The following is a 72,089-nucleotide window of genomic DNA, read 5'->3' on the forward strand; positions in this document are numbered from 1 at the left end:
TTTGTCCTGCAATACTTCAGACTTGATTGATATTATCATGTTTTTGGAAGTGAATATGATATACAACCTTAAAACAACTCAAGAAACCACTTTTAGCAAACATTGCAGAGCAATATGTGTGATCTCAATTACTCTCACCAGACTATGAGTTTCTTCAGTCAGTAAATCACTGAATCTGTCTTTCTAGAGTACTGAATATTGTCTGTTGTATGTAACTGGGTGTTAAAATGTGTTAGCAATATGCCTCTGGGGATCTCACTGAGGCCTAATGCAATCAGAGAAGGATTCATTAAGTGGGACTTAGGCTGGTGAAAAGCCTTTTTTTCTCACTGGCAGGAAATTAATGACAATATTTGTATAGCATTTTAGTACATCTTTACAACATCATCCGATGCCATCTTTATTTTTATCCTTATTGTATAGATGAAGAAACGGAGGCTCAGGGAGGGTCAAGATATTCCACTTAGCAAGTGGCAGAGCTGGAGCTAGAAATCAGATCTTAGGAAACCAAATGCACCTCTAGGGAAAGAGAGTTTTTCATTTCAGTAAAATTAGTACCTTTGTGGAGAGGGCCACAGCATCCTTTGATTTCACTTTCAGGAGGTCGATAAAGTAAGATCGGAAGGAATAAAGGCAAATCATTTTACCAGGTCTTTCTAATTATAGAATTCTGATAATCAGCACTGTGACTAGAAGCTGCTTTATAAAAGACTACGATTCCCAGCATGGCACAAAGGACCGCTGGGAAGACTTCTACTCCCAGCATGCTGTACTTTGGAACTCCCAGTCCCAGAATGCAACGCTCCTCCTTACTCAGAGGGCCGTAAAGACTACAGTTCCCAGCATGGAGCGCCGCCCCCAGTTTCTGGCGCCCCGCCGGACCCTGCTTCGGAGAGACGTTTTGGACTCCAGAAGGCGGGGTCTGGAGTCCCAGCCCTCTTTGAGGGACGTGTCTGCGGGGCGGTTCTGGCCTGTTGGGCCCGTCCAGACGAAACCTCGAAGGAATGGGTTGGGGCCTGGGCCAGGCTTCGCCCAGGCAGCGTCTGAGACAGCCCCAATGGGGCCCTCGGGGGGCCTTCCTCCCTTTGAACTGCGGTGGCGGGTGGGCTCACTGTATCCTGTACCTTTCAGAGTAGGGGCCGCCATCACCATGGCCACTGCTGCGAGCCTGTCTTGCGCCGGCGGACCGCGGGACATCCTGTGGCGCGTGAGTGCTGCGCGCGCTGTGGCAGGCGCTCGGCAGCTGCGGGGGTCGGGCTGGGCGTGCGGGCGCTGGTCGCGCGTGCGCGCTGGACGGGGGCGGGGCTGGCTCGAGTGTGGTGTGGGGAGCGCGTGGGGAGGGGGCGACCCGAGCGACTTATTTCAGGGTTGTGGGGGGGCGTCCTGAGTGCAAGCTGGTTACAGAGGGGACGGGCGTGCTAGGGAAAGTTGGTTACAAGTTGTGTGTGTGCGGGGCGCCCTGAGTGCAAACTTGTTACGGCGTGAGAGAGGGGTCCTGAGTGGAAGCTGGTCATGGTGGGAAGGATGTCCTGCATGGGAGTTGGCAGAGAATGGGGAAGAGTTGTATGCAACTCTGCTATGTGCACAATTAATAAGTTGTTGATTACTTGGGATAAGAAGCAGGGAGGAATATCCGGAATCGGAAAGAATGTGGTATGACCTTAGCAGAAGCTGGTCTTGGGGACTAGGTGAGCAGGACAGGTATCTTGTCAAATTAGAGGAATGTGTGCACTGTGGGCCCGAGAAGAGGAGTTACTTCCTTGTTGAAGTCCAATCAACAGTTCTGCCTCCATTCTGTGGAGGGCACAGAGATATAGGAGTAAGATTCCTTTTAGGACAGTGCTTCTACCCCAGCGGCACTGCCATCTACTTTGTATCCCAAGTTACTGAGTCTTACCTGTTCTTTACCACCTGTATTATCAGTCATCGATGTCCTGTAGATTGTATGTCAGAAACGTGGCTGCAGTTTTGTTTTTTTTTAACTTGCTCTTTGCCACTGCCTTCCTTCAGACACTGACTATAATCTTTGGCTTGGGCAATTGGGCTGGACTGCCTCCTGTTCGTCTCCTGTTTGTGTCTTGTCCCCTCTGATCCATCTTCATTATAGCCACCTTACAGACACAAGGGTGTTTTACCTTCCAAAATATAAATCTGATCGTCACTTTTGTGCTTAAAATGCCTCAGTATCTCTTCTTGTATTCAAGCAGTAAATCTTGTGCCTCATGTGGTAGGCACTGGTGAGTCAGACATGAATACAATGCAGTAGTTGCCCAGTAAGGAGCTCATGTCTAATAAACACAATTACAATATACTGTTGGTTCCTGGAAAATGAATACGCTTTCAGATATTGACATATCAAACCTAGAGAGACAAGTATAAGTTGCTGTAAAGTACAGTTGTAAACTAATTGAAACCTCCCTCACCCCTCAAAGTGTGATATTTAATGTGACATCTGACTCTGGACTAAAACAAGCATCAGTTCACTGTTATTACAAGTTTCTGGAGTGATGTGTAGTGTTACTAATAGTAGTAACCATTAGAGTTTATCTATAGCTGCATGGACTGTGATCTGGGCGTAAATATTAGTGATCAACATCCTGTATGAAAAGATAGGATTTGCATAACTGAAATAACTGAAATAGTTTAACTGACTTCATGATTGAGGGATTTTTGTTTGTTTAATTATAGGTTTTGGGCTGGAGGATAGTTACAAGTATTGTCTGGTCAGTGCTGCTTCTGCCCATCTGTACCACAGTATTTGTCATCTTCAGCAGCATTGATTTATTTCATCCTATACAGTGGCTGTCTGGTAAGTGATACTCAGTTTGGGGAAAACAAATTTACAGGACCCACTTCTCAACATAAAAATCGCATTATGTTTTAAATAATTTATTTTAATTGCTGTATTGACAATGACGAAACATTCACTTTGAGGTATTCTTAAGGCATTCCCTTCCTAACATAGGCCTCTTCACTATATAATAAGATTAGTAGACACATCAGAGACTGTGTAGTATTATCACATGAACAGAAAGATCATTAGAAGACCACATAAATAAGAACCTAATTTTGTTTATTTGTCTCTTCTATTTGGCAGCTTTATTGAGGTTGTCTTTTTAAGAAGTGAACTATTCCTTTTATATATTTAAAAATTGTAGGTAGAAAATATGACATACCTTTTTAAAAAGTCTGTCTAAAATTAAGAATACTTTGGGACTTCCCTGGGGGTGCAGTGGTTAAGAATCCGCCTGCCAGTGCAGGGAGCACAGGTTTGATCCCTGGTGCAGGAAGATCCCACATGCCACGGGGCAACTACCCATGTGCCACAACTACTGAGCCGTGTTCTTAGAGCCTGTGGTCTGCAACAAAGAGAAGCCACCGCAATGAGAAGCCCGCACACCGCTACGAAAGAGTAGCCCCTGCGCGCCGCAACTAGAGAAAGCTCCTGGGCAGCAGTGAAGACCCAGTGCAGCCAAAAATAAATAAATAAATTTTAAAAAAAGAATGATACCCTGGAATCTGATACATGAAATATATTTTAAAAAATTTCTATATTGTGGTTGATAAAAAAGATGAGGAGAGAAAAGGAGGAAAGACTAAGGAAAATAGAGTTAAACTGAAAGTTTGATGAGGAGGAAAGGATTGGAGCAGGCTAATGTTTCTCCACATCCTTGTAGATAAAGTTAATAAATTCATTAAACTAAACTATTTTATGTTAATAATAGCTACCAATTATTGCTGCCTACTGTGTGCCAGGCACCAGGCTAAGTACCTTATGTATAATACTTCTTATCCTTCCTACAACCTTGTATAATAATGACATAGTATCCCTACTGAAATGAGGGAACTGAGACTCAGGTTATAAGTCTGTGCAGAGACACAGCTAGTGAATAACTGAACTAGGATTTGAATATTGGTCTCTGACTTCAAACCTATGTTTTTCCACTCTGCCACACTAGAATTAAAAAAATAAAAAGAGAGAAATGTTCCCAGAGTAGGTTTTGAAGTCTTTAAAGTCTTGCCTAAGGCCTAGAAGCACAAATACTCTTGAAATTCTTTTTTTCCCTCCCTCTCAGAAACAGTAACAATAAATTTCTTTTGCTTTGAAAAGTGGGGAGTATGTTGTTAATTTAATTTTTCTGAAGAAATGCCAGTTTTCAAAGTTAAAAGCTTTACCTTGTGACCTTTGGAGAGATATTGCTGCTAAAGAATTAAAGTCATTTTAAGTTTTTTGTTGAAACGTATCAATCACTTCTTGGGTGAGTCTCACAGGTCAAATGAAATTAAGCCATAAGCCAGCACAAGAATGGCAAGTATTTCTGTAACCACCTTGCTGCGTCTGCATCACTCATGAGCTGGGCTGTCTAGTTGCAACCTCAGAATATTTCAATATTGTAATCTAGAGCCATTACCAATTGTTCAGTATTGGCACTTGAGATAAACACTTTTTGCCATTTCATGGCCCAAGGGTATCCTAGTATCACTTTCTCTTCAGATTGGATTTGATTTATGCCATTTTTCTCATCAAATATTACTTGTATTCTTCAACTTTTGCTTCACAAAGTCTTTACAGAGAAACTGTAGTCCTTCCTTCCTTATTTCCAGTCACATGAATCAGTTCTTTCACTCTTTTAGCTCAGTGTAATGCTTGAGGAGTTTAATTGTGGATACTGAATAAATATTTTTCCATAATTTTGGTCACTGAATTAAAATTTTAAAAATAATTGGTTTCATTATTAAGTCTTAGTCTATTCAACAAACATATGTTCTTATTTTTATATCTCTTGTTCATGTTTTTAGGCATGATATATACGTATTTTAAACTTTACCACATTTTTAAAATGGAATATTGATTGTTGAACTACTCTAAAATGTGACTGTATTAGTATTTCATAGGGACATCATGATTTTTTTTTAATTCGGCTCATTTGGATGATTTATGGATTATGCTATTTCTAGAAATGTTACTTTTTTCTAGCTGTAGGGACTAATTGCATTAATTAAGAAGAGATCTGAAAAATATTATTTACATTTTAAAAAGAAACTTTGTTGGTATATTACTAAATGTGATACTTCTCTGTTTCACGTGATAAAATGTTTGCATATGGTATTATTTTGTCTGATGTTAGCATCTGGGTCATCTAAAAGAAATTCTAGTATAATTTTTAAGGACCTGGAACTTGGTCCAAATAGCTCGTGCTGTATGTAGTTCTTGAGTTGATGTCCTATAGGACCCATCAGCAGTGTATGAGTAAATTTTTAAATAAAAGATAACTTTTAAAATTATAGTTGTGGTTCAAGCCCCTTTTCTATTGCAGTATACTAAACATGACTATATAACTGAATGAACTTACTAATTCATCTCTCTTGTGTTTTAGATTCTTTCAGTGATCTGTATAGTTCCTATATAATCTTTTACCTTCTGCTGCTGTCAGTGGTAATAGTAATAATAAGTATTTTCAACGTGGAGTTCTATACAGGTGAGTTTGCAAATATTAACCATCTTTAAAATACCTGAATTTATTTTACTAAGGGCAGACTCAATGCATTTTGTATGTGGATGTGTACATTAGAGGCTGTATTTTATGTCAAAGTTTAAAAAATGTATACAGAATTATTATATATGCTTTGAATGTCTTACCATAAAATTTATTTGACCAATACATTCTCTGTTTTAAAAAAAATAATTAGAACTCTAATATTGGAAGATTAGAACTCTAACATTGGATGATTCCAATTATATATATGAGGTATCTAGAGTAGTCAAATTGATAGAGACACAAAGTAGAATGGTGCTTGCCAGGGGCTGGAGGGAGAAGGGAATGGGCAATTGTTTAATGGGCATAGAGTTAATGGGTACAGGGGAGGATGGAAAAGTCTGGAGATGGATGGTGGTGATTGTTGCACAACAATGTGAGTGTACTTATGCCAGGAAACCATACACTTAAAAATGGTTAAGAGACTTCCCTGGTGGCCGAACTTCCAATGTAGGGGACGTGGGTTCAATTCCTGGTCGAGGAACTAAGATCCCACGTGCCCCGCGCAGCACGGCAAAAAAAAAAAAGGTTAAAATGGTACTTTTTTTTAATGTGTACTTTATGACATACAAAAATTTAGACATTTTAATAATTCACAGCTGGTGTTAAAGTTATAATTCAGCAGATATATTATAAAAATAACTCCTTTATAGAGTAAGAGATCAAGACCAGATGATTTCTAAGGTCCTTTTCAAATATTGAAGTCTATAATTCTGTGGTTTTCCAACAAAATTTAAAATATCATATGTTTTGCCTTTGGAGAATCACCTGTTAGATTTCAGAGCTTTTTACTTTTTCTCAATTTCTCTCCTTGCTCTTCCTGCCGTTTCAGATTCCTTAAATCTGTCTTGAGGTAAAATGAGAAGCTTTTTCTTTTTCTTTTTTTAACATTTTTATTGGAGTATAATTGGTTTACAATGGTGTGTTAGTTTCTGCTTTATAACAAAGTGAATCAGTTATACATATACACATGTTCCCATATCTCTTCCCTCTTGCATTTCCCTCCCTCCCACCCTCCCTATCCCACCCCTCTAGGTGGTCACAAAGCATCGAGCTGATCTCCCTGTGCTATGCGGCTGCTTCCCACTAGCTATCTATTTTACGTTTGGTAGTGTATATATGTCCATGCCACTCTCTCGCTTTGTCACAGCTCACCCTTCCCCCTCCCCATATCCTCAAGTCCATTCTCTAGTAGGTCTGTGTCTTTATTCCCGTCTTACCCCTAGGTTCTTCATGACATTTTTTTTTTGAGAAGCTTCTTCTGATACTTCTTTTTTTCACTATAACATCATTCTTCTTTTTAGCTCTTTAGTACTTCCTTGTTAGATACGGTATAAAATTTCACATTGCTCTCTGGATTTTATAGTACACCCTTTTCCTTTGCTTTTCTAATCCCTCACTACTGGCTAATGGATCCCTTTTGCTATTCACGCCATCTACAGAACCCCTTGGTTTACAGCATGTGTTTTTTCACACTGTCCCATGTACCTGGGTAATCTAGATTTAGATGCCAGACAAGGGCTCTCGAGCTAGTCATTCTTTTTTTTTTTTGGCCTCGCCATGCGGCATGCAGGATCTTAGTTCCCCGACCAGAGATTGAACCTGTGCCCCCTGCATTGGAAGCGAGGAGTCTTAACCACTGAATCACCAGGGAAATCCCCGTCTAGTCATTCTTAAAGCCTGACTAGTCACTTTGGCTCATTCCTTCAACATTCCTTATGTATTACTTTATGCCATGCATTGTGTGGGGATAAGAGATGTATGGTCCCAGTTTTCCCCAGGGGATCACAATTAATGCTGAGAAAGACAGTAATACATGGATAGTATGGATGTATATAGAAGCACCATTTACCCAGCATGGGGAGCTTCCTGGAGGAGGTGATGCTTGAACCAAACCTTAAAGAATGAGCTGTATTAAGTAGGCACGGAAGAAAAATGATGTTTTAGGGAAAAGGCGTATCATATAAAAAGACTTAATGACATGAGAAGGTTTGGTATGTTCAGAGTATGAGTCAGAATGTAAGTCAGTTACACAGTCAGTAGGCCTTGTGGGCATTTCTGGTGGGGAGGGGAAGGTGATAGCAGCCTCTTCCCCAAATTGTAAAGCACCTAAGCCCTCTCCCTTTATACTTAATTTTGTACTTCCCCACAATCTCTTTACTTGGTATGTATCAAAAGGAGAATGTGTACAAAGATAGGCCAGGGAACCCTGTGCCAACTGTTTTCAAAAGTCAGCACCCCTCACCTCCCACCCACACTTGCTTCCCCCAGCTCACTTCTGAAAACCTTTTAGGATTATCAGAGCGGTATTAGAAATTCCCATGCAAGCATTTATTTTAGTATTCAGTGTTATCATTATTTACCTGGTTTGTGGTTTATTTTTCACAGATGGACTATATATTGACAATTTAAAATGCTGAAGTAAGGATAACTTGCTGGAGGGCAAGCACTGTCTTAAAATTATTATTGTTTATTCCTTTATGGCAGTGAAGGGAGTGCCAGGGTAGGCACTATTTGAGCTATCAGGAAATCTTAATTAAAAAGAATTGAAAAATGTTAATCATACTGTACTTAGGTTTCACCTCTCTAGATCCTTTGGTTTTTCTTTTTCTTTGTGCATCTGTTTGTATTCAGTCTTTTTTCAAATTATTTTAACTAAGAATTTTTAACTTGGTATTTTTCTGTACTATACAGTGACTCTGGGTTTCTTCCTGCCCTTTGGTGTATTTGTGCAAAGGTGAGAGGGAATAGTTTAAGTCTTCTAATTTCATATGCTGCAGATTATAAAGCCACAGTCACGTGTTTTGTTTGCAGTTGTGCCTTCCATTCCTTGCTCGAGACTGGCACTGATAGGGAAGATCATTCATCCTCAGCAGCTCATGCACTCCTTTATTCATGCTGCAATGGGAATGACGATGGCTTGGTGTGCTGCGGTGATAACCAAGGGTCAATACAGTTTTCTTGTGGTTCCCTGCACTGTTACTGAGAGGTAATATTACATATATTTTTTCTAAGGGTGCTTGTTTAGTTACTAAGCCCGAAGTGACCTATATACATTAATAGTTTATGGACGTTCTTTACTTTCTGGACTTCAGTAAAAAGTGCTTTTTTATGTACATCGAATGTTTTTGATGTTTTATGTTTGTTGAATTCAACAGTTTTTTTAAACCATTTATTTTGTACAAGGTACTATGCTAAATGCTGTTGGATTTGTTAGAATGATTCACACATGGACTGTAAGCTCCTTGAGAGTTGAGAACAGTAGGGGATTTAAGACCTGGACGCAAATAGATATAATAGGAGAGAAATAGGAATGTATGAGAAATAGTATTTAGTAGGAAGAAAGTGAAATGTGCAGATAAAAACATCTGGGGCTTCAGAAGGCAGGGAGGAATCCACACATGGCTTCATGGAGGAGGTGGTATTTCGGTTGGGGTTTGAAGGAAGGACAGTATGAGAAGAATGAAGAAAAAAATTTTTAATAATTAAAAATACCTTCTTCAGTAGAGTACTTTTATAATTTTAAAACTTATACAGTTCTTGACCAGATGGCATTGATATAAATTTCAAGTTTATATTCTGACTTTAAAAGTCAAAAAAGTAATCTTAAGTTCTCTGTTATCCAGTGACTTTAAGACAGTATTCATGATTGCTACTGAATACTTGATTTCCTTTTGTCCCCCAGTTACATTATATAAGGCAAGTTTTTTTCCTAATGCAATAAATTTTCTTTAGTGAAAAGGGTCCCCCTGAGGGATTGCCTAGTTATAAGAGCAGCACAGAGAGAAGCCCAAAGTTACAGCATCTCTATCAGGTTATAGCCTTTATTTAGAATTCTTCAGTCCAGATGCAATTTACCAACTCATAAGCACCATTGCTTACTGTCACAGGGGACTTTCTTACCCTTACCAGATTTCTGGAGGAGCAGAGCTAGAGCATTAACTAAAGGTCAAGTTCTCATGCATCAGGGAAAAGGGTTTTGTTAATCTTTTGCCCACACTTAACCCCTTTGTTAGAATTTGGGGCATTTCTTAAGTAATTAAGTCAAAGCTTTGCCTTCAGTAAATAATAAGCCTAAAGTAGTAATATGTGTCCCTGACTGTTGAATTAATAACCTAACTTTTCCCCTTCAGCTTAGATAGCCCTGCTGCACAAACCTGCTTAAATGAGTATCACCTTTTTTTTCTGCTGGCTGGAGCATTTATGGGCTATAGCTATAGCCTCCTGTATTTTATTAACAACATGAACTATCTTCCATTTCCCATCATACAGGTAAGCTATGATTTGAGCATTACTTTATGTCAGAATTTGGCAGAGTTAAAATTGCCTTGGTGTTTGTATATATAACTGGCATCATCTGATTAATTCAAGATTTGATCAGCAAAACTTAGGACTGAGATCCTCAAAATGCCATTTGGAGAGTAGATCTTTGTCTTCATGAGACTTCAGTGTCTGTTTGAGAGCTGCAGTTGCCCTTCCTGCTGCCACTCTCAGAATACCTCTTTGCTCCACTCTTCCCCTCCCTGCTAGGTAGTGGCAGTTGCTGTGACCTAGCAGGGCTGGGGGAGGGTGATGATGACATTCATGCAAAGTACCTCTGTGCAGCTGCCAGCTTCTTTTTGAACCTAAGAAGCTCATAAGCTTGAGAATGTACAACTAAGTATAGAATATGTCAGTTACTATCTCAAATCCTTTTCAGAACAAGGCTTGATGTGCATAAATAAAACAGTTTTGACTGGTTTGAGTGGGATAGGTTTTAAAAATTCTACTAGTTAGGTAGGAGCTGACTCTTCCTCTGGCAGGAGAGAGAAAGTTCGGTTGAGATTTTCCCGGTGCCATCAAGGCTTTCCCCAGCCTGTTGCTGCTATTCCTGACTGTGCTATTATTCGCCTCATTCCTGCTGTAGGGCATGCTGAGTACGGGGCTTTGGAGCAAAACTGTTAGAACCAGCCCCTTCCCACTAGGACACAGTCCGGTAGGGAGGGAGGGTATGTAAATAAATGATGTTCCACAAGAGTGTAAGTGTGAGAGCGTGACGGATTAGGATTCTCCTGGCTTAACTAAAATTTTCACGTGCCTGTTGCATCCCTGAGAACAATCTGATGAAAATACACCTACTGCAAGGAGACAGTGCTCACAGGATCTGGTCCTTATCTGGATCTGGCCCTTATCTCCCTGCAGTCTGTGAGTGTATGAACAAAGAGTCCTATTTACAAATTCTTCACATCTTGTGAAGGTGAATTAAAGCAGAGTGTCAGCTTTGCCACCTCAGAATTTCAAAAGGAGAAACCCCCCCAAAATCCTGTATAGAAATATCCATGGTGAATCAGCTTTGATCCAAACATAGTTAAGAATATAGGAAATGAAGAAAAAAAATTAGAGAAAAATGAGATTACCCCCAAATATCTTGCTCCTCTACGGACTTCTGTTGAAAGTAACCACCTATTTAACATCACGGATGTGTAAGAGTGAACAAGGGGAGTCCAGGATTGACAGTACTGATAAATTATTGTTTCTACCATGTACTGTTACATTTGTAAAATTTGACTACTAAATTTTTTGTAATAGCTTTTGATAAAATCTTAGATTCATTCTTGTGTATTCTTCCAGACCCTTTACTGTACATTTATATATATAGTAGCTATAATACTACATAGTTTGTGGGGTGGGGTTTTCATAAATAGTTTTATATTGTACATATTATTCAGTAACTACTTTTTTCATATAACAGTATGAAAAATTAGATGTTTTTAAAAATCTAGTAATTTTAACCATTTACCATTAGTCCATTAGGGTTTTTTTCTATAAACTTGCCTATGCTACAAAACCCAGTTCTATTGCCCTTATTAAATTCTTAATGACAGACTGATAGGGAAAAGCAGAACGTTGGCATGGAGTAGGGGACAAAGAAATGGATTAATGCCAAGACAGGCTTGGCAAGTTATACGCCAACAAGACTATTTGAAAGTATTAAATGAGATAAGATTTATAGAGCCTGGCACATAGTAAATATTTGAATAGGTACAGGGTAGCTCATAGCCAAATCACAGAAGAACCCAACAGAGAATTGAAAAACACTTCAGCTTGGGAGCAAGAAGAGGGTTTATTAGCTGTTCTCTGCGTATCTACTGAAATGTCTGCCTGCTTCCTTAGCCTCTCTGGACCCTTGAGAGTGATGATGGAGGTGAGAGCTGCAGTAGGAATAGTTTAGGGACTGTGCCTTTTTATTAGGGCGTTGAGGTGAGATGGTGGTAGCACCCAGTAACTGCATCGAATAGTGCAATTCCATGTCTTAGAGTTTGAAAATATCTGAATAAATCAGGATACTTCAAGCTGTATGGTTAGTGATCAAGCATTCATTTCACCTGGGCTGCTTTTTGTAAGATGCTGTGGGAATCTGCAGACGTGGTATGAAGACATAACCTCTACCTAAGGACTATAATTCTTTGCTGTCCTTTAGCTTCTGAAATCCTTAGAGAAGGATCAGCCTTAATATAAACACAAAAGAAGACCAGAATTTGGGAAGTCCATCTTTGGTTCATTGGGTTTCCTTAGATTCTTTCCAATAATTTAAAAATTATTTTTTCCATTGGCATTTTTAGGGCCGACAACTCTTGTTTCACAAGAAGTGTAATTTTTTCAGGAAAAACATTTCGTATTTTTTCACATTTGATTCTTTTCTCTTAGATTGTTAGCATAGGAAGGTACCCACTAAGGAGCTGTTTAGCTGGTTCAGCCTTCTTATCTCACAGATAATTAGATAGGAGACGAGGCTGACTTAACGTTATACAGAAAGAGGAAGCACAGAACTCAGGTCTCCCAATTCTTAGTCTCGTGTCTTCTTCACTACCTCCTATTTTTCTGTAAAGAGCATGTGAAAAATTTTAGTGTAAAGGCAGCATACATTATCTTTAAGGTTGCAGACTCTGAAGCCAGCCTGCCTGCATTAAAATCGCAGATTTTTCTTGTGCTAGCTGGTAACGCTGGTTAAGTTACTTACCCTCTCTGTGCCTTGGTTTTCTCATCTGTAAGATGGGGATAATAAAAGAACCTCCTTCATGGGGTTGTTGTGAGTGTTAAATGGATTAATGCATTTAAAGTGCTTGGAACACTACCTGGTATGTGATAAGCATCCAAAGAATGTTAGCTGCTATTGTTGTAACTATTATTATGTTTTTTGTACTTACTCCATCTCTGTGGTTCTTACTATAAGTATAGATTGATATTGTTAATTTTCTCATTTCTGATCTCATATCAATGAGATGTTGTATAATGTAAATATTAAATACTTTAACATCTGAAATGGATGATTTTTTTACCTCTGGAATAAACTTTGTCTTTTTATGCAGTGATTATGTTTTTGTGCGGACCGTTATAGTTATGTGCTTGCTTTGGAATAAAAAAGAACCTTTGTTTGAATGTCATTTGATTCTGGTTTTCTTTTCTTCCACAGCAATACAAGTTCTTGCGCTTCAGGAGGTCTCTGCCTTTGCTAGTTAAGCATAGTTGTGTGGAATCGCTGTTCCTGCTTAGAAGTTTCTGCATTGTGTATTATTTTCTTGGTAAGAATTTCTGCTTTTTGATACAGTATATGTATTAGCTCACAGCTCAGAAAATATCAGAGTCATTCTTGATTGTATTTATATATTTCCTACAATTGTAGGTATGTGATTAGCCCAGCTGATTGCTTGTTTCGATTAAGTGTTTAGATTTAGATTCAAACGTTCAAAGACTAGTTAAGAGAGGATATTGTTACAGAAAATGTGGTATATACATACAATGGAATAATAGTCAACCTTAAAAAAGAAGGAAAGCCTGTCACATGCTACAACATGGATGAACCTTAAAGACATTATACTAAGTGAAATAAGCCAGGCGCAAAATGACAAATACTACATGATTCCACTTATACGAGGTGTCTAAAATAGTCAAGGGACTTCCCTGGTGGTCCAGTGGGTAAGACTCCAGACTCCCAATGCAGGGGGCCCAGGTTCGATCCTAGTTGGGGAACTAGATCCCACATGCATGCCACAACTGTAAGCCTGCGTGCTGCAACGAAGATCCTGTGTGCCACAACTAAGACATGGCGCAGTCAAAATAAATAAATAAATAAATATTTTAAAATATATAAATAAATAAAGTAGTCAAACTCTTAGAAATAGAAAGTAGAATAGTGGTTGCCAGGGGCTGGAGGGAGGGGAGAAGGGGGAGTTGTTCAATGGACATGGAGTTTCAGTTTTGCAAGGTGAAAAAGTTCTGGAGAGCTGTTGTATGACAAGGTGCCATACAGTGTATATACACTTAAAAGTGGTCAAGATGGTAAATTTTATAATGTATTTTTTACCACATAAAAAGATATATCCTTTAAAAAAAAAGAAAATATTGTATATCATTTAGTCATTACTCTATAAATAACATATTCCTTTTTATAACTTTTTGTAACTTGCTAACTAATACAACAGAAATACCCTGTTGCTAAGGGGACATTGTAGAATTTATTAACATGAATTTTAAGCACAAAGATGCAGCTTATTTAATATAATGAACAGTACAAATTGAATGGAAACCTTAATCTCAATAGCAACATATATTAATATAAACAAAATCCAGCATTCTAAAACACTGTTTTCAGACTATAACATTTTCTGGTTCTACTTTTTTCTGTGGAATAATTTTACAAAATTGTTCTATTTGTGCATAGGCCATTCTGTTGTCTACTTTAAAAAATTTTTAGTTTATATAATGCATTTTTCTACGTAGCTTTTATAATTGTCATTTTAATGTTAACACTTTGTTGTTTTTTATTAACCTACTGCAATCAGCCTGGATGTTCCCCTGTTGTTGTATCAATACATTTGGGCTGACGTAGCAGCTGTGTCAACATATCCATGCCAACTATTTCTTCTTTAATTCCAGTTATGTTTCATTCAGATTTCCAGTGTTACCACTTTTCATTTCTTTGTTGCACTTTGGTCTTTTTGGCCAGTTTCCTCTTTCAGTTTTTCGTTTTGGTAAAATGTCATGGAGATTTATCATGGCAGATAAGGAGGCAACACAACTACATGCTTTGCTGTCTGTGCCAGAACTGAATAACAGAAGTGAGTGACTAATCACTAACAGACTTTGAAAGAAAGGATGTCCATCTGTTATCTATATACTGATTTGTGTACTACTGAAAAGCTAGAATTGCTATATTCAGTTATGCACAGCTAAGGCTACAGTAACTGAAATTTGAATTGTGTTGTTGCAGGCTGGTGTTACTAAACCACAGTAACTGAAATATGTACATGTTGGACGTGTGCAAAGCAAGGACTGCCTGTATTTAGAAATTACTCTCTTTTTCTGCCCATTCCTAATCAAAGTCTAGCATTTTGACTGAGGTCTTGGTGTCTACTTGGTCATCTCATCTACCTCATGTTCCAAAGCATGATTAAGATTTGTTTCATTAACTTTTTATGATTATAGCATGGTGTTTTTTCATTTCAGGCCACATTCCCAAAGCTTGGATTAGCACTGCTATGGACCTTCAGTTAGATGAGTAAGTGATCCTGAAAAGTCTAATTTTAATGCTTTTAATTCTCTCCATCCTTTTAGATGTTTGCTACTTTCCAGATGTTTTATTTAGATTTAGCCTTTAAATTTTTAAAAAAATTGCATTCATTTTTGAATACACATAGTTCACATAATTTAAAATTCCAATGGTATATAAAAGGGTATATGGTGAATCTGTTGGCCTCTGTCTCTAGTCACCCAGTTCCTTTCCCCAAAAATAAGCAATGATAATTCCTTTTTTGTTAGATACAGCTTTTATATAAGTGGATTTCTTGAGTTGCATGGACATACCTCTCTTTTGTTTTTCTCCTCAATAATCATTCTTTGCTATGTTGTGGTAGGTGAGCACCATACTATGGTTTTACTCTAATTTTACCTGTGAGGAAACCAGATTTGAGTCAGGTCACGTGACCAGTTGAAGGTCATAAGTAGCAATGGAGTGACAGCATTGGGGTTTATTGTTCTAGTTATTCCTTATGCACTTTGCACATAGGCAAAGCTTTAATCTTTATTTAGCGAATAAATGTAAACTTCTCTATTAGTATTTGTTCTTCTAATTATTGGTTATTCCACTGTGATACTTTTGTATGATCTTAACTATTATCACTTTTGAGGAGTGGGAATATCGACATTAATGGATGTTTGAGGTATTATGGTTTCTCCAGTGTAGATTTCAAAAAATTCCTGACTTTTAAAAGTTGCTAGGTAAAATTTAGTTTTGTCTTCTGCTTAATCACTATATATGAAACCAAACGTGTGGGTCATTTATTATGTTAGCCCAGGTTTTATACTTGGTCAAATGGAAAGAAAAAAATAATAATGGTATTGATAGAAATTTAATATAATACTTTTTTCCTCCTTTCACCTAAAAAATGTTTTGTTTGTATGGCAGTGCCTGATATTCTGGACTTAATGTATGCCAGGCCCTCAGTGATGCTTATTTAAAAGCAGAAAAAAAACTTTGTCATCCCCACCGCCACCCCAACCCCAAGGAAGGTCAAGTACTACGCTGGGCACTCCTAACATAAACTGTTTTAAATCTCATAAAAGCCCTAAGAGGTAGAATGAAGAGATTATGCCACCATATGGATGAGGAAACTGAGGGTAGGTTAGGTCAAGTGATTAACAAAATCACAACATTTACAAATAGCAGAGTCAGAGGTTCTAGTCCTGTTTTCACAATTGCTAAGTATGATTGTAGGATTATAATGACTTTGCAAATTGAGCTCTTCAAGGTTTTGGTAACATTGCCTGCATTCCCTTTATTTAGCATTCTAACAGAGTTTCTTAACTTATTTTAAAAGTAAAGTTTGTTATTTTTAGATAGTACTTTGTGTTCTTAACTACTATGAAACTGTTTATACATATACAGATAGAGCTGAAATCTGGTCCAGGAGAGGTGCTAGTCATGCTGAATGGTTTTTAAGTATCAAGCTACAAAACAACAATAATAAAATTTTACCCAGTCTCTAGGGGAGACTTCTTCCATTATAGAAAGTGACAGTGAAGATTTGGAATGCAAGAAACTAAGAGCTAGTTTAGGTCTGCTCTTCCCTTAAGGCTCCCTTGTGTACTTTGTAAGAAGGTATTAGTGAAAGAACTGTACAGGGTACAAAAGGAGAGGAATCTATCACCATTATTATTTAGAAATAGGATTTGTTTGTTTCTCAGTGTAGGGCCTCATGTCTCTTAAATGCTTAGATTGTATTTTTCCTACAGGATTAAATAGTAATTTCTGCTTTCACAGGCAGTTTCATAGACCTCTTGACACTGTGAGTGGCCTCTTGAATCTCTCATTACTTTACCATGTCTGGCTCTGTGGTGTCTTTGTCCTGATGACTTGGTACATCTCGTGGATCCTCTTCAAAATCTATGCCACAGAGGTTAGTATTGAGTTTTTTGTCAGTACTTTTCTGTTTTGGAGTGCAGAGGTTTATTTTTAGTAGAGCACTGATCAGCATGTTGTTGTGCCCAAAGCCATTTTGAGAAGTTGGGTTTTGGTTTTTCTTCTGAGATTTCATAAGGCATGTATCTTTTATAACCATCATTTATTTGTATTTTTTTCTGAGGAACAGTGTTAGTGTTCTTAATGTTTGAAAACTAAACTGAATGAACTGTTAGTGGTACTTACTATGTTTTATCTATAGTGTAATTCTCATCTGAAAGTTTCTATTTCTCTACTGAGCATATACTAGATTGGCCTGAATTTTAAATTAATTTTACATGCTATTGATATAGATACTGTTGATCAGTATTAAAATATTTAAATATAAGGAAGGCAATAAAATACTTCTTTTTTTTTTTTTTTTTTTTTTGCGGTACGCGGACCTCTCACTGTTGTGACCTCTCCCGTTGCGGAGCACAGGCTCAGCGGCCATGGCTCACAGGCCCCGCCGCTCCGCGGCACGTGGGATCTTCCCAGACCGGGGCACGAACCCGTGTCCCCTGCATCGGCAGGCGGACTCTCAACCACTGCGCCACCAGGGAAGCCCAAAATACTTGTTCTTTGAAGGAACTTTTAAAAATTTATATTGAAGAAATGATTTTAAATGAGTAGGAATTGCATTGTCTTCATCATCCAAATGTTTGTCTTAGAAAATGAGTGTTTCTGTTTTATTTTACCATCTCTGTAGGTTTGTACCCTCCAGTGACTTCAGAGAATTTTTTCTTAAATTTGTTTCTATTATTGGAAGTCAGAGATCTAGTAAAATTGGGAAAGTTACATGTTAGAAGGTAGTGTATTTGGGTACATGTAATTTCAATGCAATCTGTTTTTGCGAGGAACACTAAAGATGTTAGTTTGGTTGTATTGTCTCCTTTATAATAAATTTCAAATAGTGCTAATTTACTGAATGTAATTAAGTCATGAAAATAATCATTCCATAGTCTTTATATTTGATTATATTTGATAGGCTCGTCTGTTCCCTGTTCAACCACCATTTTCAGAAGAGTCAGATGAATGCCTCCCGAAAGTTTTAAACAGCAATCCTCCCCTCATCATAAAGGTAGCGGAACTATGCATTTTGTGTCTTTACACAGTCATCTCTAACTTACCTTATGGGATAGACTTAATATTTGCATAATTAAGTATTTCGATATATTTTTTGAGGGCCTAGAATATTCTAATACTGTAAAAAGTATTGTAAAAATCACCTACATGCTACATTAAATGCTGTTTACTTTTTCAGTTTTCATTCCAAGTGACTAAGATGCAAGTATATATTGTAACGTATGTGTATAAGCTAGACTAATTCTGTATTTAGGAGAGATATAAAAATATTTCAAGCATGAAATATAATATACAACCATATACGTTAGCTTTTCACAAATTCTTCATGGTAGCAAAACAAAACACTGATTTTTTTTTTTTTAATAATTGGTTTAAGGTATATTTTCACTTATATAGAATTGTTGGCTGTTATGATCAAAGGAAGTACTTGATAGTGTGTACATATTCAATGAACTCTCTTAAAATTTGAATAATGATAATCTAAAACAAATTTTAATCAAAAGAGTCTAAAGAAGTTGCAGTACGTTTATAAATCAACCTAAGTGAGAATAAATTGTTTTGATTTAAGTTTCATTTTGAAATTTTAAAAGTAGAACTACAATATATATGATCTTGTTAAGAGGTCATAGTACTTAAAAAAGAATTAAAATAGAACCTAGAGTTTGGATTACACTCTAGAAAAGTTGTAAACTAATAAGAAAATGACCCACTAAGGTTCTGATTACCTTTAAATATCAATTATGACTAATTTATTAGATAAACAAAAATATCAGTTACTCATTTGGTTATTTAAAAGATCTTTATTTACTGGGCAGATGTTAGTCACTGCTAGTTGCTTAGGGTGTAATGATGAATAAGACAAAGCACAGCCTAATGGAAAAGGCAGATACACAAAATAATGAAAATTTACTGTGGTAAGTGCAGTGGGAACCACTTACTCTGCTTGGGACCAAAGCAGGAAACCTTCGCAGAAGGGATGGTATCTTGAATGATGAGTGAAGTGGTTTGCCAGGGAACAAAATGAGGATTTTGAGTAAAAAAGTACAGCATATGTTGTGTCTCTACTGTGTGCCTGGGCACTGCTTTTGGACGTGGCAGCGAGCAAAACATTATCCCTGCCTCACAGTTTAGTGGGTGGAACCCGGTGAGACAAGTAAGCAGGCAGTTACAATAAATTATGGTAAGTACCATGGTTGAGAGCTGTGTGAGTATATGTTTTTGCCGGGGAGGCCAGGGAAGTTCCAGTAGGAAGTGGTGTTTTAAGTTTCCCACTATAAGGTGGGAAGGAACACAGAGAGTTCCGTAGTTCCTCGGTAGCTGGAGCCCACAGTGACTAGGGTAGCCTACAGAGGGTAGAGGCAAGAAGGTTCTGGAAGTCTAGAAAGGAAGGTTATGGTTCTGAAAAGTATTTCCTTCATGAAAAATTTCAACTGATTTCCCCTTAGGTATGTAGTATTGAGCCCCATTCATAAATAAGATTTTATATAGAGGTTAAAAAAATTAAATAGTGTGTATTTTTTTCCCTTTCAGTATTTGGCCTTGCAGGACCTGATGTTGCTTTCTCAATATTCTCCTTCACGAAGACAAGAAGTTTTTAGCCTTAGCCAGCCAGGTATTGCTAAAAATAATAGACCTAATAGGAACTGAGTATGTGTGTGCAGAAAGTGTTCCACTTAAAGTTTGGTGAGCTCGATATACTTATTAAAATATCACACATCATTAAATATCACACATATTTAATAATACTTCCATTAAATGAAGTATTGATTTAAACATTGTACAACTGTTTGCATTGCTGTGGTTAGAAATTATATTTCCAGGAAAAGTATATTTAAATTTTTATATTATTTCCTTCTGTCCTCTCATTCCCTTCACCTGAAGAAATTATGAGGTAGGCTGACAGTTTTAGAGCAGAAAAGTACAGTTTAAGAATCCTAGAAGTTTTAATGCTATAAGGGGTCTTAAAAATCAGATGGTTTAATCCTTATGGAGGACCTAAGTCTGAGAGAGATTAAAATGGCTTAATAAAGTTAATGTCAGAGTTGGAATAAGAAATTCTGTCATTTGACTCTTAAGTGCAGAGCTCCCCCTTCCTGCCATGCAACTTTGCCTTCCTTTTTAAAAAAAGAAGTGAAAAGAAACTATCAATAGACTTGATGGTGATAGGCCCAAGGACACTCTTGGCAACTCTGAAACACTTCATTGTTACTTGCCGAGCTCCTCCAGACTGCAGCTGGGCCAGTAGTGCTCTGCCTTGTTCCTAGAGGGAAAGCCTTCCAGCCCAGCACCAGTGGGGACAGAACCTGGGTAGCTTTACATCTCTGTAATAAGCTCTTCATTATTTTGCCAAACTCGCCAATTCCCACATTATAAAATAAACCTATAGTTTACATATTACATATTACATGGAAATACATGGAAATAAAATCCAGTTATATAAAAATATAGATGATTGGAGCCACTCTCCTTTTGGTAGTATGAAAAATCCAGTGCTGATGCTGTGGAAAATTAACTGTAGCAATACTTTTCTAGCAGACTGAGGTTTACTTAAGAATTCTCTATACACTAAATGTTTTCACAAGATATTCAAGTAAACCGTACCAGGATGGCATGTTCTCTGCCAGAGAACATATTATTAAAATGTAACTGGTCATAGAAATAGAGATGAGATTTGTGGTTACCAGAGGCAAGGGGTGGGGGCAGGGGAACTAGATGAGGGCAGTCAAAAGGTACAAACTCCCAGTTATAAGATAAGTAAGTACTAAGGATGTAATGTACAACATGATAAATATAATTAACACTGCTGTATGTTATATATGAAAATTGTTAAGAGAGTAAATCCTACGGGTTCTCATCACAGGGAAAATTTTTTTTTCTATTTCTTTAATTTTGTATCTATAAGAGTTGATGGATGTTCACTAAACTTAGTGTGATAACCATTTCATGATGTATGTAAGTCAAATCATTATGCTGTATACTTTAAGCCTAATACAGTGCTGTATGTCAATTATATCTGAAAACTGGAAGAAAAAAAAATGTAACTGGACCATTACATAGTTCCTTACTGGTCCTGTGATACAGCGGTAAAAAACGTCCTGGGGGGCTTTCCTGGTGGCTCAGTGGTTAAGAACCAGCCTGCCAATGCAGGGAACACAGGTTCGAGCCCTGGTCCGGGAAGATCCCACATGCCATGGACAGCTAAGCCCGTGCACCACAACTACTGAGCTGGCACTCTAGAACCCGCGAGCCACAACTACTCAAGCTGCGCACCTAGAGCCCGTGCTCTGCAGCAAGAGAAGCCACTGCAATGAGAAGCGCACGCACCTCAACGAAGAGTAGCCCCTGCTCACTGCAACTAGAGAAAGCCCATGTGCAGCAACAAAGACCCAACGCAGCCAAAAATAAATAAATAAAGAAATTTAAAAAAAAATAATTTAGGAAAAAAAATGTCCTGGGGCCTATTGATGGAGTATTTTGTTTGTTTTCAGGTTAAGTGGTATTCCTCTTAAGTTGTAAATGGGAAGAAAGATTTAAGGAGGGACCTAAGTGAAGAGAGAATGATTGTTTAATGCCCAGGATGGAGAAACCAGTTTTCAGTGGACTCCTCTGCTATTCTCAACGCACAGTCGATTTTTGCATGACAGCTATTGGAGATAAAGATTTTAGAAAATCAAAAGATAATGAGAATTAAGGGAATTTTTAAGAGTGTGGATCACAGTAGTTAAATAATAAGATAGCAGATACATAAACACTCAGTATAAAGTATGATCACTGTCAAATAGTGTGTCACTTCTATAGATGTAATAGCAAATAAGGGCTCTTTTGCAAATGAAAATGTAAGGAAGCACAGTGGGTGAGCCACAGCAATTTAGAGGTCACTGGGGGCCATGGGGTGCTTCTCATTAGACATGTTCATTGTCATAAGTCTTCAGTCTGTTCAGTACTGCTAGTGAAGTAACCTGGGTCTTTTTCACTCAAACTGTGCAAAAATGTTTGGCTTTATTTTAGCAACCAATTTGAGAATGTTTTTTTTTAATGGTAAAATAGCAAATTTTTGCTTGTAGACTTTTAGGAAAATTATTTCATCCAAATATTTATTGAACTCCTGCTGTGTATTAGATGGCATGAGTGTAAATGGTAGCTTGACTGAGAAAAGTGGGCCCTGATGCGAAGTGTAATATAGCATTTCTTGTTGATTTTTCTCCTCATTTTGAGAGGAGACCATAAGATTATCTACATTTTAAAAGCTGGTATTTGGACCTCCTAGGTGGACATCCCCACAGTTGGACAGCCATTTCAAGAGAGTGTTTGAATCTTTTAAATGATATGACTCAGAAACTTGTACTCTATCAAGAAGCTGCTGCTACAAATGGGAGAGTGATGTCTTCATCCTACCCAGTGGAACCTAAGAAATTGAATTCTCCAGGTAACTCCTAATACTACTAAGAGAGGGGAAAGCACTTACATTTTATTTCCTACGGAAGGTAACAGTAGTTAATGTAAGGATATGTATATAAGTGTGAAGTATATACTTTTAGGGAAAATTGATCCAATATATGGGATATTGTACTGAATCAAGAAAAAGGCCTGGGTACTATTGTAGATTGAAAAAATTAAGTCCAGTGTGGTGGTGGTGGTGTTAAAAAGGCTAACAAAATGTTAATCATCAAATAGAGGACTTCAGCTTACTCTAGTAGAGAGCCAGGTGAATCTTTACAGGTAATACTGGATGCTGCTGTGATTGCAGTATCCCAGAGATAAAAAGTTCCTGGGCGGTGCCCAGAGAGGAGCAACTGCAATGACTCGGTGATTTGGGGATGGGGGCATCACATTCATTGTTTTAAGATAGCTTGATATAATGTTTGAAAGATGAAAGCTGAGAGGAAAAAGTACAGGTGGAGGAACCTATGCTATTTCACAAAACACCTTAAGTAGACAATACCTAGGAATGTAAGACTGATAAAAAGACTTAATGTTCCAGTGCCTTTTGGAGCCAGGCATTTAATGAAAATGGGCAGAACTGGCTGGGTGAGGACTGTGGTAAACTTGAGAGCACAGTCTTCATCTGAAATGGGAAGCTGCGGGTTAGCTTCAGTCCATTGTTCCCATATGGAAATTTGGACCCAGTATCTGAACTTCTGGGCTTTTTTTTTCTTTTAAAGAGAAGCCTGAAGAAGTTTTAGGGAAAATCTACCACTTTTAAACATTGGCACCTAATCTTGATATTTAAAAAAATCACTCTATGGGCCAAAGCAAACACATCTTTGACTTCATTACTCTGCTGGGGTCATAGACCAAAAACAAAGAGATTACAAAAGAAAAGTGATTTAGATAAGTTCATGAATGTCAGATTTTAGAAGACTCTAGAGTGTTTCAGATGTTCTTAGCATTCAGCTTAGCATTTATTTATTCAGCAAGCATTTATTGAATGCCTACCATGTACCAAGCACTGTGCTAGAAGCCAAAGAGTTGAAGATGAAAAAACATTCTTGGAACTGACCTTTTCATGGGAGGCACACGAATAATGACAAGACAATGTAACTGCTAAAAGGAAGTCTGTCAAAAAGGAGTCTGAATGGGTAGGATGATGTTTGATAATGAAAGGAGGAGTTTAAATTTTATCCTTTAGATGTGGCACTGTTAGAGAATTTTGAGTAGTTATAGTTACATCAAATTAGCATGTTAGAAAGATCATTGTAATTCTGAGTTGGGGGAGATCCTGGGCCAGACCAAATATGGATTATTCATTATTTTAAATTGTTGTCATATCCCATTACTCAGTCAAAATTTGCCTCTAATTTTGAGGAATAACCGCAAAACTTAAAAACCCCAATCTTAATTTGTAAATCGATTCTCCAAATATTTGTTATTGCCATTAACCCTTAAAGAGTCATGTCATGAAAATTTGGTACTTTAAATGTTTGATGTCTTATGCCAGTTTTATTAAAAAGATAGAATACTAGTGTAATTTATTTGTCTTTGTGCCTTGTACTGGAGTGGCAGAAAGATGTTCTTCTATTTTTGTACAAGAGACTCTATAAATTGGTACAGTTATGAGATAACTTTTGAAGAAGCTGTTTACAGATCAGATTTGTAGGCAAATGAGTCTCTGGTGTGACTTCTGTTAACTTGAAAGAACTCTGGGGAAAATGGGGTAAGATTAGCACTCTCTCTGTACATTTTCACACTGTAGATTTGATTCAGCCAAGTAATAGTTACAGTAAGATCATGCAGTAACCCTGGGCATATTCTAATGCAATAAGGTTGTTGCCATTTGAAAAAAAAGTATAAGTTGATAGGTTCACTCAAAGCAGCTTAGAGTTAGAAAAATTGACCTTGAAGATGAAGATACCTGTTTAGAGAAAAAAAACGTGGGCTGTACCACCCTGACAGAAAAAGATGTATAAAGCTCCTTGAGTGGTCACCAAGTTGCAGTAGTAAAATATGGATGTTGAGAATGTAAACCTAAATGGAAACAATCTACAGAGCCTTGGTTAAATGAGTTAAACAAAGAATTGAGATGTGTAAAATTTGAGAACCTCCACAGTGGCCTGCTTTGATCAGGTTGCCTCTTCAGCACTGGATCTGTTCTTTTACAGAAGAAACTACTTTTCAAACCCCCAAGTCTAGCCAGATGCCTCGGCCTTCAGTGCCATCATTAATTAAGACATCGCTGTTCTCCTCAAAATTGTCTACACCTGATGTTGCAAGTCCCTTGGCGACCCCATTTGGCTCTAGTGTAGTGAATCGGATGACTGGGATTTTTGATGTAAACACGTGCTATGCGTCACCTCAAAGTCCTCAGCTTACAAGAAGAGGGCCAAGATTATGGACTTCGGCTTCTGGTGAGGACTATTTATTTTCTAAAATTTGAAATGTCATAGTTACAGAGAATCAGGCTAAGTTTTCACCTTCTTGGGTTTTTTTTTTGTAGGTCAGCAAATGACTGAATATTCTAATCCTTCTCCATCTACCTCTGTTAGTGCTGAGGGTAAGACAGTGAGACAGCCCAATATGATTTATTCATGGATTCAGAATAAACGTGAACAGGTAGGATGATACGGGTATGGGATTTATAGTTACATGTAACATTGAGAGAATCAAGGATCTCACTTAAGTAAGCCATTAGGAATAAATAGGACTTTGGGGATGCTTAATGTGTTAAGTTGACCCATATAAAATTGCCAGTATTTGACTGGTTTTGAGTTATAGAAATTGCAATTTCATTTGGCTTAACCTAATACAGTGCCTTTGATCTGTGAATTCTTTCATTTAAGAGATATTTATTGAGCTCTTCATCTATATAGGGTGTGGTTTTAGGTATTGGGGAAACAGCAAACAAAAGTCCCTGACCATATGTTTACATTCTAGTGAGGGGAAAGAGGTGAGCAAGCAAGTGTATTACATTTCTTTGAATATAAAAAATGCAGTTTATGCTTGAATAACTCGGGTTTGAACTGTGTGTCCACTTATACGTGGATTCTTTTTCAGTAGTAAATACTACAATACTACTCGATTGCAGTTGGTTGAATCCACTGATGTGGAAAACTGTGGATACAGAGAACGGATTGTAAGTTATAGGTGGATTTTCAACTACAAGAGGGTCAGTGTCCCTAACAACCGAGTTTTTCCAAGGGTCAACTGTACTATTAATTGTAAGACTTTACGTACCACTAAGAAAAAAAAGTTGCCAGTTAAACCGTGACATGCTATTGACTATAAGATGCATCCTGATATGTCATGTGCAAAATATGAAAAATATATGTCTTAAAAGGGAAGAAATTTGATGTCTTACGTGCTATGTAGGAAAATAGAGCAGGTAAAGGAGACCAGTACCTAGGGGAAGAGAGTACTATTTTATATGGTGTGATCAGGGGACATTTCATTGATAGGGTGACTCTTGATCAGAGGCCTGAAGGGAGGTCAGGGAACAGCAAAATGCAAAGGCCCTCAGGTGGGAGTAGGATTGGCTTGCATGAGGAACGGTATGGACACTAGTGTGTCCAGAGCAGAGTGAGGGGAGAGTGGTAGGTGGGTGGTGAGATAAGACATGTAGCAGGCACCCAGAGCTCGTCAGGCCCATTAGCCGTTGTAAAGACTGACATTTTCTCTGAATGTGATGGATAGCCACTGCATGGTTTTACCCACAAGAATGACATGATGTAACTTTACATTTTGAAAAACGCTGCTATGTTGAGACTAGATCCTCAGAGGGCAGGAGTGGAAGCAGAGGGACAGTAGTAAAGCTGTTAAAGTAATCTAGGGGGAGATGATGGTCTCTGTGACCAGAGTGGTTGTGGTGGAGACTAAAATGTGATCAAGGTCTGGATATATTTTGAAGGTAGATGTAATAGGACTTGCTTATGGTTTGGTTGTGGTGTGAAAGAGTCAGTGTTGATACTAAAGTTTTTGGCCTGAGGATCTGAAATAATGTAGTTGCAGTTTATTGAGTTGCAATTTACTGATGATTCTGGAAGAAGAGATTTGATAGGGGTAAAGTAGGGAAATCATGAGTTTGATTTTAGACATGTCAATTTTGAGATACTTATTAGACAACCAAGTGAAAATACTGAATAAGATATGAGACATACATCTGGAGTCTAGGGGAAAGTCCAGGTTAGAAATGAAATTTTGGAAGTCATCAGAATATAAAAGCCATGAGACTCCGTGAAAATTCTTGGGGAATATAGATATAGAAGAAGAGAGATGCAAGAACCGGGACCCTCTAATGACGAGGTCTGGGAGATGAGAAGGAATAGCAAAGGAGCACCGTTGAGGTGAGAAAGAACCAAGAAGTGTTTCAGACAGAAGTGAGTGTCAGAGATGATGCTGATAGGTAGCATGAGACTCAAACTAAGAATGAACTGTTGCGCTAGAAATGTGGAGGTCATTGAGTACTTGACAAGAGCTACTGGGTGGAGTAGAGGGGATGAACACCTGATTGGCGTGGGTTCAGGAGAGACTGGGAGAGGAATTGGAAACCACAAGAAAAGCTAGATCTTTCAAGGAGTTTTGCTATAAGGGGAACAGAGAAATGGGGTAGTAGCTGGGAGGAGTTGAGGGGTCAAAGAAGGGTTTTATTTTTTAGGATGGGAGAAATAATATCATGTTCATTGATAGAATGATCAATTAATAGAGAGGGCAGAACTGAAGGCATTTTACAAAACTTCAGGATCCCATATGGCTCTATATGCCATAAGTACTGCTATGTCATGAATTTACTTTCAAGTCAGTTGGGGTATATAGCTTTTAGCTTAATATTAAGAAAATTGTTTTCCCTGTAAATATCAACTAGTAGAAAACCACTTCATGTCTTAAGATCTTTTTTTTTTTGGTAGGGGAAACATGCTCTTTTTTGGTATTAAGAGGTAACGGGTAAGACAGTTGTAGAGAATTGAGAAAGAATATGGTCTTAGAAAATATCACCAGAACCACTTAGAGTTCCTTTTTTATTATGACAGGGCTTAAATTTGAGGGCTAGACATGTGTACATGGGAATGCAGTTTAGGTTAGATGGCCTATCTTGGTTATCCAGTTTATAGTACAGAGGTATTTATTTACGTAGTTTACCTTAAATACTGTTCTTTCTTTGTAAGATGTGAAGTGTTTCATTTAAGTTAGTGTCAGGAAGAACCTGGAAATGTGTAATATTATATTTGAGTAGAATTGCAAAATGTGCATGTGTTAATTCTTCCCTTTTTCCAACTCAGATTAAGAATTTCTTATCAAAACGGGTGCTGATAATGTATTTTTTCAGTAAGGTAAGAATATGTAGTTATAGCATTGGGAACGGGGGGGGGGGGGGAGGAAACAAAATAAGAATGAAGTAGCAGGTAGGATTTGACTTCTAAATATTTAGCTTGATCCTAGCAAGCCAAACAGCTCTGCATCATGCTTCACTAAACCTCCCTTTTAACAGTGGCTGCCCTAGACACACATCTCACCTTAGTGGCTTCCTGAGGCTTGGCTCTAGTTGGCCTTCTCAGTTTCCTGGCTGCAGGCAGCTTTGTGCTGATGTGTAGCCCCTTGCTGCAAAATGAGTAGATCCATGGTGATGCTTCATGGCTCATTGTCCTGCTAACATCTTTATGGCCAATTTGGTGTTCAGAAGAGAGATGACTGGGTTAGATTGCAGATGTTAAACTTGGGTTGGATAAAAGTTGTAATTCAGACCACAAACTAAATGACTTTCCAACTTGTCTGTCAGCTGCCCCAGCTGCTGTAGGGGAGTAAATCTCAATGGTAGAAGCTAAAAATTCATTCCTGTTTTCACTGCTACAGCTGTTGTGTGTCAGTTAATCCTTTGATGAGGAAAACCTTGCCCATTTGTAGGGGAAAGAATTTTTGTTTTAATTTTTGTTTTTTTTTCCCCCCCGTACGCGGGCCTCTCATTGTTGTGGCCTCTCCCGTTGCGGAGCACAGGCTCCGGACACGCAGGCTCAGCAGCCATGGCTCATGGGCCCAGCCGCTCCGCGGCATGTGGGATCTTCCCGGACCGGGGCACGAACCCATGTCCCCTGCATCGGCAGGCGGACTCTCAACCACTGCTCCACCAGGGAAGCCCTGTTTTAATTATTTTAATCTAGCTTCTCTCTTTTTCCAGATACTGTAGTATTAACTAATAGTGCACTCAGTTAATGCCTTCAAGTGAAACTCTGCATTGGCATACATTCCTCATTTTTATTCTTTGGGAGTCATACTCTGGTGGGGAGAGAGAACTCAGTAACTCTGATAGAATATAGGTACACATAGCAAAGAATCCTTTCAAGTTCTTGAAACTGTTTTTTCACTGTGGTGGCAGGGAGGATCCACCCAACTAGCAATAAGGCTATCCATTAGAGCCCTGGTTAAACTATCAGACCCCGGAGGAAGGTGTCTCGTCTTCCACCAAGAGGAAGAGGAGTTGTCTGAAGTTTTACTTCAGAGCTTTGCTTCAGAAGGATGGGAAGAAAACTTACCCTTTTGTCTTCTGTATGCCGTGCTCTTTTCACTTAAGTTCCCTCATTTAATCTAACAGCATTCCTGTGAGTTGTCTTTTTGTCCTCATTTTACAGATAAGGAAACCTGAGGCTCAGAGGGGTCAAGTAGCTAGCCTAAGGGCACATAGCCAGTAAGTGGCAGAGCAGAGGCTGAACAAGATAAGATCTCCTTTTTCCTTGGAAGTGAAGGGCTGCTTTTGATTCTAATTTTGCAAGTGGATCTATTGTATGATAAGGAGTTGTAGACACTGCTACTTAATGCTGGGACGTGTAACATGCTGTTGTACTTAGTAGGCTTCATTGGGTGTATTATGAAATCCACCATTTACACGGGCCAATTATTGCTCCACACGACAATACCTTGCTGTATTAAAGAAGGTTGGGTGGTTTTTCTTTGCAGTGGGATTGAGGGCAGACGATTTAAGAGAGGTAATATGTATTTAGGCAATTCTTTTGTTTAAAAAAAAAGAGCATTCTTAACGCTTCTCTTAAGTGATCTCTATGCTAATCCCCTGAGGTGGGTTGAGTTGAATATGTTTATTATTTATTCAACTCTTATTGTAAATGAGAAACTGAGGCCCATCGAGATTTAGAGACTTGGCAAGGGTCACACAATGAGTTGGTAGCAGAATGCTTTATTGCAGTTAAATCATACTGTGTAACAATTTCAGGTTTTAAAATTCTTCAGAGGCAGCTGTGAAATATTTATTGTTATAGTCTACATAATTGATTAGATGAAATTATCATTTCAGGGGAACTTACTTAAATGTCTTTATTGTATTTGTAGCACCCAGAGGCCTCCATTCAGGCTGTTTTTTCAGATGCCCAAATGCATATTTGGGCATTAGAAGGTAAGCAATCTCAGTGAACTGCAACTATGATTTCTTTATTAGTTAAATATTGAAGTATAATCCGTGAAAGATCAGTTCTGGACTTCGATCTCAATCTTTGAATATTCAGATACATTGTTATTTCTCTGTTTTATATAGATCATTTTTCTTAGATATTTAGGTGTATTTTAATTTAGGCAGAAATTTTCCTTGTATATAAGTGGATAAACTGAGCCTGGGGTTCTTGCCTCTCTTTCTCTATTTCAAAAAAAACTGCAATTAATAGATTGTTTTTTAACCGTCAACTTACGTTGACATAACATGTTTAACCATATTTAGCTTAGGTTAAATATGAAAATCTAGTTCCTGAAGAACTATTTCTTTTCATCTTACAGATACTGCCTTCTCAATGCTTAAATGATACTTCCTCAGAGGGGCCTTTCCTGACCACCCTATGAAAAGTATCCTCACAGCTGTCACCCTTATCACGCTTTGTTTTCTTAGCACTTATCACTATCAAACACAATATTATTTTAAAAAATTCTTTTTCCTACTAGAACGTAAGGCAGAGACTGTCATCTTATTCAAGACTGTTGCAGTTGAGCACTTTTTCCATGCCTTTTCCAGTCTTTTGCCTATTTTTCTATTGTATTACTCCCTCTTTTTTTATTTAGAAGTTTTTTTATGCATTCAGAATATTAATCCTTTCCCAAATAGACGTATTGCAAGTAGATTTGCCTAATTTTGATTCGCTTTTAACTTTTTTCTTCTTTTCCACTTGAGGTCTGTCTCACTTAGTAGCAGCATCATTTACAGAAGATAGATTTGGAGTTGTCCAGACTACACTACCAGCTATTCTTAATACTTTGTTGACGCTACAAGAGGTAGGCAATATGTGGGTTGGGTGGAGTAGAGGTCCTGTCCCCTCCCCCTGCCCAGCTTTTTCACTTTGTTTCTTACATATCACATTAAGCAACAAACATATGTTGGAAGTCAAAATAATGGTACTATTCTCACCCTCAGGCACTTACAATCTAAGAGAAACTAGGAAGATAAACTTTTAATTCATTTATAAGTAATAATTGTATTGTAACAAAGAAAGAAAGTATACTAAACCTGTAGGATATACCTCTGATATTAATCAGATTATTTAGGATATTGGAATTCTGTTCAGTGCTATAAGATTGCATCCTTACATAATTTGTAGCCACTGAAAGTGACTTGAAGTTAAGTTACCCTGCAGATAAGAAGTTACCTATTGGCCAGAGGCTTAAGAAGATAGAGCTGGGGCCAGCAGATTCCTGTTTTCAGGCTGGGTGCATAGTTTTAAACTACCAGGTCTTTTTAGTCCTAGACTTAAAGGAAGAAAAATAAAACGTATGCTTCTTGTTTTCCATTAGGCTGCCTTTCCTAACTTCATGTTGGGTGATATGTTTTACACTGCCTTATAATATTAGTTGTATGTCAGATGAGGAATATAAACACTGAGGGCTAGGAGCATTTAGAGGTAGGGGCTTGTGTGTTGTATAGGTTTTCTGGAGGAGTGTTACTGAACTAGGCTTAAAGGATAATAAACTGGTGCATCTTTGGGTCTTGGGAAACAATTTAAGATACGAAGAGAAAACAGGCTTTACTGTTCCTTTCTTCAAATCTCAATTCATTTTACCTCTTAGAAAGTCTTACCCATCAAAACCAGTGATTTTTTTTTTTTCTTCACTCTGAGTCCTCTTTGTGCCCACTTTCTCATGTATGTTATTTGAGACATGTTTATACACATGGGTAGTTTTATTATTTGGGTTCTTTTCCCAGCTGCCTTTCTCTAAAGAAAGAATTTCCTACTATTTCTCCACGACTTCTAATATTTGGCTTGTCTAACCACACAATAGGGTAACCATGATTTGGGCATCTCTTTGGTACATAGCATAGTTTTTTTTTAATCACTCTTGCTATGTAGTTTAAAATAAAACTACAGTAGAATGTTCCATAGTCTACAGAGTGATTTCTTATCATTATTTATTTTGAACCTCAGATCTATCTTGTGAAGTGAGATGGAGGTGTTTTGGCCCTGTTTTGCACATGAGAGGGGCTCAGTAGTGCAGGGACTTACCTCAGGTCTCACACACACGTCTTGTTAGTGGCAGAGCTGGGACTTGAATGTGAGCTGATTCCAGGGCATTAGCAGTGTAGTAGACCCCAGGGAAAGCTGCAGATCCACATCCTGTATTCTCTCTGAACTTGTCTATTATCTTTTCCTGGGCTTTTATTTTTACATAAGGTTCTCTTTAGAGAGAATGGCTCTACCCTTAGAACCATGGCTTTCAAACTTTTTAGACCATGATCTAGTACATTTACATTAGACTCAGAATATAGAGGTGTGTGGGTGTAACAAGAAACAAAAGATTCTTAGAAGAGTGCTTACCTTTTATTATGTGCTCTGCATTCTAATGCTTTCCATTCTATTTCATTAAAAAAAAAATGGTGGTTGAAACGGAATTGATTTCACAAGGATCACACTGCCCTCAAGGTATTCTGCACCAAAGTTACTTTCTTTTCACCTCCCCACCATCAGAATTCCTAATTCTTCATAGTTGGCTATGGGTAGGTATGACAAGGAAAGTAATTTGTTTATTTGGTTATAGTCATTCCTACCTTTGATTGATTGGGAAGATAAGAATTATAGATTTGTCGAAGGGTCAGGCCCTATTTACTTTGAAACAGAGGAGTTGAATGGAGGATACTGTTGAGGGGCAGAGTAGAAAGAGGCAGAGGCATGTTTTTGAGAGTTGAGAAGAGGTAAATGGAACAAAGAACAGGACCAGTGATTTGATACTTTGCTTCTGAGTATAAAAACCCTTCCTAGTGTGAGGCTTCTGGCATCTGTTCTCCCCTAGGCCACATCACAGTCGGCCTTTTGGTCATGCTCTGCAGGCATCAGATTTTGCAAACTGCCTTGCAGTCTTTCCCACCCCATATCCTGAGGTTGACTGTAGTGAGTAATTCAGTGTCCACGTGGATATTTGTCCCACACCTTGACCTCCTCGCCAGTCTTTTACATACCCATCAGTGTCAGCCTTTGACCATCATCCAGGCCTCATCATCCCCTGAATTCTCCACCTCCAAAGCTTAAAATTCCAGGATTCTACCCTCTAAGTCAGAGTCCTTAAATGCTTTTGTGCCAAAGGTCCCTTTAACAGTCTGATGAAGCCCATGGACTTTTTCTCAGAATAATGTTCTTAAATACATAAAATAAAGTCCTTAGGATTAAAAAGGAAATCAATTATATTAGAATACAATTATGAAAGTATTAAATCTGTGATACAGTAATGTGTGCTTTTTAATTAATGCATTAAATAACAAGATCTATCAGTGAGTCTACTAACCCATCACTTTGAAGTAGTGATATGATGAATGGTATTTCAGATAATTGCAATAGTAATGTGATATGAAGATATTGATGATATCTGTGGTGGCAAAGTCACAGGACTTGCTAATGCTATTGTGATTTACTGTTTCATAATTGAAAGAAATGCTAATTTTTAATTAGAGCTTAGTAAAGATAAGCATGTAATTTTTATCCCAGAGTTCTTGCGCCCTGAATCCTATCCATAGATCTGTGGGCCCATGTAAGAGGCCCCCCAAGCACAGCCTCTTATGCCCTTGCTTCTTCTGTACACTTTGTCTTTGTCAATATTTTCACTTCCTTTGTTTTTCGGCTCCCTCCTAGCTACACATATGTCTTTCCCTATCCAGCTTAGACCTTATAGTCTGTCACTTCAACCATTTTGTTACCAATTTTTTTTTTAACATCTTTATTAGAGTATAATTGCTTTACAATGGTGTGTCAGTTTCTGCTTTATAACAAAGTGAATCAGCTATACATATACATATGTCCCCATATCTCTTCCCTCTTGCATCTCCCTCCACCCCACCCTCCCTATCCCACCCCTCTAGGGGGTCACAAAGCACCAAGCTGACCTCCCTGTGCTATACAGCTGCTTCCCACTAGCTATCTATTTTCCATTTGGTAGTGTATATATGTCCATGCCACTCTCTCACTTTGTCCCAGCTTACCCTTCCCCTCCCCATAACCTCAAATCCATTCTCTAGTAGGTCTGTGTCTTTATTCCCATCTTGCCCCTAGGTTCTTCATGACCTTTTTTTTTTTTTTTTTTTAGTTTCCATATATATGTGTTAGTATACGGTATTTGTTTTTCTCCTTCTGACTTACTTCACTCTGTATTACAGTCTCTAGGTCCATCCACCTCACTACAAATAACTCAGTTTCATTCCTTTATATGGCTGAGTAATATTCCATTATATGTATATGCCACATCTTCTTTATCCATTCATCTGTTGATGGACACTTAGGTTGCTTCCATGTCTTGGCTATTGTAAATAGAGCTGCAGTGAACATTTTGGTACATGACTCTTTTTGAATTATGGTTTTCTCAGGGTATATGCCCCGTAGTGGGATTGCTGGGTCGTATGGTAGTTCTATTTTTAGTTTTTTTAAGGAACCTCCATACAGTTCTCCATAGTGGCTGTATCAGTTTACATTCCCACCAACAGTGCAAGAGGGATCCCTTTTCTCCCCACCCTCTCCAGCATTTATGGTTTGTAGATTTTTTGATGATGGCCATTCTAACCGGTGTGAGATGATATCTCATTGTAGTTTTGATTTGCATTTCTCTAATGATTAATGATGTTGAGCATTTTTCATGTGTGTTTGTTGGCAATCTGTATATCTTCTTTGGAGAAATGTCTATTTAGGTCTTCTGCCCATTTTTGGCTTGGTTTGTTTGTTTTTTTGATATTGAGCTGCATGAGTTGCTTGTATGTTTTGGAGATTAATCCTTTGTCAGTTGCTTCATTTGCAAATATTTTCTCCCATTCTGAGGGTTGTCTTTTCGTCTTGTTTATGGTTTCCTTTGCTGTGCAAAAGCTTCCAAGTTTCATTAGGTCCTTGTTACCTGTTCTTCAACTCCTTGTTGCCATGTCCTTCAGTTGCACCCATGTGGCAAAACTCTAAGGGATCAATCCCATATCAACCACCCACCCTTTCTCTTGCCCATCCCTCCTGCTTCAGCCTCACTTCAGCCCTTGGCATTTCTGACCTGAATTATTACTATGGCCTTTTGCTCCTCTTATTAACAGGGATCCTTCATTCTGACTTTAGTCACTATCCTGTTCTTCCTATAAGCCCTCTACTCTAATAACCACGATGGACTATTCCATTTCCCCCCCAAATATATTTTATTTTCTTAACCAGACTCTAACTCTGTATATGATGCTGCTTCTTTCCTTCTTTGCTTAGAACACATTTTTCTTTTCTCTGGCTCTGCCCTGTAATCCCCATTTCATCACTTTATTATACTGCATTTTAATTGTATGTTTACTTTTTTTTTTTTTTTTGCGGTACACGGTTCTCTTACTGTTGTGGCCTCTGCCGTCGCGGAGCACAGGCTCCGGACGCGCAGGCTCAGAGGCCATGGCTCACAGGTCCAGCTGCTCCGCGGCATGTGGGATCTTCCTGGACCGGGGCACGAACCTGTGTCCCCTGCATCGGCAGGCAGACTCTCAACCACTGCGCCACCAGGGAAGCCCTGTCTCTTTACTTTTATTGTCTCTAGTCAGAGCAGAGGCAGGGACCTTGTCTTAATTCTGTATTCCTAGCATCTGACCTGGTACCTGGCAAATGACAGGCACTTATTAAATGCTTGTTTGATGACTGCTGGATAGCTTCATGGTTGGTTTGGTGGGCAAAAGCTTCTGTTCTGGGGCCTGATTTGAGTGACAGTTCTGATGTAATGGGTTAATTATAATAGTCCCAAGCCCCTTCATTTTGAGAGGCAGGGATGTCATGAGACTCATACGAGCCCTGTTACATGTTTTTGGTTTTATGTTCTGTGATGTAGGAGGGATACTTGCTCTTAATAACGAGAATAAGTTCTAAGTATCTCTTAGAATTTAAGGCAAGTTATAAAATACAGGCTTCTGGATGTTACTAAGGAAAATTGTATGGAACTGTTCTGTTCTTTTGTTTTATTTTTCACTATCAATAAAAAAGCCATATCACTGTGAATCATTAAAGAGAAAATAGGAAAGGGGAAGCCTTTCATTCTTCAAATCATTCAGAGGGCAAGCCGTGGAGGGATGGATATCCTAGGACAGTTGTTCCTAATAGTGGGCCAGGCCCTCCTGGGAGATTCCAAGTATCACAACAGGTTCATGAATCCACACATATATTGCTGTCATCTGAGTAATTAATGTTTGTCTGACATATTTATAGCTATTTTTCAGAGGTTTTTACATGCTGTTTTGGTTAATTAAAATAGAAATTCACTTAAAAGCATTATTTCCTACATTAGTGGATGGAGAAAAACTACTATCCTGTGGAATTCCACTACGTATACATATATATGTGTACATGTCTACATATATATATAATCTTTAAAAAGTGTCCTTATAAAGGTTGGGGACCAAAATTGTAGAGTGGTTTTTTTTTTTTGCGGTACGCGGGCCTCTCACTGCTGTGGCCTCTCCCGTTGCGGAGCACAAGCTCTGGACGTGCAGGCTCAGCGGCCATGGCTCACGGGCCCAGCCGCTCTGTGGCATGTGGGATCTTCCCGGACTGGGGCACAAACCCGTGTCCCCTGCATCGGCAGGTGGACTCTCAACCACTGCGCTACCAGGGAAGCCCCTAGAGTGTTTTTTTTTTTGCGGAAAACGGGCCTCTCACTGTTGTGGCCTCTCCCGTTGTGGAGCACAGGCTCCGGACGCGCAGGCTCAGCAGCCGTGGCTCACAGGCCCAGCCACTCTGCGGCATGTGGGATCTTCCCGGGCTGGGGCACGAACCCGTGTCCCCTGCAGCGGCAGACGGACTCTCAACCACTGCGCCACCAGGGCAGCCCCTAGAGTGGTTTTTTAATCAAAACAAATTTTTCTTAAATTGTGTTAAAATACACATAACGTAACATTTACCATTTTAACTATCTTTTAGTGTACATTTCTATGTCGTTAAGTACAGTCACATTGTTGTTTAACCATCAACCATCATCTAGCTCCAGAACTTTTTCATCTTTAAAAGTACTTTTTAAAGTTTTCAGAAAGCCTTCAAGTCTTTGAAAAGTCACTGTCACCTTGATGGTGGGATATCAGGTCTGTCTATTATATTTTTTGCCTTATCATCTGAAGGTCAAATTTTGATATACTTGGAATATTGGAGTTGACCTTTATGCTATTCACATATCCATTCATCCAGTAAATGTTAATTATCAAATGGTTTACCATGTGTTATGATATAGAATGAGAAAAGGCATACATGGTACCTACCCTCCAGGAGCTTACAGACTATAAAATAGAAAATCATACAAATAAGTAACTACAATTGTAATAAGTGCCACAGTATGCAAAAATGCAGGATGATCAGAGAACATAAAACAGGCAAGTCTAAGCTAGTCTTGTGAATAGGAGATTGAAAGGAAGTATGAAGTCATTAAAGGCCTCCCTGAGGAAGTGATAACAGAAGTTAGAAGGAAGAATGGGGAAAAGGAAAGGAATGTTCTTGAGGGCCAGAACTATGGGTTTGAAGGCCCAGAGACCCTTGACCAATACTCTTCTACAAGTCACAGTCCATTCTTTGTTTCTCTAGAATCCTATGCTACTTTACCTAATATCTGTGTAGTACTCCAAAAGAAATGCTCTTTCTTTAATTTTTGTAACACTCCCATAAAGTTAGAATAAGACTTACTTTGCATGACTGAGGCTCTCTCAAAAAGACTGTATCTGTCGGTATGACTTAATCAAGATCATGCCAATAAATGGTCGAGTAAATTTGAAAACCAGGCTTTTAGACCTGAAGTCCTTTGCTTCCCGCCATATCAAATTACCTCTGTGAGGGCTTGGCAGGAGCATGCATTTCTTAACCTCCTTTTATTTATTTATTTATTTATTTACTTACTTACTTACTTATGGCTGCATCGGGTCTTCATTGCAGCATGCGGGCTCTTCTTCGTGGTGTGCAGGCTTCTCTCTAGTTGTGGAGCGCGGGCTCAGTAGTTGTGGCACACAAGCTTAGTTGCCCCGTGGCATGTAGGATCTTAGTTCCCCAACCAGGGATCGAATCCGTGTCCCCTGTATTGGAAGGCGGATTTCTTTTTTGTTTTGAATTTTATTTTATTTTTATTATACAGCAGGTTCTTATTAGTTATCTATTTTATACATATTAGTGTATATATGTCAGTCCCAATCTCCCAATTCATCCCACCAACACCACCCCCCAACCCCTGCTTTCCCCCCTTGGTGTCCATACGTTTGTTCTCTACATCTCTGTCTCTATTTCTGCCTTGCAAACCAGTTCACCTGTACCATTTTCTAGATTCCACATATATGCACTAAGATACGATATTTGTTTTTCTCTTTCTGACTTACTTCACTCTGTATGACAGTCTCTAGGTCCATCCACGTCTCTAAAAATGACCTAGTTTCGTTCCTTTTTATGGCTGAGTAGTATTCCATTGTATATATGTTCAACATGGAAGGAGGATTCTTAACCACTGGACCACCAGGGAAGTCCCAGTGCTTCTTGGATTTCAGTATTTAGGAGAAGACAATTAGAGTGAGAAAAGACAATAATTTTAAGCTCTGGCTACATACTGTTTGCTCAAATCCCTGAACCTGAAGCCTTCTTGTCCTTTGCTACAAAAGGAGATTAGAGAGAATTAGAGATGTGTTAAGGACACATTACCTCCAAACTAAGACTTTCTTCCCCAATGTAACTTTTATACCATTAGGGTCTGCTGGACTCAATTTAATTTTTGTATTTATTTGTGAGCTATTCCAGTTATTTGTAAGGATTGATATTCTATGACTTTTATTCTTTCTTAGAGGTCTTTCAAAGAACAAAGAGAAAACAGTCAAACAGAATTCACTGTTTTACAGTTATCCTTTGGACCCTTGTAAAATCCAAGAGGTATTATGAAATCCTAGTGATTTTACATTTCCAGTATCTTGAAACAACTTGCTATTTGATCATCCCAGGAATTATTTCATCATTACTCATCAGTTATTCCAATTGTGGTAAAAAAGACCAATAAGAAAACAGAAGAATGATGAAATCATATAATATTGTATCATCTTTGAAGAAAAGGTATATAGTCTGAACACACATCTTTACAGTTTTTTTTTTAAGCTTTCATTGAATGCAGTTGCTAGTTCAGATTTTTAAAATTTACCACCGATGATGGTAAAAGGAAGAAAATTGCCAATATGTTAAATAATTATTTAGATAAATCAGAAGATGAATGTGGAGAGACAGCACTCTGGAAATTTACATGGTTCTTAAGTGGTTACATGCTGAAGGTACACAAAGGTGTATTCAAAAGTGATGGGAGGGGGCTCCCCTGGTGGCACAGTGGTTGAGAGTCCACCTGCCGATGCAGGGGATACGGATTCATGCCCCGGTCCGGGAAGATCCAACATGCCGCGGAGGAGCTGGGCCCGTGAGCCATGGCCACTGAGCCTGTGCTCTGCAACGGGAGAGGCCACAACAGTGAGAGGCCCGCGTACTGCAAAAAAAAAAAGTGATGGGAGGACTTCCCTGGTGGCGCAGTGGTTAAGAATCTGCTTGCCAACGCAGGGGACACGGGTTCGAGTGCTGGTCTGGGAAGATCCCACATGCTGCAGAGCAACTAAGCCCATGTGCCGTAACTACTGAGCCTGCGCTCTAGAACCCGCTAGTCACAACTGCTGAAGCCCGTGTGCCTAGAGCCCGTGCTCCACAACAAGAGAAGCCACTGCAATGAGAAGCCTGCGCACCGCAACGAAGAGTAGCCCCCGCTCGCAGCAGCTAAAGAAAGCCCATGGGCAGCAATGAAGACCCAACGCAGCCAGAAATAAATAAATAATAAATAAGTTAATTAATAAACAAAAAAGTGGAAGGAAATAGGTGATACTGAAATGAAAAAAGTCATGTACAATAAAATATTTTTATATTTGATTCATCATTTCAGTTCATCTTTATAAACCTAAGAATGAAAATGTTTTGCACAATTAGGGTACAAAGAAAATGGCTGAAGTCTTCAACAATATTATGAGCTGTCAAAAGTTTTTTAAAATATTGTATTTTGATGTGCAGATGCAAGAAAAAGAATCAGAAGTAATGATAAACTAGAACCTGTTGGAGATATATCTTCAGTTTGAAATCAGTATTGCAAGATGGCTGTGTTCCACGTTTATTCATGATAGCTGATAAGCAGCTAGTTGCATTCAAAAGACTGCCTATTTCAGATGTATATATCTTCAAAACCTGGAAAATATGTTTATAATCTTATTTAAACTTCTATAAAGTTATTTTACATTATCCTGTCATTCTTATTTCTGTAAATTTTTTGTAAAAAAACTAAACTATAAAAAAGGTCCACTGGAAAAAAAAAAAAGGAGAGCTTCCCTGGTGGCAGAGTGGTTAAGAATCCGCCTGCCAATGCGGGGGACACGGGTTTGAGCCCTGTTCTGGGAAGATCCCACATGCCGCGGAGCAACTAAGCCCATGCGCTACAACTACTGAGCCTGCGCCCTAGAGCCCACGAGCCACAACTACTGAGCCCACTTGCTACAACTACTGAAGCCCTGCGCCTAGAGCCCATGCTCCACAACAAGAGAAGCCACAGTAATGAGGAGCCCACGCACCGCAACAAAAAGTAGCCCCCGCTCGCTGCAACTAGAGAAAGCCCACGTGCAGCAACAAAGGCTTAACGCAGCCAAAAATAAATAAATAAAAATAGATTTTTAAATAAAGGGTCCACTGGATCCAGGTGTAAATGATGATGATGATTTTGCTGGTATACTGAATGTTAATAAGAAGGTTTACGAGAAAATTGAAAAGGAAGTAACTTTTCCATTATGATTCAGTGTTATTTAATGTTGCTTAAATATGTCATTGGATACCATCTCCCATACTGCCTAAAATTATCTCAAGTTTGTCCCAGTCTTGGGAAGCCCTCTTATAAGTTACTGTTGAGAGAATAAATGTTTAGACTTGCAGTTATCATGGCAGACTGAACACACACATCAGGTCTTGTTCCTTACCCCTAAACTCTGCTAAACTACAGTAAAAGGACTTTTAAAAAGACATAAATCCAGGGCCTTCCCTGGTGGCGCAGTGGTTAAGAATCCGCCTGCCAGTGCAGGGGACACGAGTTCAAGCCCTGATCTGGGAAGATCCCACATGCCATGGAGCAACTCAGCCCATGCACCACAGCTACTGAGCCTGTGCTCTAGAACCCACAAGCCATAACTACTGAGCCCACATGCCACAAGTACTGAAGCTCACACGCCTAGAGCCCGTGCTCCCAACAAGAGAAGCCACCTCAATGAGAAGCCCTCACGCTGCAACAAAGAGTAGCTCCCGCTCGCTACAACTGGAGAGAGCCTGCGCACAGCAACAAAGACCCAGTGCAGCCAAAAATAAATAACTAAATTTATTTAAAAAAAAAACAAACGTAAATCCATAAATAGGAGAGGAGACAACAGCAACAAAGTCTTCAAAGCTGGACAGCAGATGGTTGAGATAACTAACTTAGCAGATTCCAGAGGCAAATCTGAAGTTGATAGTGGGGCAAGCACCAAGACCCTCTGGAACCAAGGGTGAAGGGACAGGTACCAGAACAGGGAGGTTTGGGTGAGAGCTGTTTGAAAACCAGTTAGATCCCTAGATTTTCCTAGGTGGTGCTTCTCCCTCATTCCAGCAGAAGTCGAGGTTCATCCTCAGAGAGAGTAGAGCACTGGGTCTCTGGACTGGGAGAGTTCACAGTTGTGGGTACTCTACTAAAAAGCGTAGAGGTGTGCTCCATAGCTCTGTTCACCACTTGGCTTCCCTGAGCACTGGGGACCAAGCCCCCCAGACAGGGTACTGGAAGACTTTTCTTTGGGAACTCTGATCAAACCAAGAAGAAAGATCTAAAGTTACTGAGTTGAGCACTTATCCCCAAAAAAGTCCACGCAGATCACCTATTGTGAAGCTGTCAGTAATCTCCAGTTGTGTACTCAAAGCTGTGGTCAATAATCTCCAGTATTCAGAGCTTTCAGTCAGCTCTTTAGGAGGTCCCACTCTCAGTCATGAGCCAAAGATCACTAGATTTTGAAGAAAGTATCCAATACAGAAGATACAGACCAGAAGAAGGAAAGAGAAGAAAAGTAGCTTGGAAGAAACTATAAAACAAACAAAAAACCAAAAACATAACAAAAATCACCAAAATCCTCAGAAATAAAAGCGGTATTGCAGCCTTGAAACAAAAATAGTATGCTGAAGTAAAAAGGATCACTCAAATGACATAAAGAGCTCTTTTTAAAATTTTTATTTATTTTTTACACAGCAGGTTCTTATTAGTTATCTATTTAATACATAATAGTGTATATATGTCAGTCCCAATCTCCCAATTCATCCCACCACCACCCCCACCCCTGCTTTCCCCTTGTAAGAGCTCTTGAAATTAAAAACATGATGGCAGAAATCCTTTTAACTATAGTTTTAAGTACTTTTTTGGTGCTTACATCTGTAACTATAAATAATAGACTTATATTATTACTTCTTGTCACTTTAGACATTATCTTTCCTGTAGTAGATTGACATGCTTATACTTCTCAGTCTTCTCCCTTCTCTTAATATAGTTTATAGCATTTAAAAATTATAATATTTACCTTTGGCTTTTAAAAGTTATACTTAAATCTCATACTATCAACTATAAATAAAATCAGTTTCACTTGTGAGTTCTCTTCCCACCTATTCTTGCTCATAGGTACTTTATCAGCTAGAATTGTAAAGGAAGATAAACTAGTATAGTAAATAACCTTACCCTTGTAAAGTATAAAGTTTGGTCTTTTTTTGGGCTGAGATTTATAATAAAGATGCTCTTACCCGTCTGTCATACATTATAAGCAGAGTAGGATATCTGTGTTTCACTTCCCAGTTTTGCATTTTCAAGGCTGTTGAAGTATAACTGCTTTTTAGAGGACAGATGTGGACTTTTCCCTGGTAACTGCTGAAGTGGCTGAACCTCTACTCCCTGTTTTTCAAATTGTTTTGACTGTGATCCAAAATAAATATTATATGTCTCTGTGTGTGTGTGTGTGTGTGTGTGTGTGTGTGTGTGTGTGTCTGTGTCTGTATCTATCTATCTGAAATGAAATCTCTTTAATCCTTTGGACTAAATTGGCTTTCTTGATAGTCTGAACTAACGTGTTTTCTTTCTTTCTTGATGTAGGCAGTTGATAAGTACTTCAAGCTTCCTCATGCTTCCAGTAAACCACCTCGGATTTCAGGAAGCCTAGTGGACACTTCTTATAAAACATTAAGATTTGCCTTTAGAGCATCACTAAAAACTGCCATCTATAGAATAACTACTACATTTGGTGAACATCTGAAGTAAGTTTACCTGTTTTTGTTCCACAATAATTCACTCTCAGGAGTTCACCTGAGAAACAGGTATGAGAATTATAAAGGCTCATAAGTTGAAAGTATTCTTTTGGGACCTTCATGATTCCTACTGGGAACTAACAGCTTGGATTTAGATTTAATATTTACATTTTAAAATTTGGCCTATCATATAAGCTTTGGGGCCTTCTTTCAAATGGGTAAAAAAGAGGATAGAAAGTTATAAAAGCAGCAAATGTAATTATATATTGTTTCTTTTTTAATTACTAAAATACCCTTAAGGGAGAAAAAAGGCAAAATGATATTTTCTTCTCCAGAAAAGCATATTAAAAATAATTCTGTTATTACATCTTGGTCAGCAAACTAAGACTTGGGGTGAGGAGAGTATTCCATAAATGAGTCCTTGGTGCTTTGTGAATCGTGCTGGAAAAGCAATGATAGATCATACCACCTTCAGAAACGGAACCAGAAAGAAAACCACAAATGCCAGACCTGTGTATATTTAGTTTCATTGATGTTTACTGCTTTCTTTTCATGAAATAATCTACCTAGGCAGTGTAAGGGATACTAGTTTATTAACTAATTATTTCTGTCATAATTATAAATAAACTTTAAAAGATATAAGAGATTGCTCTGTATTTTTCTGTATGCAATCAATAAGTAGTTTAGAACTTCCTCAAACCACTTGCTTTTAGAAGCAGTAGTGTATTTCCTTTTACTTCCATGAGGCACATACATAAAGCATATGACATACATGTCAACACATACATAAGGTAGCAGTAGCAGCAAGTTTTTTTGGAACACTTTGGTTCTGTGTGGGAATACAGAAGAGTTGTAGATCCGCTCTCCTTAAGAAGTTTATTCATTTGTTTAAAAACAAACCAAAAAAAAATCTATTTATTGAGTGCTTCTAGATCTGCACTCTCCAATGTGATAGCCATGTATTGCTATTTAAATTTTTTTTGTGTGTGTGGTACGCGGGCCTCTCACTGTTGTGGCCTTTCCCGTTGTGGAGCACATGCTCCGGACGCACAGGCTCAGCGGCCATGGCTCACGGGCCTAGCCACTCCACGGCATGTGGGATCTTCCCAGACCGGGGCACGAACCCGTGTCCCCTGCATCGGCAGGCGGACTCTCAACCACTGCGCCACCAGGGAAGCCCCCTTGCTATTTAAATTTAAATTAATTAAAGTTAAATAAAATTGAAAATCCAGTTTGTCACTTACATTGGCCACATTTCAGGTCCTCAATAACTGCACATAGCTAGTAGCTACCGTATTGGACAGCTTAGGTATAAAACATTTCCTTCATTGCAGAAAGTTCTGTTGCACAGTGCTGTTCTAGACAATACACTCGCATTTCCACTTACTCTTCTCAAAGAGCCTTTGGGGTGTAGAGATTATCGTATTGTATAGATATGGAAACAGACTTGGAGGGATTAAGAACTTGCCTAATAGCGTAGTCTAGTCAGTGTTAGAACATGAACCTGAAATCAGGTCTTTCTTGCTCTTAAAATTCCACCTTCTTACCCTATACAATACTAGACTCTCTTTAAGATGTAAACTTAGATAAGAAAGGGAGATGACTGTTAAAAAAGTTATGAGAATGAAACTCTGCCTTAGTTTCTTTCCTTTGAGAAGAGCCATATTTTTATGGCTCTTCTCATCATATTTTAAATTGATGAGGTCAGTAGAGACTATTTTGTACAAATACAGGACAGAATGGTATAGTAGAAGTTAGATTTGGAATTAAAACATTTGGATATATGCCTGGTTACATTATTGACTATCTGTAGTTGTGGGCAAGTTACCTATTGATTTAAGTAACCGGCCTGAGATTATGCAGGTAGTAAGTTGCAGAACCAGCATTTAGACTCAAATCTTTCTGACCCTAGAATTCTATCTACAAACCTCTGGAAACCATTCTGATACTGTTTACCCTCCCATGAAAAGGGTATGTTATCCATTCCAGTTTGTTTCATTTGCTGTTAAGAGAGATAAAATGGGATCCTACATATGTAAAGCCCACACTACATTATATATTGTTGTGACAATAACTATTATTACTGTATCATACCTGGTTTATTCATTCCCCAAAACTTCACCTCTGAGAACCAGGTATAAATGAAGTAAACGTCTGAGGTGTGAAAATTAACGCAGATCAGTTACGCATTGGAGAAATTCATTTAATACCTATTTACTCTTAATTTAGGCAAATTCGATTTGCTAGTTTTCCAGCCTATAACATATGAAAATATGAGAGGAAGACTGCTGTTAGAGTCAAGAATACTAACAACAGTAAGAGGCAGTACAGTGCCTGCTAGCAGAGGGGAGTCATGAGAAAAGCTGTAGACTTGGTGTTTGAAAAAGTTCGGAGCCATTTAGTGAGAGATGACAACCCTACTGGCACCTAGAGGGAGTCCGAACAGTAAAATACACTTGAGATGGTGCAGTTAGTCAGAGAGATGTAAATGTATAAGGTGCTTTAGCATGATTTGTAGCAAAATTATTATAATAAGACTTGACGCTTTTAAAAGTGGCGACCTTCAGTTACCTGGAATTTTATCATTCAGTAATGGTATATTACTATCAACAGCTAGAAAACCAGAATTTTTCAGTATATTCAATTTCTGCCCAAAAGTTTAAAAGGAAGTTTTATACTAGTTTCAATATATATATTTGCCCCGCTTTTGTCCAGGTAATGTATTTTTGTGGCGGCAAGGGTGGGGAGAGAACTCAGTTTCCCCCTCTAAGACATAACTTACGTTCAAAGGGAAAAGTAAATCTAAACCACCAAGCTATTACCTTTGAAAACGATTAGTGGAGTCTATTGTGTTTTAACCAAACATTTTAGTTTAAAGGATTTTATATTAAAGGCAATTCAAATACTCCACAACTCAAAGATAATGTTGGAATCTGGTTTAAATAAAATAATAAAATCCAGAAAATCTACTGCAAGGCCTGGAACTGCACAGCAGGTTCCACAGCAGAGCAGGTTAAAATTGATGCCTTCACTTGTCAGTCTTAATTTGCTTTGGTCTTTTAGAAGGTAGAAGCATGCTGTTACTGAGTGCAAGCCCTCCTCCTCATTAGATTAAGGAGGGTTTTCATCCAGCTTTTTCAGAAGTACTAAATATGTGAAGATTTCTATTCGTTTTTAATTGTTTTGAAAAATATTGACTCTGTGCTCTGTGGTTCACTTAATATGCTTAATGTAAAATAAAGCTTATGCTTTGAATTTATGTTTCATTTAGTGCTGTGCAAGCATCTGCAGAACATCAGAAAAGACTTCAACAGTTCTTGGAGTTCAAAGAATAGTTAAGTAATATAAACTGTGTTCATTACACTGCTGATACAACTACAGATGGGACAGTAAATGTTCAGCATTCTTGGATCAGAAGAAAATGGACTAATTAGATGCTTCCTTTGTCGTGGTGGTTGCTTTGAAAACTATACTTTAATGGGAGAAATCATGGAGAGAAATTCTCAACAGAATAACCGAAAACTGCCTTTTCTGTACCGATTACTTTTTTTGTGTGTGGCATAATAAAATCTTTATTCAATTTTACAGAAGCATCTATGGCAGTAGAAATGTTTGTAGCTTATATAGCTTAATAGTAACTAGAAAATTTTTAGAGTTTACTTTTGAGAGGAGTAGAGTCAGCTCAGAAGGTACTGATAAAATAGGTTGACTTGATCTAGTCTTCCTTCCTAATCGTCCTGAGAGTTTAGCTCTCTGTAAATTCAAAATACATAAACTTTTTTGGAGTAGTTTCTGTTTGCTAAAGGATAAAAAGGGTAACAGTGGAGAAAATTTCACAGAAAATATTGTCTGAAGGACATATTTTGTTAATCTATTAGGTTGTGTTTTTGTTTTCAGAGACAAATTAAATTTGCATGATTGTCCAAAAAAAGTCTCAATTTACAGATGCTAACTCTATATAAAGGAATGTGGAAAAATTCAGTTCTTAAGTTACAAGATTAAACATTCACATTTGGTTTTCGAAAGACAATTGACCAACATCTATGAATTTATTTTGTATCATGCTAGTAAACAATAAGCATATGGGTATTTTCTCAACTAGTTTTGCTTTCATTTTCTGGAACAAAACATTAAGTGATTGCCGAGTTTTTCAAGTGAGAGAAAAAGTTTTGCACGAAACACCAGGAAACTTTCCCTTTTTTTTCCTTCCCTCATCTTCATTAGATCAAATTATTTTGTAAAGCTTAATTGGCCTCACAGAGGGAGCAACCTTTGCTTTGTTAACTGGCTAATTAAAATATATTAGGAAAATCTTTGCAGCCAGAAACAACTTAGTCATCAATCAGCAAGTGAAACCAAAATGTCAGAGGGATTACTGTTCTTAGGAGTATGTTGTATGTCCCCAAAGTGAGTAGGTAATTTTATAATTTATTAGATCACCTTTGGAGGTGAAAGATTGGAAATCCTACTGGTAGATATTCACTGGACTAACTTTGGACTGAAATGCTCCCTTGTAATTCTTTTCCCATTTTTTCCCTCGAGTGTCCCCCATTTTTTTCTTTAAAGTCAGCACAGAATTGTATATGAATCTTTAATGTGGTATATATGTCTACCATTTGTCTGATTACTTGATGTATTATATCTTGATTTATTTGTTGCCCCTTCAACCAGCACATGCCAAATTATAAATGAATCCTGCTGGCCTTTAAAGTATCTTTATGAGACAGTTTCCCAGTTGTCAAGTGTTTGGAGTATTTAGGCAGTTGCCTTTTTTTTTTTTTTTTTTTGCATCTGAAGTGGAGTTGATCTCTTTTTTGAATGTAAAAGTTGAATTTTGAATGTGGAAGTTACTTACAGATGACCAAAAAATTGTGACTAGGTTGACTGAGAACTGTTGAGTTCCATGTTTTAAAGCCATTGAACTTCTTATATTCCATTCTCTGCTTTCCCTGGCTGAGGCATTTTGGGAGAAAAGAACTCTTAACCTTATGCTTCCATAAAGAAGAATTTAAACTCTGACTTACTTAGATAAAATGTCTGGCTTTGTTTAGGTTTTTATCATTTCCCATATACTTTGGGCAAATGTATATTTGATGAGCAATGTGAAAATTTCTGATGTGTTCATCTTTCTCAAGAGGACGTGCTGTGTACACAGTATAGTTCACTATATGTCTGGCTGGTGGAAATTTGGAAACTGCTTCCCCAAATCTGGATTGTATTTAGTAGATAAGGAAGTCAGTTCCTTTTCCTCATTGTGTTGTTAATCTACACACCATCTGTTGGAGTAGGGTATGGCTCGATCACCTGTTATGAAAGAGAGCTCCTTCGCCTGTGTACAGGGAGGAGGATCTTAGGAAGGCCAGCAAGAGGAGAGAACCATTTCCTTTGATGAAGTCACATCCTGCCTGTGAACCCACTGATACTATACATTGGCCTGAAAATTAGAGGGTGTTCTTTAAAAGCCTTTCTCTGACTGTCAGTACAAAACGTGATTGTATCAGCTCTTGTAATGTTTTCTTGACCCTTATGGAAGGTATAAATCCACGTAACTTCTTTCCTAGAGAACTGGGACACTGTGCTAGAATTTTAAAAAACTTGTATAGTTGAGCGGACGTGGATAAGCAACAATTTGTTACTTTGCTGGGTTTATTCCTTGGTAATTGTTCTGTGTGTCTTCCTATAAATATGGTGATCTGTTTATATCCTTTTGTATATCACTGATACTCAATTGGGTAGAAAAATAAATTGACAGTTTTTAAAAATGGGACTATAAAATGAAATATGTGTATCTGTGAGGTCAGTTATTTAATTTCTGGGGGGTGTGTGTGTGTGTTTCCTTAGCCGTTTTAATGCAGTCTCAGAGTTGTTGCTTATAAAACCTGAAACACTTCTTGAGAAATGAGCTTTTGCCCCTGGTTGGACTAATCTGGTAGGTGATCTGTGTTTCATGGTACCTCTAAGGAGCGTGAATTCTAAAAGCCTCTTTCTTTGTTGTCTTGGCTGCCTTTTTTTCCGAAACTAAACAAAGGATGCAGGTGCTGAAAGCCATTTCTTAATAGAGGTTTCTTTTCTTGCCAGAATAATGTTTCTAAACGGATCATATTCCACCAGACTAAAAGTTTTGTCTGTCAGCTTTACTTAAATTAGTCTGAACTTCAACTCAAGGTAGTTGAGGTACTATGTATTAAGTCCCTCAACTTTCTTGTGTGCTATCCCAATCCATAGTTATGTTTCCTTAGAACCAAATAGCTTAAAACAAAGATGACTTTAATTCATCAGTTAATAATCCAGCTACTCTTAACAAGCTGCTGACCACCATTTTAAAATAAGCAAAATCGTTATCGTTTTGAGGGTAAGAAAGGGGGATAGACAGCACGCACGCCCTAGAGTTCTCAGTCATGGTCCTAAGCAGACTTGGCAGTTGCTGTAGTGATAGGCACGTTGATGTGGAGCTAGCTAATCATCCAAAAATACTCACTGAATGTCTATTATGGCCCAGCTATTAGAAACAAATTGACCTGTGAACAAGAGAGTCCTTGTCCTCCAGGAGTGTATAATCTGATGCAGTGGCATTTGAAACTTGGAATCAGAAGCATCAGACTCACAGGGAGTGCTTATTAAGGTTCAGAGTCTGGGCTCCACTTCAGTACAGATTCTGCTTCAGGAGGTCTGGACTGGTTCCCAAGAGATGTAGTTTGTAACCAATTCCAAGCAGTGGTCTGAGAATTACATTATGAGAAGGGTTTATCTTAGATCAGGAGATCTGATGCATTTAGCATGCATCAGAATCAGTTGGAAAGCTTGTTAAAACACATTACCGGGCCCCCTCTCCAGAGTTTTAGGTTCAGTAAGTCTGAGGTGGGGCCCAAGAATTTGTATTTCTAACAAGTGTCCAGACACTGCGGATGCTGCTAGTCAGGAGACCGTACTTTAAGAACTACTGTTCTAGTGGATTTTCTCATATGTGGTGTTCTCGCAGATGAGTGTCTAAAGCATATGAACTATGATTTTCTATAAGGTGGAGTTCTTACATCTGATTCATTTGTTGGAAAGCTTGAAGAATGTGGTTAGATCCCATAGGTAATGCAGGAATGCTGAGAAATATTCAGGTGTGCGGATGATTATCTTGAAACTGCAGCAGGGATCTGACGCGAGTTGCTCTCGCACCTTTACGTGCTCGTGCTCACATTGTTCCCTTTGCCTGAATTTCTGTCTTGGCGCACTTCCCGTTTTTCACAACGAGCTTAGCTTTCCCTCATGCTCCTGGATAGGTTTCAATGTGTTTTTTCAATGCTTTGTCATTCTTTCTTTTTTGGACCATATCACATTGAATTGTAACTTAACTGATTAAAAATCTGCTTCCCCTTGTAGATTATGAGCTGTCTCTCCTTCCAGGATTCCCGTTACACTTTCTCAATGTATCACTTTAATATTTTTGACTTTCCATGCTTTATTCTGGGTAGTTTCTTCTGACCTGTCCTACAAGTCGTTTTCCTCAACTGTGTCTAATCAGTAAACTTATCACACTAACAATAGTTTCCTGATAACTAAGTGAAAATTAGCAGTCCTTTTTTAGGATTACTTTTAGTTTTCATCTTTAGCAGACCTTATCTACAATTCTGAAATCCAGAGGTTTTTTTATTGGTAAGTTTGGTGACAAAACATATTTGGCAGCTAAACCCGACCTTAACTGATATGAGGTTATTTGTAGACTTAATTTATTCCATGTAGTATGACTACGTTTACATTCACTGTAGTGTGATTATAAGGTGCTGTTCCAGACCCCACTAGAGTGTTATGTAATATACATCTTTATTACCTTTCTAAAATCTGAAAAATTCTCTATTCGAAACATCTGGCCTCAGGAATTTAAGACAAAGCGTTGTAGACCTGTTTTTGTAAAATGCTGTTAATTCTTCCATTTACTCATGCAGCATTTACTAACTGCCTGCTGTATACCAGGCCCTGACAGTACAAACTTACCCCCTTAGAGTTCTTCCTTGTGTGGAAGAAGTAAGTGGAGGTAACTGTTGTTTGCAAAGACCTTTTTTCTTCTTATTTACAGAATTGATGTGTCTTGCTATGTGCTGTCTCCTTGTTGATTGAGCATCTATTCTGTTCCTAGCCTACCCAGAATGCAGCATCTCTTTAGGTGTCCTGGTGCCCTCCCACTTTGTCTCTTACATTATTTTTCAGGAACTATGTGGCTCTACCTTGTCTTTAATTGCTTATGTTCTCCCTGCACACACATATCTCTTACCAGATACTGTTGAGTGTGACTTGCAAGCGATTCTGTTGGTAAAGTAGTTCTGATGGTAGTTCTGGAAGACCTATGGGATGTCTCTGGCAGAGAAACATTGGAAGATGACCTCTGAATTACATGCTTTTACTTGATAGTCTTGAAGATATGTTGACTCTTGATTGATTTATCCTTTTTAATCTCTCAACTTACTAGTAAAGCGGTCTACAGTCTTGAAAAAAATTTGAACACTAGTCCCTCCCTTGCTATATGATGATTCTTTGTTGCAAGGACACAGTCCCCAAATTAGCTTAAGCATAAGAAGGGGAGTTGATCCTAAGGGCACAGGAAAGTCTTGGTGAGCACAAGTATAGATTTGCTTCTGGGCCCCATGAAGAACCTGGAGAGCTCTCAGGACCTCTAAATGGTTCTTCTCTGCTTCTTTGTGCATCAAAGATTTATTCTGTCTCTCTGCCTAGTGGCTTTCTGCTACTCACTCCATCTGCCCTCTAACTCCTGAGTTTACATATAATAGATGTAGACTGACCATCTGTTTCTGAATGCCAACCAAATTCCTGTTTGAAAGAAATTAGCCTAAATGGATTAAGTGTCCAAGGGTCTAATTAGGCTTCAGGGACAAGGTCATGTAGTGCCAGCATGGCTTCTGAGAACTTAGCTTTGTTGATCAGGATAAAGTGTCAGGTAGGGGCAGTTTCCAGAGTTTTCCAACATAGGGGACAGAATTTGGGATTCAGGGCCTGCAAAGAGGGGCTGGTAGGTCCCCTTGCTTTGGGTTGGACCCCCAAAGGGCTGCAACCTAGAAGGAAGGGTGAAGAGGAAGTCGATTGCATGAGCTGTAGTTGAGTTAGAATCCTAATCAAATTGAATTGCAGTAATCTCTATTTGCCAGTGTTTCTAGCTCCTGGGAGAAGCTATCATAAATCATCTCTGGAGGAAAACAACATCCTGGGTCTCAATTATCTCTACAAGTGATTTTTCAGATACAGTGTCTGCAGACAATTGAAAATAACCAGGCACAGGAAGAGACAACATGAATGAGAATAACAAAAGCAATAGACAATAGAATAGACCCATAGGGACTCCAGGTATTAGAGTTATCAGACAAAGATTTTAAAAGAATTATGATTACTGTGTTCAATAAGATTAAAAAATGAAATTTTAATTCATTAGAGAACTAGAAACTCCATATATATGTAGTAGAAACTACACACACATACACACACACAGATAATTTGAAAAAGTACCACAGAGAAATTCTAGAACAGAAAAATGGAATAAAATTAAGTCAATAGATAGGTTTACCTGCAGCTAGACATAGCTGAAAAAGATTGACTTAGAAGATCGGTCAGAAGAAATTATTCAGAATAAAGCATGGAAAGTAAAAAATATCAAAATACAGACGACAGATTAAGACAGAGATAATATAATGAGAAAGTTTGTAAATGTAATTGGAGTCCTGGAAAGAGATGGTGATCTGATGGAACAGAAACGATTTTGAAGACTTGATAGCAAAGAACTTTATAAAATTGATAAAACGTCAAGGCACTGATTGAGAAACCTCTATGACCCCTAAACAGATAAATAAAAAGTGCACACTGAGGTACATCAGTGCTAAAAATCAAAGTGTTCAGAGTAGCCAGAAGTGAAAAAAAGACCATGTTTAAATGAGCAACAACGAGACAGCTAACATTTCAAGAAAACAATTGAAGAGAATGGAATGGAAATTTTAAAGTGCTGGAAGAAATGTACTAACCTAGAACTCCATATCCAGCATTAATCTACAAAAATACTGGGGAAATTCAAAACATTTTCAGACAAAAGCTGAGAAATTTCATCAACAGGTCACACTAAAAGGAACTTAATTTGTAAATACAGGGGTTTTTTTTGTTTTTTCAGGGATAAGAAAGAATAGAGAAGCAGGAAGAAATTAACAACAAAAAGGATAAATATGAATATTGACTTATGAGACATAGTAACGTCTGATAGGGTTTTAAATATAGAGAGAATTAAAGTACACAACATAATGACATACGTTAGTATTTGGGATGTAAAATATCTTAAGGTCTTTATGTTGTCTGGGAAGAGAGAACGTGCCAATAGACTAAAAGTAGACTTTGATATATTAAAGGTGTACATTGTAACTTAAGGATAACCTCTAAAAGAATAGTAAAAGTTTCAAATGAAGACAGGGAAAGAATGAAATAATAAAAAATGAAAGGAGGAGGAAAAAAGAAATCTGAAATAGGCAGGACAAAGAAAATGCACATAATAAGTTGTAGATTTAAACCCAAGATATCAGGACTTCCCTGGCGGTCCAGTGGTTAAGACTGCATGCTCCCAATGCAGGGGTCATGGGTTCGAGCCCTGGTGAGGGAACTAAGATTCCATATGCTGTGTGGCCACCAAAAAATAAATAAATAAACCCAAGATATCAGTAATTACATTAATATAAATAAACTAATATTCCACTCAAAAAGCAAAGATCATCAAACAAAAAACCAAAATTGAACTGTTAGCTGTCAACAACAGCCACAGTTAAAGAAAGATATATGGAAAATAAAAAAATAGGAAAGAAATATGCAGACACTAAAAGAAAGCCAGTATACTTGCATTAATTTTTGATAATGTATAAGGCAAAAACCCTTACTAGAGATAAAGAGGGGCACTTCAAAATAAAAGATTCAATTCGTGAGAAGGATAACAGTTCTAAATGTTAATGCACCTAATAACATAGCCTTGAAGTATATTAAAAAATATGGGCAAAAGATTAACAGGCACTTCAAAAATGAGGATATTGAAATGGCTTATAAGAGAAGATAGGTATTCAGCACCATCAGTTACTAGGGAAATACAAATTTAAACTATACTGAGATACCACTCAACAAAAATAAGTGTGTGTGCACACCAAAAGTCATGTTTACAAGGATGCTTACAGCAGGATTTTTCACAAAACCCCATATTGGAGACAATTGTCTGTCAGTAGTAGACTGGATAAATAAATTGTGCTACACTTTTACAATGCAATTTTACATAGCAAGCAAAAGAATGGACTACTGCTATGTATAACAGCATGAATGAAGCTCCTAGACATGGTGTGAAGCAAAAGAAGCCAGACACAAAGGAATATATACTGTACGATTACGTTTTTATGCATTTCCAGAACAGGTAAAACTTCATGTTGTCATCCTCAGTCAGAATAGTAATGGAGAGAGGGGCAGCATATTGACTTAGGAGGGCATGAGGAAACCTGAGGTGCTGGAAACGTTCTATATCTTGATTTGAATTATGTGGGTGTATACATAAAAGACTTGTTGAACTGGATATGTAAGATTTATGTGCTTTATGTATTGGTGTGTTGTACCTTAATAAAAATACACAAAACAAAAACTGACAGAACCACTTACAAGGAGAAATAGATAAATCCACAATTACAACAAGATTCTTTACACACCTCTCTCAGTAACTGATAGAACGAGTAGACTTTAGCAATCAGTAAGGATGTAGAATATTTAAATGCCACAATCAGCAAACTTGACCTAATGGACACATATGAAACACTGCACCTGACAACTAAAAAACAGGCATTCTCTTCAAGCTCACATTGAACATTTACAAATCTGGCCATATGTTGATCCATAAAGCAAGTTTCAACAAACTTCAAAGGATTTAAATGATTTAGAGTATATTTGTAAGGCAGTTAAGGTAGAAATCCATTAAAAATGATAATTAGAATAACTAATTTCCATACGTTTGGAAATTAAGAAATACACTTCAAAATCTCCCACAGAAAATGACACAGGTGGGAATTAGAAAAATGACTCTAAAGGAGTGATAATAAGAATACATGTTGAAACTTGTGAGATATAGCTAATGCCATGCTTAGAGGGAAATTTATACCCTTATAATGCATTTATTAGGGTACTTCCCTGGTGGCGAAGTGGTTAAGAATCTGCCTGCCGATGCAGGGGACACGGGTTCAAGCCCTGGTCTGCGAAGATCCCACATGCTGCGGAGAAACTAAGCCCGTGCACCACAACTACTGAGCCTGCAATGCCACAACTACTGCAGCCCGTGTGCCTAGAGCCCGTGCTCCGCATAAAGAGAAGCCACCACAATGAGAAGCCCGCACACCATAACAAAGAGTAGCCCCCGCTCGCCGCAACTAGAGAAAGCCTGCGCACAGCAACGAAGACCCAGTGCAGCCAAAAAATTAATTAATTAATTTTTAAAAAATGCATCTATTAGGAAAGAAGAAAGGTTGAACATCAGTGGGCTGAGTAGCATCTCAAAAAGCTAGAAAGTGAATTTTATCACTTTTATCTTTACCACCTCTATATCTTTTCAATGAACATGTCATAATGTATTATAATTAACCAGTTTACTTGGTCTTACTGGAAATGGTGTTAAATGAGTTCTTTGGGTTCAAGGATCATGTCTTTTTATAAACCCAGTGCTTGTTGAAGTACCTTGCATGTGGTTGATAATTGTTTTAACTGAATTCAGTTCATCCTCAGTGCCTTAGGTTGGTCAGAAACCCAGGGTCTCGGGACTTTCCTGGTTGTGAAGTCGTTAAGACTTTGCACTCCCAATGCAGCAGGCCAGTGTTCAATCCCTGGTCAAGGAACTAGATCCCACGTGCATGCCTCATGCCACAACTAAGGAGCCCGCCTGGCACAACTAAGGAGCCCATGTGCCGCAACTAAGGAGCCCGCCCGCTGCAACTAAGACCCGGTGCAACCAAATAAATAAATAAATATTGAAAATAAAAGAAAAAGAAACCCAGGGCCTCAATCTCGAGCTTACAAAAGCCAAACGGGTGATGTGATGAGTAAGGCTGTCAGGATGGGGAACACAGCAAACCGGAGAGCACGTGCCCCATCTAAAGGAGCGACTGCTGAGTACTATTCCATGGTGTATACGTACCACGTCTTCTTTATCCATTCCTCTGTCAATGGACATTTAGGTTGCTTCCATGTCCTGGCTATTGTAAATAGTGCTGCATTGGTGTGCATGCATCCTTTCGAATCATGGTTTTCTCCGGATATATGCCCAGGAGTGAGGTTATACTCAGCCATAAGAAGGAACGAAATAATGCCATTTGCAGCGACATGGATGGACCTAGAGACTGTTACACAGAGTGAAGTAAGGGACTTTCCTGGCGGTCCGGTGGTTAAGACTCTGCGCTTCTACTGCATGGGGCTTAGGTTCGATCCCTGGTCGGGAACTAACATCCCGCATGCCACGCAGCGTGGCCAAAAACAAACAAAAAAGAGTGAGGAAAGAAAGAGAAAGTCAAATATCGTATAATATTGCTTATATGTGGAATCTAGAAAAATGGTACAGATGAACTTATTTGCAAAGCAGAAATAGAGTCACAGATGTAGAAAACAAACCAAGGGGGGAAGGGGGGGTGGGATGAATCGGGAGATTGGGATTGACATATATACACTACTATATATAAAATAGATAACTAATAAGAACCTACTGTATAGCACAGGGCACTCTACTCAGTGCTCTGTGGTGACCTAAATGGGAAGGAAATCTAAAAAAGAGTGGATATATGTATATGTATAGCTGATTCACTTTGCTGTACAGAAGAAACTAACACAGCATTGTAAAGCAACTATACTTCAATAAAAATTAATTAAAATAAAATAAAGGAACCACTGCTGTTTGGCCCTGGTTGATTGTTGCTGTGGGAGAGTGCTTGCTTGGTATGTCTAGATCTCCCCATTTGTTTTTAAGAAGGCAGAAATTCAGATTTTTGTGAAATCTCCATTTTTAAAATGTTGGAAACTAATTAATTAAAAAAAGATACAGTAAGTGCCAAATCAAATCACGCAGTCCTGTCGTTGCCAGTTTGCAACCTCTGTTTTATTTCATACCTTAAGAGGTGGGAATGTGTTTCATGTCTAAGTATCTCAGCCAGTAGACTCTTGGGCAGCCTATTCCATCATGTTTATTTCTGCCTGAAGAAAAGGGTCGTGACTGCTTCCTAACTGGATTTCTGGGTCATATCTGTAAGAGGTTTGTAGGGTTTTTTAAAGCCTTCTTTGTAGTTGGCTGTTTACCCCAGCTGAATCATACATGTGTTCCCAAAGATTTTTTTCCTCCTTTTGTTGTAATATTCTTAATGATGCCTTCTGACTTTTTCACTCTGTTTTCTACACATTTGTCACCACTTCTGCTTTTGGATCATCATGTTGGAAAATCTGAGGCTTACATGGAAGATTGATTTTTAATGCCCCTTGCATTGTTTTTCGACTGTAACATTTGCATGTAATTATGACATTTTAAAAATAGGAGACCATGGAGTTTGAAAAAAAGAATCTTCTGGGCGGATAAGCAAATGGAAAGGCCAGCCTTTAATTTTGTTAACATCCCAATTACATTGTGGTAACCCTTGTGATGATTTCTGTACCTTGTAATGCAACACCTGGTTTTTGTTTCTGGGACACGGACCAAGCCTGGCTGACTCAACCCTTGCTCAGTCGCGAGAGTTGATTGGAAAGCTCATGTTTTCCACTGGCCAGCAGAGGTCACTATTTCAAAGTTGTCAGAGGAAAAATGATAGTCCACACCACTTCTCTTTTGTTTGGGGGAGGTATTATTCATAGAGTACTGGTGGGTGGTTTTCTATTCATACTTTTCTGTATTTTCCAAATGTTCTAAAAAAAATCAATTTTGTAATATATTACGTTTAAAAGTGCTGATGGCTTGCGTGGACTTCTGTAGACAGTTGTTTATGTAGTGATAACATTTATTGAGCACCTACTAGGTACCGGACCCTGTGCTCCACACTATCCCACTCTCTTATCTTTAATAGCCATCTATCTTCTGGAGTGGTTGTGATGCTTATACCTCAGTTTTCCAGAAGGGGAGCCTGAGGCGAGGAGCGGTCCAAGGGCACACAGCTAATGGAGATGGGATTCAGATGCAGGGAGTTGTGTCTTCAAAGCTCGGCTCTTCATTTTCTTGGGAGCTATACTTTTTCTTCAAAGAAGGAATATTTTAGCAGTCATCTGAAGCAAAGCCTCAGAAATAGCTTGCTGTTTTTCCTTGCAAATGTTCTTGAAGAATCTAAACTTGGCTTCTTGGTCCTCTTTGAAGATGGGAACTGTGATGTTCTGTCAGCCTTTGCTCCTTCTCCACAGGAAAACAAATGTCAGTAATACATTGTCTCCAAAAATGTCTCAAGCTTAAGACCTATTTGGTGAGTAGTTTACTAAAAAGATTTCTAATTTCAATTTATAAATCCAAAGGAAGAACTTCCTAACTTTGACAAGAAATAAGCTGTTTGTGAATGAAAAGATAAATCTGTTTTCGTGGACTTTTATTTATTCATGTTTTTAAAAACATTAATAAATTATGAGGATTTTCCATAAAGCTGGAGAGTTATGAGAAGACAGCTGTGTTCATCACCAAATAACGAGTGGTCAATTTGACCCCACCCTGTTCTCACTGAAGAGGTCATATGAGAACAGTAAGAAAAAGCTTTGTATCTCTTGGGCTGCTATAAAAGGACATTTGGTTCTGGAGTCAGTCTTACAAATTGGTCTGACGTACTGCTGTCCATCATTCTTATTTCAAAATTTTTAATGTTTTGTGGTTGCTGTTAACTGTAATAGTAATACTTATTATGATTAGAACAGAAAACCATATTACCCTTATAGATCTTCTTAATTAACTAGTAAGATGGAGCTGGCTTATTTTTGTTGCGAGCAAATATTTAACAAGTTTCCATGTGGATGGCAAGTTGCTCAGAGTAGCAACACTAAGGCGGTAGTGGGGGAGATAGACAATGAATATAAACAAACATCATGTGGTGGCGAGTACACAGGGGAACAATTAGACAGTAGATAGTGGGGGTGGGATTCTATTTTAGCTAGGGTGGTCAGGGAACGCCCTCCTGATAAAGTGATGTTTGGCCAGAGGCCTGAATGAGGTAAGAGTGGTGATATGTGGGTATCTGGGGGAAGAGTTCCTAAAAGCAGTGAACCTGGAGACCAGAGCATGCCTGGTAAGTTCAAGGGATAGCAAAGAGGGCAGGGTGGTGGGGTTCAGTGGGTGAGGGGAAGAGTGGTAGCTGTGGTCAGAGACTGAGGAGGGGACCAGATCATGTCAGGCCTGGTAGACAACAACAAGGACTTTGCTCTTACTCTGAGTCAGGGGCAGCCACTGGAAAGTTCTGAGCGAAGGAGTAACGTGGACCAACTTATGTCTTAAAAAATTAAATCTGGGGCTTCCCTGGTGGCGCAATGGTTGAGAGTCCGCCTGCCGATGCAGGGGACACGGGTTTGTGTCCCAGTCTGGGAGGATCCCACATGCCGCGGAGTGGCTGGGCCCGTGAGCCATGGCCGCTGAGCCTGAGTGTCTGGAGCCTGTGCTCCGCAACAGGAGAGGCCACAACAGTGAGAGGCCCGCGTACTGCAAAAAAAAAAAAAAAAAAAAAAAAATTAAATCTGGCTGTTCTATGGAAAACAGGTAAGAATGAAAGCAGGGAGATTGGGACTTCCCTGTCGGTCCAGTGGTTAAGACTTTGCCTTCCAATGCAGGGGGTGCGGATTTGATCCCTGGTGGGGGAACAGAGATCCTACATGCCTCGCAGCCAAAAAACCAAAACAGAAGCAGTATTGTAACAAATTCAATAAAGACTTTAAAAATGATCTACATCAAAAAAATCTTAAAAAAAAAAAGAAAGCAGGGAGACTAGTTAGGAGGCTACTGCTGTAAAGCAGGTAAGAGAAGATGCAGTTAACCCTTGAAAAATGGGTTCAAACTTTTGTGGGTCCTCTTTTTTTTTTTTTTACTCCTTTTTAAAATTTATTTTATTGAAGTAGAGTTGATTTACAATGTGTTAATTTCTGCTGTACAGCAAAATGACTCACTTATACATATATATATTCTTTTTCATATTCTAACTTTGGAATTCCTAATGATTATCCTCTAAATGATGGTGACAGCTCTGGGGATATGGATGGATGACCTTGCCTTTGAGACTGTGTAGAGCCGGAGAGGGAAGAAGATCTAAGCCAGCATTTAAGGCTGAATAGAAGATGAAGAAAGAAGAAGGGCCAGGAGTTGCCAGAGAAGCAAGAGAAAAACCAAGGGAGTGCGTAGGTCCTCTTACACGCAGCTATTTTTCACTAAATCTGTACTACAGTACTACACAATCAGTGGTTGGATGAATCCATGCACGTGGAACCGCGAATATGGCGGGCTGACTGTAAAGTACTATGCAGATTTCCCTACTGCACAGAGGGTTGGTGCCCCTGAGCCCTATGTTGTTCAAGGGTCACCTGCAGTGACTGGGACCAGAGTGATAGTGAAAGCAATGAGAAACAGACAGGTCTGGGTCTATTACGAAGAAAGAGTTGATGAGAATTGCTGGTGGAATGGTTGTGGAGTATGAAAGAAAACGAGTCAGTAATATGGACTCTGAGGTTTTTGGCCTGAGCAGTTGGTAGACTGAAATTGCCAATTGCCAACTGCCATTTGATGGGAGAGGAATGGGTTTACGGTGGGGTAAGTATGATGGGTTAGTTAAGTGTGGCTGCATATAACTGAAAAACTCAAAATAATGGTGGCTTAAGTAACATAGAAATTTATACTTTTTTTTTTCACATAAAAGGAGATCCAGAAATAGGCTGTCTCAGGATTGCTTCCTGAAGTTATCAGGGATTCAGGCTCATTCTAGCTCTCTACTTAGCTAGCTTCTCATCCTCATGGTCCCAAACGGCTGCTAGAACTACAGCCACCATATCTGTATTCCAGGAAACAAGAAGGAAGAAGAGAAGAGAGAATGGTGAATCCCCTCCCTTTCAAGGAGACTTCCTCAAAGTCCACACATTTACCCTTGTATCTTATTGGCTGAAGCATAGTCATGAGGCCATATCTGGCTGCAAGGGAGCCTGGGAAATGTCTTTTGGAGGTTGTATGTAACTCCTAAATAAATTGGGATTCTGTTACTGGGGCTCTAAGTGAATATTAACATAGGCTGTGAGCCGTCTCTTCTCCGGAGTTTGAAGTTGGATTTTGGAAGAAGCAAGTTCTAGTCTGGCATCATCCAGCTGTGTGACTTTGTGCTAAGATTTCATCACTAAACCTCTATTTCAACTGCAAAATAAAAGAATTGGACTGAATGATTTTTAAGTTCCCTTCTAACTAATTTTGCATGAGTCTTTGAGTTTGTCACATAGTAAGGTAAGTATAGTTTTCACAAAAGAGATAAGAAGTCTTAGAAGAAAATATTATGGTAAGAAGATGTCTATCAAATATCTTAAAATTGATTTTTGTAATTGAAAGGTTCATTTAAAACGTATCCACGAATACCATTCCATTCTGTTTTTCAGAATGCTTTCTGCCTATAGGTATCGATGATTTTAATACTCAAAAAGAAGCATATGAATTACATAATACTAGTGTATACTGGATGAACTTGATATTTACTTTAACAAATTAAAATATTAATTAATAAAAATGTGAATAATCAACTATCTCATTCCTTACTCCATATATACATTTGTCGTAGCCTCATTTGCCAACTTTTTGACCTCTTCAAACAATTTAGTACATGTGTTCCAATCCACACACCACTGATTATCTCTCATACACATAGAAAGTCTGTGCCTTCAAGGGGTCTATAGTTTATAATTGGGTATGTAATAAGGCAGAAAATAAATGCTCTGAGAGGGGCTTTGTGTGCTAGTGTTTGGTTGGGAGGGGAAGCAGGTTATGTGGACAAGGGGCCATTTGAGGTGAACCTTGGAGATCTGGATGGGTCCAGGTAGGAATGGTCAGCCACAAAGGCACTCTGGATGAAAGGAAAAGAAAGGTCAGGTGACAGAGGATGTTCCAGTTCAGTTGGAGATGAGGTACAGTGGCATGACAGGAAGACCATGGCCTTTAGGGTCAAGCAGACCTAGGGCTGAACCCTGAATCTGCCACTTGCTAGTTGAAACCTTGGGCAAGTCCCTTAACTTATTTGGGTCTCATTTTCCTCATCTGTAATAGGAACAATACCACTCTCTTCATAGGTTGTTGTCTGTATTAAATGTATATATGTAGTGTCATCTGCAGTAATTTACATAAAAGAACCTGCCACAGGGCATGGTACTCTGTGCTTCCATAAATAACAGGCCCCTTCTAAACAGACAACCCAAACTGTCCCTCACGACTTTTCAAGCTGTCGATTCTTATTGTCTTCATTAGCAGCATTTGATGTGCATTTTATATTAAGTCTGATTCTGTTTCCCTACAAATACAATGATGTGCTGGAAACCAACTAATGTTTTTATGGAAAAGCAGTTGCATAATAATGAGTGAGGAAGGGGTATAACTTAATGGCCTGTTAATTGTGACACTTTGCTTCTAGAAAATCACCCTTAAGGATGAAGAATGCCTTGGGCCACCCAGGGGAAGTTCCAAACTCTAAAACTACTTTTCTTCCAGATACTCAGCTTCTCCTTTCTCTTCACTGCCATCACAAGGCTTGTCAAGTTTCCTTCCTCAACGAAGCTGCATTCCAGCCACCTCTCCCCATCTCCACCAACCCTTGGCTCCTCAGCATTTCTCTCTGGGATTATCTCCTCACTAGTCTTCCATTATCCACACTTGCTGCTTTCTCAATCCATTTTCCACACAACAGCTAGAATGATATTTTCAGAACAGATCTGATCATGTCAGTCTCCTACCCAAAGTCCTTCACTGATTTTGCACGCAGCCCTCTCCCTTTCCCAGTCTCACCTGATATCTTCCCTCCTCTCACTCTGTGGCTCCAATCACACTGCCTCTCTTTTGCTGCCTGGAAGGAATATTATTCCTCTCATTTCAAAACATTTGCACCTTTTGCACGTACTCCTCCATCTTCTGGAAAGCTTTTCCTCAACTCTACGACAAGTAACTTCTTATCCTCTTAGATTCTAGTTTAATCATCACCTCTCAGGGAAGACTTCCTTGACCCTTTAGACTCCGTCAAGCCTCCGACCCCCCCTCCCCACTTCACATCCTCTCATAGCATGGGGCATTTCTCCTTGTTTGTAAGTATGCATTCATTTGTATGATTAGTTGAATACTTTTTTAAAAAATTATTTTATTGATTGATTTTTGGCTGCATTGGGTCTTCGTTGCTGTGCGCGGGCTTTCTCTAGTTGCGGTGAGTGGGGGCTACCCTTCCTTGTGGTGCGTGGGCTTCTCATTGTGGTGGCTTCTCTTGTTGCGGAGCATGGGCTCTAGGTGCGGGAGCTTCAGTAGTTGTGGCGCATGGACTTAGTTGCTCCGCGGCATGTGGGATCTTCCCGGACCAGGGCATGAACCCGTGTCCCCTGCATTGGCAGGCGGATTCTTAACTACTGCACCACCAGGGAAGTCCTAGTTGATTTCTTTTTGTCCTCCACCAGTCGGAACCTCCATGAATCTCTGGCACCTAGGACAGTGCCTGGGACATGGTAGGTACTCAATCAATATTGTTGGACAAGGAAAGAGATTGGGATACAAACGGTGCTTCCTCCTTGCACTCTTAGCCATTGTCTTCTGACTTCTCTGAGTTTCTTGAGGGCCTGCACATCCTTTAACTCCTTCATTAACTTACGCATTTATTCAACCATCATTCACTGAGTGTGCATGGATGGTAGGCCCTGTGCTTCGTACTAGAGCTACAGAAGCAAGTGAAACAACTCCTGCCCCCAAAGAGCCAGGGGCACTCAGAAGGCTTTAAGCTAGGAGAGCAATATGGTTGGATCAGTGATTTAGAAAGACCATTCTGGTTGCAGGGAGGAGGATGGATTGGAAGGGCCAGGCTGGAAGCAGGGAGACCCAGATGAGAAGCTGGTCCAGTGGTTCAGGCTAGAGACGATGAGGCTTGCAAGGGCCACACATGTGGATATGGAGAGAAGGAGCACTTACAGAAGGTACATTGGAGGTAGGAATCAGAGGCCTTTGAGTCTGAACATAGGTGAAGAGAGAGAAAGGAGCCTAGGATAACTCCCAGGGTCCCAGCTTGGTGGTGTCATCATTCACGTAAGAAAAAACACAGGATGAGGAGGGGAGAAAGGAGAGCAAGACAGGGAGAAAATGAGTTTAGTAGAACTTGGCTTCTCAAGCCGTTTAACAGTTTCTATTTCTAGAGAGAGCCTGATTAAACTGAAGCTTCATTCAGAAGAGACTACTTTTAGGAATAATCAACTTGACTCTTTTGTTTTAAATTTACATACAGTAAAATTCAATGTACATATCTACAAGTTTTGACAAAAGCATAGAATCATGTAAACACCAAGATACAGAACAATTCTCTCACTGACCGTTCCTCCCTCAAATTTCCTTATTCCTTTGCAGTCAAATTTATCTCAATTCTTAATTCCTAGCAACCATTGGTCTGTTCTCGGTAATTTTGCCTTTTCCAGAATGTCACAGAAATGGAATCCATACCGTCTGTAGTCTTCTGAGCCTGGCTTCTTTTACTTAGCATAATGCATTTGAGATTCATCCACATTGTTATGAATACCGATAGTTAATTCCATATTATTGCTGAGTAGTATTCCATTCTGTGGATTAACCACAGTTGGTTCTGTCTGCAGTTGAGGACATTTGGTTTCCCATTTTTGCGGACTACAAATAAAGCTGGTAAAAATCTTCATGTACAAGTTTTCGTGTAAACATAGGTTTTCATTTCACTTGGGTAAATATTGGGCATGGAATTGCTGGATTACCTGAGTTGTATGATAAGTATTAAGTTTAACTTTATAAGAAAATATCAAACTGTTTTCCAGGGTGGTTGTGCCTTTTGCATTTCTACCAGCAAGGTATGAGAGTTCCAGTTGTTCCATACCCTTGCCAGCTTTTGCTATTGTTAGTTTTTTGTTTTATTTTTAAATTTCAATCATTCTGAAGGTGTGTAGTGCTATCTCAATATGCTTATACTTTGCATTCCCTAATGCTGAGCATCTTTCCATCTTCATATTTTTTTTGTGAAATGTTTGTTTAAATCTTTTGCACATTTAGAAAATTTGTTTGTTTTCTTTTTTTAAGTTGTAAGAGGGCTTTATGTATTCTGAATACAAGTCATTTGTTGGATAAATGATTTACAAATATTTTCTCCCAGTCTGCGGCTTGGCTTTTCATTCTCTTAACAGCCAGTATCTTTTACAGAGCAAAAATTTTAGATTTTTGATGAAGTCCCATTTAATAATTTTTTATTTTCTGGATTGTGCTTTTGGCATCATTATCTAACTACTTTTTTTTTTTTTTTTTTTTTGCGGTACGCGGGTCTCTCACTGTCGGGGCCTCTCCCATTGCGGAGCACAGGCTCTGGACGCGCAGGCTCAGCGGCCATGGCTCACGGGCCCAGCCGCTCTGCGGCATGTGGAATCTTCCCGGACCGGGGCACGAACCCGTGTCCCCTGCATCGGCAGGAGGACTCTCAACCACTGCGCCACCAGGGAAGCCCTATCTAACTACTTTTTTACCTAACCTGAGATCACAAAGATTTTCTCTATGTTTTCTTCTAGAAGTGATAGCTTTGCATTTTGGTCCATTTGGGGTTACTTTTTGCATAATGTGTGAATCACAGGTTGAGGTTCGTTTTTTCACATATGTATGTGCAGCCTTTCCAGCACTGTTTGTTAAAGGACTATTATTTCTCCACTGAATTGCTTTTGTACCTTTGACAAAAGCATATGGCCCTATGTGGGTTCCATAGAATAGGAGTATTCTGTTCCATTGATCTATGTGTATAGTTTTTTTGCCACTGTCACAGTCGTGATTACTGTAGCTTTACAGTGAGTTCTAGAATCAAATAGTGAGTCCTCCAATTTTGTTCTTCTTTTTCAAAATTGTTTTGGCTATTCTAGCTCCTTTCCATTTTAGAATTAGTTTGTTGATTTCTATTTAAAAATTCCAGCTAGGATCTTGGTTGAAGTTATGTTGAATCTACAGATTAATTTGGGGAGAGGTGACATCTTAACAATATTGAATCTTTCAAACCATGAACACAATATACCTCTTCATTCATTTACATATTTTCTGTGATTTCTTTCATCAGTTTCATGGTTTTCAGCATACGGATTTTGCATGTTTTGTTAGATTAATATCTAAGTATATACTTTTCAGTGCTATTATAAATAGTATTTTTAAAATTTCATTTCTAATTGTTTATTGCTAGTATATGTAAATACAATGGATTTTTTTATATTAATCGTATATCCTGCAACCTCAATAAACTCATTTATTAGTTCTAGGAGGAACCTGTTTTCATAGATCCCATGGAATTTTCTACATAGATGATCAGGTTGCCTGCCAACAGTTTTATTTTTTCCTTTCCAACCTGTATGCCTTCCTTTTTAAAAAAAACATCTTTATTGGAGTATAATTGCGTTACAATGTTGTGTTAGTTTCTGCTGTATAACAAAGTGAATCAGCTATATGTACACATATATCCCCATATCCCCTCCCTCTTGCGTCTCCTTCCCACCCTCCCTATCCCACCCCTCTAGATGGTCACAAAGCACCAAGCTGATCTCCTGTGCTATGCAGCTGCTTCTCCCAAGCTATCTATTTTACATTTGGTAGTGTATATATGTCCACGCCACTCTCTCACTGCGTCCCAGCTTACACTTCCCCCTCCCCATGTCCTCAAGTCCATTCTCTACATCTGCGTCTTTATTCCTGTCCTGCCCCTAGGTTCTTCAGAACCTTTTTTTTTTTTAGATTCCGTATATATGTGTTAGCACACGGTATTTGTCTTTCTCTTTCTGACTTACTTCACTCTGTATGACAGACAATAGGTCCATCCACCTCACTACAAATAACTCAATTTCATTTCTTTTTATGGCTGAGTAATATTCCATTGTATATATGTGCCACATCTTCTTTATCCATTCATCTGTCGATGGGCACTTAGGTTGATTCCATGTCCTGGCTATTGTAAATAGTGCTGCAATGAACATTGTGGTACATGACTCTTTTTGAGTTATGGTTTTCTCAGGGTATATGCCCAGTAATGGGATTGCTGGGTCATATGGTAGTTCTATTTTTAGTTTTTTAAGGAACCTCCGTACTGTTCTCCATACTGGCTGTATCAATTTACATTCCCACCAACAGTGCAAGAGGGTTTCCTTTTCTACACACCCTCTCCAGCATTTGTTGTTTGTAGATTTTCTATGATGGCCATTCTGACCAGGGTGAGGTGATACCTCATTGTAGTTTTTTAAAATAAATTTATTTATTTATGTATTTATGGCCACGTTGGGTCTTCATTGCTGCATGCAGGTTTTCTCTAGTTGCGGCGAGCAGGGGCTACTCTTTGTTGTGGTGTGTGGGCTTCTCATTGTGGTGGCTTCTCTTGTTGTGGAGCATGGGCTCTAGCCACGTGGACTTCAGTAGTTGTGACACGCAGTCTCAGTATTTATGGCACCCAGGCTTAGTTGCTCTGTGGCATGTGGGATCTTCCCGGACCAGAGCTCAAACTCGTGTCCCCTGCATTGGCAGGTGGACTTTCAACCACTGCGCCACCAGGGAAGTCCCCTCATTGTAATTTTGATTTGCATTTCTCTAATGATTAGTGATGTTGAGCATCCATTCATGTGTTTGTTGACAATCTGTATATCGTCTTTGGAGAAATGTCTTTTAGGTCTTCTGCCCATTTTTGTATTGGGTTGTTTGTTTTTTTGATATTGAGCTGCATGAGCCACTGTATATTTTGAATATTAATCCTTTGTCAGTTACTTTGTTTGCAAATATTTTCTCCCATTCTGAGGGTTATCTTTTTGTCTTATTTATGGTTTCCTTTGCTGTACAAAAGCTTTTAAGTTTCATTAGGTTCCATTTGTTTATTTTTGTTTTTATTTCCCTTACTCTAGGAGGTGCGTCAAAGAGGATCTCACTGTGATTTATGTCACAGAGTGTTCTGCCTATGTCTTCCTCTAAGAGTTTTATAGTGTCTGGCCTTACATTTAGGTCTTTAATCCATTTTGAGTTTATTTTTGTGTATGGTGGTAGGGAGTGTTCTAATTTCATTCTTTTACCTGTAGCTGTCCAGTTTTCCCAGCACCACTTATTGAAGAGACTGTCTTTTCTCCATTGTATATTCTTGCCTCATTTATCAAAGATAAGGTGACCATATGTGCATGGGTTTATCTCTGGGCTTTCTATCTTGTTCCATTGATCTATACTTCCGTTTTTGTGCCAGTACCATGCTGTCTTGATTACTGTAGCTTTGTAGTATAGTCTGAAGCCCAGGAGCCTGATTCCTCCAGCTCCATTTTTCTTTCTCAAGATTGCTTTGGCTATTCAGGGTCTTTTGTGTTTCCATACAAAGTGTGAAATTTCTTGTTCTAGTTCTGTGAAAAATTCCATTGGTAGTTTGATAGAGATTGCATTGAATCTGTAGATTGCTTTGGGTAGTATAGTCATTTTCATAATGTTGATTCTTCCAGTCCAAGAGCATGGTATATCTCTCCATCTGTTTGTATCATCTTTAATTTCTTTCATCAGTGTCTTATAGTTTTCTGCTGTATGCCTTTTTATTTAATTATTTTCTTGCCTTACTGCACTTGCTAGGACTTCCAGTATGATGTTGAATAGGAATAGTGAAGGTAGATATCCTTACCATATTCTGGATCTCAGGGGGAAAGCATTCAGTCTCTACCACTAAGTGTAGTGTAAGCGTGTGATGTTAGCTGTAGGTTTTGTTTTGTTTTTGTTTTTGTTGCTGTGATGTTAGCTGTAGGTTTTGTTTTGTTTTTGTTTTTGTTGCTGCGCTTATCTAGTTAAGAAAGTTTCTTTCTATTCCTAAATTGGTTCTTATTCTCTAATCATATATGAGTGTACATATAAAACATCATCTTTGGCCTCTTGTGACTGTGTTCCATATTGGGGTTCTCCAGGTTTTTGTTTGTTTGTTTGATTTGGTTTTTATTTGTTTTATTTTTTAAATAAAAAATTAAAAAAAATTTTTTTGGCTGCATTGGGTCTTCATTGCCATGCATGGGCTTCTCATTGCAGTGGCTTCTCTTGCTGTGGAGCACAGGCTCTTGGCACACTGGTTTCAGTAGTTGCAGCATGTGGGCTCAGTAGTCGTGGCACTCAGGCTCAGTAGTTGTGGCTCGTGGGCTCTAGAGCTCAGCCTCTGTAGTTGTGATGCACAGGTTTAGTGGCTCCGTGGCAGATGGGATCTTCCTGGACCAGGGATCAAACCTGTGTCCCCTGCACCAGCGGGTGTGTTCTCAACTGCTGCACCACCAGGGAAGTCGCTGATTTGTTCTTTAAAAGAGCATCTTCAAGTTATAATATGAATTCTAGAAATGGTAGGAGAAGTAAGTTGGGTATTTCATTAATCATCATCATTACCTCTCATTTTCCAATTGATTTTATTTTTTTCCACCTTCTCATTGAGTCTCCACAGAAGCCTGGTGGGTCAGGTACTATCACCTTTATTTGACAGGTGTAGTATCGAGGAACCAGGGATGGTGACTTGCTCGTGTCCCTCAGCTTGATAGCACCAGAGCCACAACCATTATAGAAGCTCTTCTATGGACTGACCCCAGTGAGAGCCCTGAAATGCAGTGAAAATTCCAGGCTTTGGACTCAGGTAGATAATCTTTTAAATTTTAATTACATTAAAATTTTTTATTGCAGTGAAATTCATATAACATAAAAGTAGCCATTTAAAAGTGAACAATTCAGTGTCATTTAGTACATTCACAACGTTGTGTAACCACTACCTCTACCTAGTGCCAGCATTTTATCGTTACCTCCAAAGGAAACCTATACCCATTAAACAGATACTTCCCATTGGTCCCTCCCCTGAGCCCCTGTCAACCACTAATCTGCTTTCTATCTCCTATGAATTTACCTATTCTGGATATTTCATATGAATGGACTCATACAATACATGGCCTTTTGTGTCTGGCTTCTTTCACTTAGCGTAATGTTTTTGAGGTTTATCCATGTTGTAGCCTGTGTCAGTACTTTATTCCTTTACATATATTTTTTCACAATTTGTTTATCCATTCATCCATTCATTCTTTGATGAACATTTGGATTGTTTTCACAACAATGTCCTTTTGGGCATATACCTAGACATAGAATTGCTGGGTCATATGGTAATTCCATGTTTAACTTTCTGGGGAATTGTCAAACTGTTTTCCAGTTGTGGCTAAACCATTTTACATTCCCACCAGCAATGTATGAGGGCTCAATTTTCTCCACATGCTTGCCAATATTTGTTATTTTCTGTTCTTTCGATTTTTTAAAAATAAATTTATTTATTTATTTTTGGTTGTGTTGGGTCTTCGTTGCTGTGCGCGGACTTTCTCTAGTTGCGGCAAGCGGGGGCTACTCTTTGTTGTGGTGCACGGGCTTCTCATTGCAGTGGCGTCTCTTGTTGTGGAGCACGGTCTCTAGGAACATGGGCTTCAGTAGGTGTGGCACGCGGGCTCAGTAGTTGTGGTTCCTGGGCTCTAGAGTGTAGGCTCAGTAGTTGTGGCACATGGGCTTAGTTGCCCTGCGGCATGTGGGATCTTCCCCGACCAGGTCTTGAACCCATGTCCCCTGCATTGGCAGGTGGATTCTTAACCACTGCGCCACCAGGGAAGTCCCTGTTCTTTTGATTTTTAATTTTTAAAATTATAGCCATCCTAATAGGTGTGAAGTGATATCTCATTGTGGTTTTGATTTGCATTTCCCTAATTACTAATAATGTTGAGCATCTTTTCATGTACATACTTGTTGGCCATTTGTGCATCTTCTTTGGAGACACGTCTATTCAAGTCCTCTGCCCATTTTTTTTTTAACATCTTTATTGGAGTATAATTGCTTTACAATGTTGTGTTAGTTTCTGCTGTATGACAAAGTGAATTAGCTATATGTATACATATATCCCCATATCCCCTCCCTCTTGCGCCTCCCTCCCACCCTCCCTATCCCACCCCTCTAGGTGGTCACAAAGCACCTAGCTGATCTCCCTATGCTGTGCAGCTCCTTCCCACTAGCTATCTATTTTACATTTGGTAGTGTATATATGTCAGTGCTACTCTCTCACTTCATCCAAACTTACCCTTTCCCCCTCCGCGTGTCCTCAAGTCCATTCTCTATATCTTTTGCTCATTTTTTTGATTGGGTTGTTTTTGTTGCTGAGTTGTAAGAGTTCTTTATATATTCTGGATACTAGACTCTTATCAGTTGCATGATTTGCAAATATTTTTCTCCCATTCTCTAAGTTGTTTTTTCACTATCTTCATAATGTTCTTTGATGCACAAAGGATTTTAATTTTGATGAAGTCAATTTATCTATTTTTTTCTTTTGTGCTTGTGTTTTTGGTGTCACATCTAAGAATCCGTTGCCAAATCCAAGGTCACGTAGATTACCCCTGTGTTTTCTTCTAAGTGTTTTATGGTTTTAGCTCTTATATTTAGGATGTTGATCCATTTTGAGTCAGTGTTTGTACATGGTTTGAGATAGGGAATCCAACTTCATTCTTTTGCATGTAGATATCCAGTTGTCCTAGCACCATTTG

The 72,089-nt window shown here is 38.7% G+C and overlaps 1 protein-coding gene across 5 annotated transcripts; it reads left to right on the forward strand.

Annotated features, from left to right (window-relative positions):
* Positions 1–883: 883 nt before the first annotated feature.
* On the forward strand, positions 884–49,099 carry NDC1 (NDC1 transmembrane nucleoporin). 5 transcript variants are annotated; one of them, XM_073789536.1, is made up of 19 exons: positions 884–1,207; positions 2,689–2,809; positions 5,379–5,480; positions 8,352–8,526; positions 9,671–9,809; positions 12,991–13,099; positions 15,024–15,075; positions 16,837–16,861; positions 18,002–18,094; positions 19,630–19,711; positions 22,367–22,525; positions 24,699–24,944; positions 25,034–25,149; positions 27,810–27,860; positions 29,866–29,929; positions 30,692–30,792; positions 32,415–32,432; positions 43,168–43,328; positions 46,591–49,099. In XM_073789536.1, exons 1-19 carry the CDS (start codon positions 1,058–1,060, stop codon positions 46,652–46,654), a joined length of 2,028 nt encoding a protein of 675 aa, XP_073645637.1. In that variant the 5' UTR covers positions 884–1,057; the 3' UTR covers positions 46,655–49,099. The 5 variants fall into 5 exon arrangements, with proteins under 5 accessions (XP_073645637.1, XP_019793327.2, XP_073645634.1 ...); XM_073789533.1 differs by having other exon boundaries at positions 890–1,207; positions 16,837–16,972; XM_019937768.3 differs by lacking the exon at positions 46,591–49,099 and having other exon boundaries at positions 889–1,207; positions 16,837–16,972; positions 32,415–32,506; positions 43,168–43,306.
* Positions 49,100–72,089: the final 22,990 nt, after the last annotated feature.

The sequence above is a fragment of the Tursiops truncatus genome, chromosome 1 (genome assembly GCF_011762595.2).
Source record: "Tursiops truncatus isolate mTurTru1 chromosome 1, mTurTru1.mat.Y, whole genome shotgun sequence".
Lineage (NCBI taxonomy): Eukaryota > Metazoa > Chordata > Mammalia > Artiodactyla > Delphinidae > Tursiops > Tursiops truncatus.

What these genes read in the sequence shown, in the direction of transcription:
- NDC1 (XM_073789533.1), top strand. Translation starts at nt 1,058, where the DNA reads ATGGGGCCCTCGGGGGGCCTTCCTCCCTTTGAACTGCGGTGGCGGGTG. An exon ending in TCCTATACAGTGGCTGTCTG is followed by an intron (nt 2,810 to 5,378) that starts GTAAGTGATACT and finishes CTTGTGTTTTAG; the next exon opens with ATTCTTTCAGTGATCTGTAT. An exon ending in ATGGACCTTCAGTTAGATGA is followed by an intron (nt 15,076 to 16,836) that starts GTAAGTGATCCT and finishes CTGCTTTCACAG; the next exon opens with GCAGTTTCATAGACCTCTTG.